Raw genomic sequence first — 72,089 nt, forward strand, 5'->3', positions numbered from 1 at the left:
GGTTCCACTGTACTCTAACTTTTTTCTTAAGTTATTAATTGAGCTCAGTGACTTCGAAAAGTTGTACAAAAGCCTTGTTTGGGCCTTTCCGGCGTCACTGAATGTGGGCTGAGTAGCCATGTAAAGTTGTACCGTACTACACATGCCTTTTTTTTAACATCAGCAATGCAACTGGGCCGAGAGTTGTACACAATATCCGGGTCAACTTGTTATTCTCCGCCCCGCTGTTCTGCAAATCTTTCCTAGGAGGGATGCATTAGGCTTAACAACAAAATGGGCTTTAAGAAATAATAAATGCGATGTAATAATAAAAACTGGGCAGTAACTATAAAAAATGCACCAAACACGTAATTAGTTAAAAAAATATTTTTGGATTTTGAAATTTTTAATTTCATTACTTGTTGCGCGTGCAATATTTCATTGGATTTTTACGTAATACAAATTTATTTTGAAATTATATTTAATCTAACTAGAAATTTCGGGATAAAAATATTTCGAATCCCGTCAAAATGTGGGAAATTTTATTGAATTCTGTTTTGGGCGGTTGGTTGAAATTATTAATCGTTGTCCTAGCTAGAAAGTGGGTTGTACTTTTAACAAACTGTAAATGGGTTGTAGTAAATTCCATTAGAATGTACATTCTTACAAATCGCAAATGGGCTATATGTTCTCTGCCACACACTTGTGGGCCTACTAAGTTGACGCGTCCCCTAAAAAAACTAAGTTGATGCGTATGCAAGGCTTTGTCAACTTATAGTCAAAACACGGTTTTAGCAGCAGTGGCCATTGGATGTCCATCCAATGGATGCGTGCTTCTTCTTCAATCTCGGATATTCTTGCTTCAGCCGCCCAAAAAAGGATTCCTCCCCCTGACATCTGGGGTGCATCATTTTGGAGGCTGACCTGTGGGCCTACTAAGTTGACGCGTACCAAGGGCTTTGTCAACTTAGTCAATATAAACGATTCTAGCCGTAGTGACCGTACGATATCCATCAAATGGCCGTCATGCTTGTTCAACCTCTGGTCTTCTTGATCCAGCCGCCCAAACCAGCGCCGGCCGTGCCGCCTGCTCCTACCTCCCGTGTCCAGCTGTGCTGCCAACGCTGGCCATGCCATCCCTCTATACTCACCCACACCTCATGTTATTCTCCAACGACGGCAGCCTCACACCGCAGCCGAAGCAGTCAACCCACGTACTCCCCTCCACGTGGGCATCCACTGCTGCATCTTCCCCGGCTCCGCATCGTTCCCTTCCTAGGCCTCGCCGTCGTCCACCGCCTTGGTCCTCTCGGTGCGGCATGGTCAACGAAGGACAGCCATCGGAAGAGAACTTTAGGCGGTGAGGCTGACAGCTGGACCCACCAGCTACATCTTCGAACAGAAGGAAGTGCCTCCTTATTACTCGCAAAACAAAAACGATTCCTCCCCCTAACAACTGGGACTGACCAGCTATATCTTCGCATGCAAGGAAGTGCGTCCTTATCCTCCCGCTGGGACCCACCCAGTCAAAGTGTACGTAGCGTTGTTTGTCTGGTTGCGAACGTGTACGTACATACTGGTCGATCGGTCTCTGCAAGTATGAACCATGGTCGAGTAAGTAGCCGCACGTGTCATTGTAGAGCACCCGACATAGCAGTTCACGCAGTCCCGTCTAAGTCCTGTACACGTACGTACAACCACAGGGCAAAAATACGGCCACGTATGTACATACGGGCGGGGTATCGAGCACGTACTCACGCATATATACGAATGAACAGGGCTTGTGTACATGGAGCGGAAACGGACAGCAGCAACAGCGTCCTGTTCATCGGGCAGCGTACCGGCTGGGTCAGAATGGAGAAATAACGTCCTGTTCATCGGGAGGCACCCGATTGGGTCGGAATGCGTCATGTTCAACGGGAGCCAACCGGCTTGGACGGAGCAGCCGAAATCGGGGTCTGGCGTACTGCAGAACGGAGGAAACGGCTTTCTGTTTGAGTGGCCACGGTCGAAACGGAATCCTGTTCATCGGGAGGGGTATATCGTACCACAAAACGGAGGACACAAACTTGTGTTCGAGTGCCTACGGTCGAAACGGGGTGCTGTTGATCAGGAGGGGTGTGGCGTACCGCAAAACAGAGGAAACGGACTTGTGTTGGAGCGCCTATGATCGGAACGGGGTCCTGTTCATCCATCGTCTACTGCCTCGCTCCAGCCTCCACGGGCTACTGTTCATCCACCGTTGACCTCCTCCACCCTCCATGGGCTACTATTCATCCATGGCTACTGTTCATCCAGCCTCCACCGGGTGCTGTTCATAGAGCCTCCACGGGATCCTGTTCATCCACCACCACCCGTCTGGGGTGCGGCGGCCTCCTCGGGGTCCTGTTCATCCAGCGGCGACGGCCTACTACCACAGGGAACTGTTCATCCACAGCCAACCAACCGACTCGACTCACCACGTCTCGACTCGTTCTACGTACCACGCGCATGGTAGCAACGGTCATTGTTCATCGAGAGGCAACCCAACACCGGCTCGATCGACTTCAGTAAGCAGCAGCAGTGATCGATCGCTCGGGTTCAGTTAGCAGCAGCAGCGAAGGAATTGCTTGGGTTTAGTCAGTAGCGAATGAATCGCTCGGATTCAGTTAACAGCCAAGGGATCGATCGCTCGGGTTCAGTAACATGCGATCGCTCCAGGTTCAGTTAGCCAATGCCTCGCACACACGCGCGTACACAAGAGAAACGTGCAAACCATGTCGGAGTAATGGGCCACGGGTAGCCTAACCCGAGTCCCGGAACCTTTCAAGACATCGGGGCCGGCTACGCCCCTCAAGACATCAAGATAAAGTGCCGCCTTCTAGTGGCCGGCTGGCCGAACGGCCGACTGCCAGAAGACGGCCATGCTCAGGAAGGCGGCTCCAAGACGACCCAACTCCTGGCAGGCGGCCTCCAGAGAGGCCGGCTCCTAGCAGTCGGCCCATGGCGCCCTCAAAGTCTGCGCCCCCATTAAGAAGACAAGACAGGGTGAGGCTGCAGTATAGCCCATCCCCCCGTATCCAGGGCCGGGCGTGGCCACAGTGCTCCGTACAGGCGGAGATCTCCGCCCGGCGTGGCACTGTTGCCACTCCGCCCCTGACGTCACTCCTGTCAGGCGAAGCCCTGTTCCCACAACCGCCTATCGGTACGGCGCGAAGACAGCGGGCCCTGCCGGTCAGCGAGAGCCCGGAAGACGGCGGGGGCCTCACCAGTCGGACCCGAGGGAGGCCGGCTTCCAGCAGTCGGCCCGTTCCTTCCTCGGGGCTCCACACACCATTAACCAGATAAGACGCGGAGTGGCTACAGTGATCTCCCGCCAGGCGGCGGGACTGTAGCCACGCTCCCCTGACCAAGCAAGCGTCATTAGCATCACGGCTACAGTAATCAGCAGCCGGCAAGACCCGCGAGCGGCGAGAGCGGCCAGTCGGCTCCGTACCAGACCAGTCGGTGGGGCCCACCAGGCGGCGGGCCCTAGTAGTCAGCCGAGAAGCCGGCGACCAGAGAGACTGATAGCCGGGTCCTACACCCGGACAGATTACCATTGTACCCCTGGGGGGTAGGCCTATATAAACCCCCCAGGGCACCCATGCAAAGGGTTCCAACCTGTTAGAATTAGACTCACACCTAGGGGGAGAGGAGAGCAAGCCTTGCCTTCTTCTACCTCTAGCATACAGCTCGAGGAGCACCATTGTATTCACTAGTGCCTTAGTGATCATGCGGAGACCCCGCAGAGCAGGACTAGGGGTATTATCTCCTAGGAGAGCCCCGAACCTGGGTAAAGTGCGCCGGCATTCGTGTCTACACCTCATCCCGCTTCCAAGAACCGGCGACGTTCTACTCGCTCCCACCATGATAAGCCATCCATTGGCATATGTCGCACCCAACCCCCGACAAACCACATTGCATCGCTCGGCCCCGACCACCCACTATAACCGGGAACTCCGCGATATTTCCCTCGCCCTTGCTTCTACCACATTTTTTCCGTCATGGACGGCCCAAAGAATGTCATACAGCTACGTCTCCGGCCCGCCCAGGACGAAAAGCCCATTTTCTGTCATGATTTTTTGTCATAGAAGTAGGAGCCCACCACATCTATGATGATACCGGGTTTTGTCACAATTATCGTCATAGAAGTGTCATAAGCATGACAGAATTTTTTTTCGTTCGCCCCAAAATGTCACGGATGTGTCTTTTTTTGGTAGTGTAGGGTGCCCGCGCGTGATTTGGGGTAACTGCCATTCCTGCCATCACTTCCCCCTTTAATGCAGCCTTTCCCTCTTTCCCATGACTTGGATTATGCGTGGGTCGTGGAATTGGTGCAGAAGGGCGGTTGTAGTGGTAGTGCTTTAATCAGAGGAGACAGAGCGCCGGATTGATGAAACTGGGCGGTCGACGGAGCCAGACACCAGCCAGGGATGCAGGGGGTTGGATTGGTGGAGCGGGGCGGTTGCCCCTGGGTAGTGGAGAGCCAGCCCCCATGCTCCCTACTATAAAAGGATGGCGTCTTGCTCCCTAGACCACCCAGTTTTGCCAATCTGACGCTCTGGCTCCTCTGATAAAAGCACTACCACTACAACCGCCCTTCCTTTCCTTTCCTTGGAGACCTTCTCCTCCTTCCTTTCCTTGCTTCTGCCTCCACCATGGCGAGAGGAAGAGGCTGGGCTCGTGCTTCGGCCACGGCGGCGAGAGCTTCTCCTCGAGACCACACTTCAGCTTCAGTTGCGGCTGTACAGGTCAGTTCCAACGCATGAGGCAGGGCCGCGGGGCGAGGTCGGGGTCGACGCAGCGCCCGTGGTCGAGGCGGATGGAGCGGCGCGCTCGTTATTTCTCCTCCAACTGCTCCGTCCCCGACAGAGGGTCATACGAGGGACACGGTGCTGGAGTGCATCGTCAAGCTACATGATCCTCCCCGTAGTCGCCTGCGACTCCCCTGCCCTTTCGCCAAGGTGATGGAGGTTGATTAGTCGCTCGGGCTGTGGTGGCGCGTGAGCGGCTACTGTAATGGCATCGTGTGGGCGAACGTCGAGTTCCCCCCGCCCCGCGTCATGTTCCTTAGGCGCGGGTGGAAAACCTTCACTCACGCCCACTATCTTGGGGAGGGGCACGTCCTCCGCTTCAAGTTGGTAGATTCCGATGCGCTCTCCATCAAGATCTTCGAGCCTTCGGGCGCTCATCTTGGGTGCTGTATAGAAAGCTCGAGCGATGACGAAAGCTCCCTCTCAAGCGACATCGATGAGAAGGACAATGATGGCGAAGACGGCAGTAGCGGTCATCCGGCCGTCAAGTCTGAAGATGACGACCCGGACTCCGACTAAACGTCGGCAGCACCGTCATCACCAGCTAGCTGTCGAAAGCACCATGATTTGCAGATGGTCCCCGGTAGAGCGATTTGCCGGGGATGCTTTGCCTAGACGCCACCGCCACCTCAAGCTGGACCCCGGTAGGCTCGTGGACTCTGGCTTCGTCTTTCCTCCAGGGGAGCACTCTCCCGATCTTGTCGGGCTATGTACTTCTGGTCCTAGTGGGGGTGCCAGGGCATCGCCCATGCGCTCCTTTTTCCCTCGTTGCACTCGATGTAAACCCTAGGAGGAGAGGACAAGAAATGCATTACGAAGCAGTTTTATTTTTTTCAAAAAAAACAATGTAGGTTGTTGCTGTATTTGTATCAAGTACAAAAATTTCCCATCTATATTCGCACTCGTATGACTTGTACTTGTTGTCCCACGCAATTTTGAGAAAAAACTTGCCGGAGATGCGTACTTGCCTTAGACATCTAGAAGGGCTAGCCCTTAGCAGTCTCTTGCGAGTAAGATATCCGGCAAAGCTTCTTGCTAGTCCCAAACGTGGCTACTAATAACCCTTGTCGAGCAGACTCAAGGCAAGTTTAGGAGCGCGGATGGAGGTTGGCCCCTTGCTGACTTTTAAACGTAGTTGCAACTAATCCTGTTGAGCAGGCTCGAGGCAAGGATAAGAGCGTGAATGAGAGGCATGGCAAGATCTCCTCGCGTGCAAGTTTCTCATACGTAGATGTAATATAGAATGACGAGAAATTTCAAATGAAACAAAATTTCGACTTATCTTTGTTTGTTGTACTTCTTATCGCTTTGGATAAAAAGAGGCTGCCAAAGGTCCAAGTGAGTGAGCGCGCTTCCATCCTTCCCCCAGGAAAGTTGCTCGCGAGGAACCCTTCTGCCTTTGATAGGAAAAGAAAGAATAGAAAAACAACATGGAGCCCTTGGCGGCATGTTAATTTTCTTATCTAAACAAGTGTAACCACATGAAAATCATGCTATAGCAAATAAATAAACATGTATGCAAGTTTTTAAAACACTTGGTTTTATTCCGATGTGCACAGGGTCTGCGCCTGGCTTTGTACAAAGGGTCACAAGCCTCTAAAGCTATGCTTGTACAAAACAGATTGTCGGGGCAGGGCCCAGCAACCGTGCCTTACGGGTAGAGCTTCTGAAGATGCTCAATATTCCATGACTTTTGCACGCAAATGCCATCTTTGGTCTCCAGGCAGACTGTGGCAGGTCTGGTGACTCATACTACCTGGTAAGGGCCTTCCCACTTTGCCTTTAGCTTGTTTGCTCCCTTGGCAGACTGAACGCGCCGAAGGACAAGGTCGCCTTCCTCAAGGCTCCGTGCGTGAACCTTGCGGCTATGATAGTGGCACAAGGCTTGCTGGTAGCATGCGGCACGCACAGCTGCCCGAAGATGATCTTCCTCAAGGAGCACGGCATCGTCATGCAGCAGCTGCTCTTGCTCTGTTTCATCGTAGGCAAGTACTCGAGGTCACCCGTATATGAGTTACGTTGGGAGCACCGCTTCTGCACCATAAATTACGGAGAAGGGTGTCTGGCTAGTAGCTTGATTTGGTGTCGTTCTAAGTGACCAAAGAACCACTGGTAACTCGTCAATCCAACGCCTACCGCACTTGTGCAGCCTGTCAAAAGTCCTTGTCCTGAGCCCGCGCAATACTTCAACATTTGTTGTTTCTGCTTTCCTGTTACTCCTCGGGTGAGCAACTGATGCAAAGCACACCTTGCTTCCAAGGCTCTAAGTGTATTGCATGAAGGCGTGGCTTGTGAATTGTGTGCCATTGTCAGTGATGATCCTGTTCGGGAGCCCGAACTGGCAAACTAATCCTTTGAAGAACTTGACGGCCGACTGTGGAGCTACCTTTCTCACTGGTTCTACTTCAGGCCACTTTGTGAACTTGCCGATGGCGACGTACAAGAACTCAAAGCCCCCAGTAGCACGGGGGAAGGTGCCCAAAATATTGAGCCCTCAGACCGAGATGGGCCAGGATAAAGGAATCATTTGGAGGGCTTGCGTTGGTTGGTGTATGTTCTTTGAATGGAACTGGCATGCTTCACACCTTGTTAGTAGCTCAGTTGCATCCTGGAGGGCAGTGGGCCAATAAAAGCCTTGCCAGAAGGCCTTCCCGACAAGGGTTCTTGCTCCTATGTGAGAACCACATACGCCTCCATGTATCTCCACCAACAACTTCAGTCCATCTTCCTGGGCAATGCACTTCAATTTCACTCCGTTTGGTTTCTTTCTGCAAGGATGTTATCCACAAACTGGTACATACTTGACTGACCGGCTACTTTCTCAGCTTGCTCTTGCTCTTTCGGAATTTTTCCTGTTTGGAGGAAGTGAGCTATCTGTTGCGCCCATGTCGGAGCTTGAGGCTCGACAAAAAGGACAAAAGGCATTTCTTCGGCCATAGGAGCGCTGATTGATCAACAAGAATCTGGGATTCTGCCTGAGGCCGCTACTCACTGGCAGGCGCATTACTGCTTCCGGCAAATGCTTTGCTGGCGGCTTCTAGGAGCTCTACCGGAAAGTATTTGCCGGTGCTTATCTTCCTTCTCTTCTTGGCTCTCATTGACGGGGTGACTGTGGGTTGAGTCAAGTGGAGCACAAAAGCCCCTGGTTCCACGGGTAGCTTTTGGGCAGCACACTTTGATAGCTAATCAGCGGTGCTATTTTCCGCATGAGGGCGTGCTCTGTTTGCAAGCCATCAAAGTGTTGTTCCAACTTTATCACTTCATCCACGTACGCTTCCATCAATGGGCTCTGGTAATCCTTGTTCGCTTGCTTTACTACAAGTTGCGAATCTCCGTGGACGATCAACTTTTTGATTCCCAACTCTACCACAATTCTTAGGCCGGCAAGCAGTCCCTCATACCCAACAGTATTATTGGTAGCTTCCTCACATGGGAATGCATTTGAACCACATAATTGAGATGTTCCCCGGTGGGCGCGCTAAATAGCACCTCGGCACCGGCACCTTGCAGCGAGAAAGCACCTCAAAGTACATGATCTAATTCCCTTGGGTTTCCCTGCCGGGGAGGGCTCATTCCTGGATCTTGTCATTTGTTGTTGGCTTCAATTCTGTGATAAATTCAGCCAATGCGATGATCTGAATAGTTGATGTACTCTCAAACTTAGCGCAAATCTTAACAATTCCAATGCCCACTCTACTATTCTGCCGGTTGCCTCTGGATTCCTCAGAATATGCTGCAATGGAAAGCGAGTGACCACCGTGAGATCTTGTGCTTGAAAATAGTGGTGTAGCTTCCTTGAGGCCATGAGTAGGTCAAAGAGTAACTTTTTCACACCTGAATACCTTGACCTAGCCCCTGCAGTAGGGAGCTAACAAAGTATACTAGCCGCTGCACCACTTTCATCTTTGATGTAACTTGCTTCTTAGCTGCTTTCTCTTGCACCACTTTTTCCCTCCCAGCATCTAGCCTTGCCAGGGAAGATGTCATTTCATCAAAGGATGGCTTTACCGCTGTTGTTTCCTCATCGTCAGCTACCCTCTGTGCAACTAGTGCAGCACTAACCACTTGATTCATCACCACCAATTGTAGCAGCAACTGTTCTTGTGGTTTGGGCGCGACTAGGGTTGGCGCAGAAGACATGTACTTTTTCAGATCATGCAGTGCAACCTCCGCTTCCAGAGTCCATTTTACCAGACCCGCCTTTTTAATATCTTGAAGAAAGGTAGCGCGCGCTCAGCGGGCCTTAAAACAAACCTACTCAAAGCTACGACACAACCGGCAAGGCGGTGCACATCCTTAACAGTCTTGGGTGCTTGGATCTGGTCAATAGCCTTAATCTTGTCGGGGTATGCTTTGATCCCACACTGAGATATAAAGAAACCAAGGAGCTTGCCGGAGGGAACACCGAACACACACTTCTCGGGGTTGAGCTTCATGTTGATCCTCTGCAAGTTGGAGAAGGTTTCCTCCAAATCGTGAATCAAGGTGGACTTGTCCTTGGTCTTCATCACAATATCATCCATGTAGGCTTCTATGTTCCTATGTAACTATGGCTCCAAACCGATCTGAACTACCCTCGCGAACGTTGAACCCGCACTCTTTAGTCCGAAAGGCATCCGCACAAAGCAGTATGATACGTCCCCAACGTATCTATAGTTTTGAAGTATTCATACCATGTTTACACCAATTTTATATGGTTTTGGTATGATTTTATTAGAACTAACCCGGACTAACGCTGGCAGAACTACTGTGGTGTCGTTTTTCATGCAGAAATAGAAGTTATCGGAATGGGCTGAAAATTTACGGTGATTTTTTGTGGATCAAAAAAGACCCTCTATGCCTCAAGGAAGGACCAGAAGCTTCACAAGGAAGCCACAAGCCAGGGGTGCCCCCACCCCCAGGGCACGCGAAAGTGGCTTGTCGCTGCCTCGTGGACCCCCTTGACATGAGACTGACGCATAAAATTCCTATAAATACCCAAAACCCTATAAGAAACCCTAGATCGGAAGTTCCACCATTACAAGCCTCTGTAGCCACGAAAAACCAATCGGGAGCCCGTTCCGGCACCCTGCCGAAGGGGCAAATCATCGCCGGAGGCCATCTTCATGATCCCGGCGGCCACCATGATGAGGAGGGAGTAGTTCACCCTCGGGGCTGAGGGTATGTACCAGTAGGTATGTGTTTGCTCTGTTCCCTCCTGATGAACAGAACGCTTGTCGGCGTTCTGGGAACGGGGGTCCCCAGACTTGCCTGCCTGCGGCCCACGGCGTGGCTCTGCGAGCGGGCCCGTACGGCCCATCTTCACCAACAAGCACTCAAGACCCTCGCGAGGGGCCAAGCCTCACGAGGTGGACGGCGCAAGACCCCTTCGGGAGCGGCCTCACCAGGTTGGCTCGCGAGGGGCAGAGAGATCAAGGCAAGGCAAACCTCGCGAGGTTCTCGTGACGTGAGCCATGACGATCGAGATCAGGCGGGCACCAGGCGGGCACCAGGCGGGCGCCAGCGCGCACAGTGTACTTGTTTCCTCTTTAGTGCTAAGGAGGCAAGCGCAGGCGCGGAGTACTGAGGCGTCAAGCAAAGGTTTCCATATCAGCGCAACGAGACCAAGACCAGCAGGACGGCAAGACGGAGTTCACCATGGAGCCCAAGGCGGCGTCGCCACCAGAGCATTTTGCAGGTGAAGACTGCTTTTGTCAGGATAAGTTGTACTAGTTGTCCCCTTTCAAATTGGTCGTTGTTGGCTCCCTTCCCGCTCAATATTTGGGGAGAGGACCAGGGCCTCTATAAATAGGACTAGCCACTACCATAAACAGGGATGGATCACTGAGATCATCCTCAACCACACAAGTTCACCAGGCACAAGAACACCCCACCTCAGGAGGCTGTTCTTCCCCTTGTACTGTTCATCCTCAGCCCAAGAGGCAATCCACCACCACCACACTGGAGTAGGGTATTACACCACAACGGTGGCCCGAACCAGTATAAATCTTGTGTCCCTTGTGTGGCGAGTTCGTCGAGTTAGCCCTTGAGATCTTGGCGAAGCTAGGACGTGGATCGGTTGGGGGAGATCTTCGTGCGCACCCCAGTGTTCGAACCTTGAGGGTTTTGCCGGAACCCGTTATCCGACATTTGGCACGCCAGGTAGGGGTGCGCCGAAGCTTCCCTTCCATCACTCCGCGTCCCGTTGCTTCATCGTCTCCATGGCGGACGCACGCCGCGCTCGTGCTGAGCGCCGGGCTGCCCTCACCGCCTGCGTCGCTCAGACGGCTCCCGTCGGCGGGCCACCCCGTCGTTCTTCGTCGCCTGTAGCCAACGCCGCCACCGGCCCGGCGGGGAACGAGCAGCAAGCATCCTCGCTGCACCCTTCGGTGCGGCGGGACGGCCGCACCGCCACTCCATCGCTGACCCCGGCCGGTTCTTCATCCCATGCTCGTCGCGCTTCCGTGGACGCGCAGGCCGCGTTGTGCATGGCGCGCGAGCTCCTGCGCTACCGCCCCGTCGACGACCTCTACGAGGACTGGCTCGACCGCATCGCCGAGCTTGTCAGCGCCACAGGGAGCTCCCCTGCGCCGTCCCTCTCGCTGCCTCGCCCTCCGCCAGCCGCGGGCGGCGTAGCCCATGGAGCGCCTCCACCACCTCTGCCCCAAGACGGAGTCTTGGCGCCAAGGCGCGCAGCCCCATGGTGCGACCTGCCGCGTCCGGTGCCCGCGCAAGAGGAAAGAAGCTGTCAAGAAGTCCCTCGGCCACGAGAAAACGCCCCGCGCTCCCTGCGCCTCCACGGCAAGACCGCGTGCCGCCTGCGGTGGCGGTGCGCGGACCCCATCAAGGACAAGTTCCCCACCAGCGCAGAATCCCGGTGACCACGGCAAGCTGCTGCACCTTCACCCCTGAGCTGCGTAGCGTCGCCTGGCCGGGCAAGTCCGCAGGCGGCACGTGGACCCCATCAAGGACAAGTTCCCCACCAGCGCAGAATCCCGGTGACCACGGCAGGCTGCCGCACCTTCACCCCTGAGCTACGTAGCGTCGCCTGGCCGGGAAAGTTCAAGCCGGATCTGCCTCCTCGCTACGACGGCACCCCCGACCCCACGGAGTTCCTGCAGCTCTACGACCTGAGCATCGAGGCGGCCAACGGCGACGAGAAAGTCATGGCGAACTGGTTCCCCATGGCTCTCAAGGATGGTGCCTGCTCCTGGCTCCTGAACCTGCCTCCAGGCTCGATCTCCTCCTGGAGCGAGATGCGCGACCATTTTGTTGCCAACTTCCAGGGCACTCGCGACCGCCCACCGGCAGCGGGTGACCTACGCCACGTCAAGCAACAACCAGGAGAGACCCTCCAGAAGTACATCCAGCGCTTCAACAACGTTCGCCTCAAGATCCCCAAGGTGACGGACGAGGCCATCATCTCCATGTTCTCTGATGGCGTTCGCGACGTCAAGATGAAGGAGGAGCTAGCCATCCACGAGGAGCTGTGCACGTCTTCTGAGCTGTTCAACCTGGCGACCAAGTGTGCAAGAGCTGAGGAGGGGCGCCTCTCCCTCCTCGAGCTCCCGGCTGCAGACCCGGAGGAGAAGAAAGCCAAGGCCAAGGACGTGAAGCGCAAGGGAGCAGCCGTGCTCGCGGTGGAACCAGACACCAAGCGCGGCAGAGACCAGCCCGAGTCATCCAAGAGCAGCCGACCGTTCTGCGCATTCCACAACCTGCATAGCCACAACACCAGCGACTGTCAAGAGCTCAGAGCCATTCGAGAAGGAAGCTTCGGCCGACACCCGGAGCACAACGACCGGGGCTACGGCCGAGGAGGAGGACGTAGTGGCGGACGCTAGGACGACCGTGGCCCGCGCCAGGAGTGGCGCGACCGGCCTCGTGAGGACCGTTGGCAGGATCAGCCTCGCGAGGGCGCCTGGAGGGATCAGCCTCGTGAGGAGCGTCCTCAGGGCAACGCCGGTCTTCCTCCACTACCGCCACCACCAAGAAGGAATGACGACCACCAGCAAGACGAGGGGGCTGGGGGCTTCCAGGAGCCGCGTGCTATCGCCTGCATCTTGGGCGGAGCTCAAGCCCCAGCCTCTCAGCGTATCTTCAAACAGTTTGCTCGTGAAGTGAATGCAGTCCTCCCCAAGCTCGAGGCCACGCGCCCGCTCAGATGGTCCCAGTGCGCCATCACTTTCAGCTCGGCAGATCAGCTCAAGTGTGCGGCTACCGCTGGCGCTCTCCCGATGCTTTGTTCACTAGTCATCAGCAACGTGCAAGTCACCAAGACCCTCATCGATGGCGGCGCGGGGCTCAACGTCCTATCCGTTGACACGTTCGACAACCTCCAAGTGCCGTATGACCAGCTTCAGCCCGCCAAGCCTTTCTCAGGAGTGACCGACGGCTCCACTACCCCAATCGGGCAGGTCCGCCTTCCCGTCACCTTCGGGCAGCGCAACAACTACCGTACCGAGCTCATCGACTTCGACGTCGCCCACATTCGCCTGCCATACAACGCCATCCTCGGGTATCCAGCCCTCGCCAAGTTCATGGCAGTGACCCACCACGGCTACAACGTCCTCAAGATGCCAGGGAGCGGCGGAATCATCATAGTCTCATGCGAAGAAAGAGACGTGGTGTGCTCCCTCGAGCATGCCTTCCAAGCTGTAGCAACCGACGACCCCAACAGCAAGGGCGAGTGCCCTCCTGAGGCCACCCCTAAGAAGAAGAAGCAGCCGCTCCGCGCAGGGCCTCAGGCAAGCGGTGCCACGTTTGGATCAGCGCCCGCACCTGGGGCGCCTCCCTCCATCGCATAGGAAAGAGCGCCCGGCGCCCTTCTTGGGCAAGGCTCGGGGGCTCTCGTCTGGAGGGCCTCAGACCTTGCCAACATCACGAGGGAGGCGCTCGGGCACCACCTGGAGGCGTGCTTCGCAGCACGTCCTCCTCAGGAGGACACAGGGCGAGGAGCGCCCACCGCTCAGGAGTTCATCACCAAAACCACCCAGGAGTTGCAAGATGCGAGGGCCATACGCGGCAACTGCCGTCCACCTGGCACAGCCTCCCATCCAAGCGAGGATGTCGGGCTGTGCGTTTGCATCGACATCCCAGGGCTCAACAGGGCCGTGTCTCAGGAGCCCTTCTCGCCTTCGCGCGTGGGACGCTGCGAGGGGCCACCGCACAGCCGCGTTCGCATGCCCTTTGGCCTGCCGAGCGTGGCGACCGCCTATCGGCGCAACTTGCGACGCGCCCTGGCGACTCAGGAGGCCAGGTACCACGCCGTCCTGACAGAGATGGAGACGGTCCTCAAGGAACCGCCTGGAGCCTCCCAAGGCTCAGGGCCCCGGTGGCTCGTGAGGAGCAACCCCTTCGCCGCGTACCTTCAGCTGCCCCAACATCCCTTCATCAACAGAACCAGGTGACATTTTCTAAGTTTATTTAGCTGGGAGCGCCCCCGGGCTGCATCATTCCCAGGCCACGTGGGTCCGTCCTTGTGGCATGTATCCCTTTTCATGTCTTTAGCTTACCTTGCTGGGGGCGCCCCTCAGGCAGCATCATCCCCAAGCCGCTCGGGCCTGACCCAGTGGCATGTATCTTCCCTGCATTTACTTATGCCAGTATGCTTTCCATGCTTAATCTACCTATGACTATCGCCTGCCTGATTCTCACCCGCCACGGGGGCTACTCGCGCTGGCATGACGCTTGTGCTCGGGTCCGTCCCTGCAACGTCGACAAACCTGAGCGGTCGAGCTCTGACTCGCGACACGCCCCGCGCACGTCACCTCACCAGGCCCTCGGTGCCTTCCTCTCTTCGCAGAGCAACCGGCGGCAGACCGGCAACCGTAATGGCAAATTGTGTCTCTCCTTGTGCTGGCTCGCAGGAATCTCCTGAAGACGCCGGCAGGCGAAACTGCGAGCTCCCTCTTCTCCCATGCAATCCGCTTGCGCGTTAAAAGGGGGGCTCCAGAGCATCGCGACTCAGGAGCTCCTACTGGCTCTCCAGCCCTCACCCCCTGGCCTTGACCACGGCACGCGACCTGGCATACCAGCGGCGGCTGAGCTCGCTCGAGGGCCGGGACCTGAGGACGTAGAGCACGAAGGAGAGCGTGGAGAAGGGGGGAGGCTCGCATGGACCTGGCTTAGCCGTACTTCGGACGCCTATGAACGAATCTGGCGCATCATGAGGAATCGACCCCGGACCGTCAAGATAAGTCACGAGCCCGGATTGGCTAAACCGCTAAGGATTATGAACCATACTAACCGCAGCCCTGCGGCAGCAATGTCACCCCCCCCCCTTTCTTACCTCTCGACGGCTGCTTGAGCGCTAAAGGGGACCTCCTGAGCATCGCGCCTCGGGAGCTCTTACTGGACCTCGGGCCACTCACCTCCTGGCCTTGACCACGGCACGCGACCTGGCATACCAGCGATGGCTGTAGCCTGCCTGGGGACCGGGACCTGTCAGCGTAGAGCACCAAGTCGTCGCGAGGTCGGAAAGGGAGACCGAGCTGAAGCCGGACTCGCACAAGTTCACAATAAGGACAATATTGACAAGAGACATTACAAAACCTTTACACACTCCCACGGGGCACTTCTTGATTCCTCGCAGGGAACAAAAGACAAGAACTTAGGGAATCCTATCTACACACGCTCCTGTGGACAACGCCATCATCAACAGTGGGCCACTAGAGGTCGACGCCAACCTCATCCAGATCGGCGGCGGCCGCGGCCAGACGCTGCAGCCTTGATCCGGGCTTGGCGAGAGCTTGGGGGCAGGTAGCTGTTGTCGCTCGTCTCCGGGGTCTCATAGAGCTCGGGAGAATCGCTGGACTCCCGAGTGTCGCTGCGGCTTCCAGAGGAGCCGCTGACGACGCAGGCAGCAGACCCTGCCCTAGCTGCGGCACCAGCCTAATGACTCCGCCTGGGACAACACTTCAGACGGCGGCCTTCTGCGTCGAAGACCTTGAAGAACAGCGTGGAGGCGCCGTTGTACACGAAATGGATCGCTAGGGCGCCCTCCGTGCGACACACTCGGGCGACCTCACCCCAGCCTCGGGTCATGAAGATCTTCCCCGAGGAAACAGCCTCAACCTCCGCTCCAGTCGCCGGTGTGTCACAGTCGGCGTGCTGCAGCCAAAGCTCCAGGGGCCCCCTCGGCGGCATCTCAGCTAAGAAGAAGGAAGGGAAGCGGATCCAAGTGCTCAGGGGCATCGCCGCCCACAGCACGAGCTCGCGCGAGGAGTCCGTGGCGTGGACTCCAGGGGCGGCGACGCGAGCCACCGCGGCACGGCGACCATGGCCACGGCGCGCGCGCCGACGCTCGTCGCCTCCCCCTCCTGAGCTCCCAGCTTGGGCGTACAGGGGTAACGGATACCCAGGAGGAGGCCGCTCGCACCAAGGCCTCGTCAGCACCTGCATCGTCTCCGTGTCGTGGTGGTGGACCGGCCTCTTCTTCGGCGGGAGCGGCATCGGCCTGTCGAGGGGGGTCTTTCTCTGCAACGGAAAACCTTCGGATGGGCGCCATTGGTGTCGACGGTGGAGCAGAGGAGGAGAAGCAAGCGGAATGGGAAGAGATGGGCGACGGGGGCTCCACCCCCCCCTCCCCATTTATAGCAGGAGAAGGCCAACCAGCGCCCCCACGATCACAGGTAATGATGGTTTTTCCTTGCATGTTGCAGGGACTTGTCAAGTCGGGCAGTTGCCGAGGCAACGTGGGGAAGCGGAGACGCCCATGTCCAATCAACCGCCATGCGTCGACCAAGGCCGCAGGCTATTGGGGCCCGCGGCGCTCCACGCTTGACCTTTGGCTTTGCCTCGAAGCCAAGCCCGAGCGCGCCTTGGGCCCGGGGGCTACTGTCGGCGTTCTGGGAACGGGGGGTCCCCAGACTTGCCTGCCTGCGGCCCACGGCGTGGCTTTGTGACCGGGCCCGTACGGCCCATCTTCACCAACAAGCACTCAAGACCCTCGCGAGGAGGACGGCGCAAGACCCCTTCGGGAGCGGCCTCACCAGGTTGGCTCGCGAGGGGCAGAGAGATCAAGGCAAGGAAAACCTCGCGAGGTTCTCGTGACGTGAGCCATGATGATCGAGATCAGGCGGGCGCCGATCGTCATGGCTCACGTCACGAGAGCCTCGTGAGGTTTGCCCCGCCTGGATATCTCTGCTCCTCGTGAGCCTGCCTGGCTAGGCCACTCCTGAGGAGGTCTTGCGTCGTCCGCCTCGTGAGGCTTGGACCCTCGCGAGGGTCTTGGATGCCTTGTTGATGAAGATGGGCTGTACGGCCTGCTGGCTTAGCCACGCCGTGGGCCGCAGGCAGGCAAGTCTGGGGACCCCCGTTCCCAGAACGCCGACAACAACAGACAAGCACCTCGACATACGTTGGCCGGGCAGAGACTTTTCTTGGCCACAAGCTCCATTGTCTCGTCCAAGATCGGTGTGGTACTGCATCGAACATGCGAGTAAAATACTACGGGAGCAGCTGCATGTGCATGGCCCAGACGCCGATGTTGGTGTGGAGAAGGTGGTACTCGCTGGCACCGCAGCATGCTACATGGCTTAGGCAGGCACCTGCTGCAACGCTCTGGCATTGGCACCGGCATTGTCAATGCAGCTGATGATCCGGAGGAGGACGAGCAGGAAATGAAAGGGTCTTGCATGCATGTACAGATTCGTGCAGGAAATTATTTCCTGGAAATACGGCCTTTGTTTACCTTTCTTTGAGGATATAGATGACCCACACGAGGAAATCTATTATAACCATTGGATGAAAATTAGTGGTGCGGGGGTACGGATCGGAGCATGGGAGGGGAGCAGGCAAGCCTCATACGCCGACCTGCGCCTCACCCCTCTCGGTCCCACCGCCGCTCTGCTTTCATGAGAATGACATGTGGGCCAGCCTCATTTAAGGTCCACATGTCATTGACTCATAGGCCGGTGCACTAAGCCACTGAAGCTCGGTCCCGTGGGCCCCGAGAGGGAAATGTAACTCCTGCGCCAGGCCTTGTGGTGCTCCCGCAGTACGAACTCATGTCAAACCTGTAATTTGTTTCTTACTACTACCAATGTGCCGACTCATGCGTTGCAATGGATCCAAAGTATTATCTATTTAGTGGAGTGCACTCTAAACACATTATCTATTTATTTTTCTCTAGCCTTTCCTAGCCATGCAACCAAGCCACATAAGCTTCATGGTTGCCCCCCACATCATATTATTCATACTACGTTGACTGAAAAAAAGATAAATCACCCAACACAAGATCTTCCCGTTTTTTGTTCCTACGATGTTGTGTCGTGCATGTACCTAGTTGTATAGTGGTAGTACTAGTTGTTGTACAAACTTCGTACTAGTAGGAGTAGTAGTACGAAGTGCTCCTACTCTATCAACAAGCCCCATCCGACACCAAATTTCTTGGCTTTCGTGCTACAGCTAAGATCTTCCCCTCCTCGTTTCTGTTTTCCAACGCGGAGGGCGGGGTGCGTTTGCCGATAGTCGGTTTGCTCAACTGCGGTCCCACATGAAAGTGAAAATGCTAGGCAACACGCCTTCCCTAGCTATGTGGCGTGCCAGACAGGCCGTGGAGTACTCCCGATTCCCGGGCGTGTGGGGGTGCGACGCGAACGCGGCAGGCCTTTTTCTTTTACTAGCAATGTGCATGTGCGTTGCGACGGATCCAAAGTAGAATAGTACTTGTTCACAAACTTGAAAGAAAACACTCTTGTTTTGATATACATATATTCCACTAGAAATATATTACTTTTCACTCAAAATATATTTCTCAGGCTATTTTGATGAGGTGAAGGTGGGGCTTTTTCCGCCAGATAAGCAGGGAAGTAGCTAGGTTGGCGCATCATCGGTTTAGTCACATGCGGTTCGACATGTTGTCGTGTTTCTAGCAAGATGCCCGTGCGTTGCACGAAGTTGATGGAAAAGGTAAGCACAACTTATAAATTGACGGATGGAGTACTAGTTCCAGTGACGCATATAATTGCCTCCAAATGTGAGCAAAGGGATCGCACATGTCTTTATTGACTGGAACGAGAATGCAATAGCGCAATAAGAATTAAGGCCATGATAATGCGATCGCAGTGGTGGTTACAGGAGGCAAGAAGAAAGATGCATCCATCAATGTACGACCTCCTCCTCCTCGACTCAGTGCGCCGGGCCACCGACTGGCGGCTTAGGAGCGGCGGCTTTTGTGGCGAGGTGAAGGTGCTTCTCAACAAAGGCGTCCAATGCTTCCAGCCGGTTGATGAAGGCCAATGTCGCAGCGTCCTCACCGGCCTTGTAGATACCTATGTACACGACTTGCTCGTACACGTGGATGTGTAGGTCGACGAACTATTGCAGGGCGAGGCGCCTCGCGGCGAGCGCGACCTCCAGGTGGACATTCTTTGTTGCGTCGGCGGGCAGTCGCAGGGTCACCGGTGCTTGAAAGAGGTTCTCACCATGGAGGCCGATTAGGGTGGCAGGCAATGAGGAGTACGGCGATGTCATCCGCGACCTTCTTGACGACGGTGAACTTATTGATGGTGGCAACGATCATCTGGTCCAACTAAGAGTCGTAGCTGGCGTCGACGATGGCCATCCACCAGCCGGTTGCCAATACCGTCTGGAGACGATCCTCGGTGCCATGCTGTAGGCCGGCGTCGTGGACCATCTGGCACAGCCACTGGCCACTGGCCGCTCGCGTGCATCGCCACCATGGGTCTAGAGTGAGCACTTTTGCGCTTAGTATAGGTGCTTAGGTGCGTACGATGTGGTAGATGCATTGGAATGGAGGGGCGCCTTTATATGAGTGCAAACTGCGTTGCATTCACATCGTGCTGCCTCTTTTCCCCCGTCCTCCTCCCATTACTTCCCTCATGCATTCAGGATGCTAATTGAAGGAGGATGCATCATTGGTCGTTCAACATTTTAGGAACCGCTACCCTCTCCCTCGTCTGCATTAAAGTCATATCGGGAACTGTCCTGGTTTACTAGTAGCTGTCAAATCAAATAGTACTGCGCCACCCGCTACACGCCCGGCTGACACGCCTCCTCGCCTCCATCAAACGCCTCCATTAAACCTGCATGCAAACCGAGAAACCTACTCTGGCCACACGTCCTTTCATGAGCGGGCCGGAATTAAACGCAACGTCGGCCGAGCTCCTCCCGTCTGCCCTCAGTTTAAACGAGGCCAGACGCCGGCCAAGCTCCTACCATCCACCCTCTATTTAAATGAGGCCAGACAGACAGCAGGCAAGAATCGCACCCGTCCGCCGCTCCCCCGTCTCCTCCTTCACCATTTTCTCCACTGTTCCGATGGCTTCCGAGGAGCCGTTCTCTGGCATACCCGGTTGGGTGGCCCGCCGAGCCCTCCGGATACGAGCGAGGCCGCTCGGTGCTTCACCAACCTCTCTTGGCCCGACGGAGCCAGTTGCCGCCCCAAGCCAGTGCGTGGTTCAGCAACTCGCCGCTCCAGTTCAGCTCAATGAGGAGTGGAGAGTTGCTCCACGCCGGCACGGCGGCACGGGCGTTGTCGCTGCCACGTCGTACCACGCCACCAGTGTCTGCGGTGGCCGTGCCTCCCGTGCCTGTGGGCGCGCCTCCCGTGCCTATGACAGCACCATGCAGGCAGAGACAGAAGCCGGGTGTGTGGAGAGCGACGAGTCGGTGGCCAGCTTCTTCGTGTCCGCCGCCATCATCGAGGAGAAGTAGAACATGGGAGGCCGCCGCCACTTGGGTCCCATGAAGGCCACCGCCGTGGCGATGACTACGTATTCAGGTGGTTTCTTTGGTGCTTCATCTCTTCCGAGGACCTTCGTTGACCCTGCAAGTGTCTGCCGGACATGAGGAAGACAAAGGGATCCGCGGGCGGCCATTTAGATTAGGTACTCTCTCCGTCCGGAAATATTTGTTCTCAAAATGGATAAATTGGATGTATCTATAACTAAAATAAGTCTAGATACATCCATTTCTAAGACAAGTATTTCCTGACGGAAGGAGTATTAATTATACCACGAGAGCCGGATTAGCACCGCTTAGTTCATGTAAATGTAATGAAATCCATCATGTTTATATGAAGATCCAGCTTTTTATATGAAATCCTTCATGCTTGTATGAAATTAGTTCGTGTTTGCACGAATTTCCTCTAGTTGGTTAGAGTTGTGAAAATGTATGCCGCTGGAGTTTGATGTCGTCCTCCGCGGAAGGAAGCGGGAGGAAATTTGCCGGCTGCCGTTGGAGATGCTCTTATGCTGGAAATAATAGAGTCACATACAATCCATTTGAGTTAATTCGTGTATGATTCTCCCTCTATAAAAAGTTAATTGCATGTACAGTGTACACATGACTTGCAGGGTGGCTACAGCTTCGTACAAAAAGTAAAAAGAAACAAATCCATCCTTAATCTAGTATTCTAAGTACTCTGTGGGTTCCACTGTCAGTACAGTAGCGAAATAAGTATATATTAAATAATATATAATATAAAAATCTAAAGTTAAAGACAGAATTCGAAATCAGTTCATCGCGTTGCGAGCATCCGGCGCTAACCAGTCCTGCACATTTTCGTTGTGGACCATACTGGAGATATATCTCTATGTCTACTCTTATACTCCATCCGTTCATAAATATTTGCCTTTTTCAGATTTCAAATGGACTACCACATACAGATGTGTATGTAGACATATTTTAGAGTGTAGATTCACTCATTTTGCTCCATATGTAGTCACTTGTTGAAATCTCTAAAAATACTAATATTTAGGAATGGAGGAAGTAGAAAACAGAGTTGGTGATGATGGTGTGCGTGCCATCCTACAATATAGGCCGTCGGATTTATATCTAATGGATAGGAAGGAAACTATGGCAATTTTGCACAAAGATACCCACACCCCTCTCCACATTTGCAAATAAGGCCTTCCCTCGTTCATCCTTTTCTCTCACAAGATAAACTACTCATACAAATGCATCTTGATGTTCCGTGCAACGCACGGGCATCTAGCTAGTTTCTTTTAAAATAGTTACTGCGATAATTGGGTTGAAGTGATATATTTTATGTCTGCCCGAATGATCAGATTCACTGGTAGTAACAAAGAAAAGGTTGCCTTGTTAATTAATAGAAAACAGGGTGAAAACTATCACATGAGGCCGGTAAAAACAAGGCACACTAGGTTCAGCGTCAACGTCACTACAGCTATGTGCGCGCGAGAAGTCTGCATATCGAGGGGGCTATGGAGAGAAAGATGTATCGAGTGTGTCTGAGCGAGGCACAGAGACACAACTAGCGTGTGTGTGTGTGTGAGTGAGTGTGTTTAAGAGAGAAACCAATTGATAGATTAAGATCAAGATCGAGTTGTCACCCTTCTACTGTCATTGTTGGGGGTGGGGAGGGGGGAGAGAAAGACGTATCGAGAGCGTGGTAGGCACAGAGGCACAACTAGCGAGTGTATGTGTATGTGTGTGTGTTTGAGAGAGAAGCCAGTAGATAGATTACTATCAAGATCGAGGTGCCACCCTACTCCTTCGGTGTCAGGTAGTGTGTGTGTGTTTGAGAGAGAAGCCAGTAGATAGATTAGTATCAAGATCGAGGTGTCACCCTACTCCTTCGGTGTCGAGAAGTGTGTGTGGGGGGTCTGGGGGCAATGACACTTAGATATAGGGAGAAGGAGTTTGTGTGACACATATCTATATTAAGGGATAGGTAGATAGCATGTGTGCGAGGCATACTTAAAGCATCACGGAGATAAACAAACGGTGTGCATGCAAGTGCCGAAAAAAATGAAGCGAGAAACAATGTCAAAGCGCACGCGCACACGCGTGTGTGTGTGTCAGAGAGAGAGAGAGAGCGAAATCTCAAAACAAAAGGTGCTCTGTTGGAATCCCATTGTATGTATTCATATGGTTCCGGAACTCGAGTTAACCTTAGGCATATGTGTGAGAGACATAATTATACTTTGAGACATTAGTGGCGGTGCGTGGGCGGAATTAAAGGGGTGGGCGTATTCGACAGAGAGAGTGTGTGTGTTTCTGTGTGAGAGACTTGTAGGACGGGGTAGAAAGACGAATTCTAACCTTGATGGAGGCAGAGAAATACACGAAGTGCGCGTGTGTGATTCCGATGCCCACGGAGAAATGAGATATGTATGCGTGTGAGAAAGATTACACAATTCATTCACGTATCACTATCTAGCGATCGTGGGCGTGCATCGCTTGAACATAAATCAATATCTACTTCGTATCGTGGCCAAAGATATAATATCGATTCAACGCTATAAAGATTGGACACTCACATATCACATTTTTTCTAAATAATCCTTTTCAATTGTGCTTGCCAAAGTTACAGTGATGTTTCTTCAAACAACCAATGTAGCTATCATGTACATGCACCATTATTAGTCTTGCCTTCAAATTCATTAGTCTTGGATGATTTAAGGTTCTATTATGAAGTAATATATGTAATATTTAGATATGAATTCAACGGGTACGCAATTTATGAAATGGAGGCTATGTAATAATATAAGCTAACACTTTAAGCAGCGGACTACAATATCCATTTCTTTTGTGGGACTGCAATATCCATTTCTTTTTGTGCGTCTCTAAAATAACATGTCAATGCATTATGTTTAAAGTAAATAACCAATGGCACTGAATTATCTATTTACATGAGAAATACATAGGCTGAGCGTTTGATCCCTTTTTTGTGAACGAGCCTCTACACTCGTACGATTGGTCGTGCCCGTGTGAACGTCCAAGTTATCGGTGCATCATCCCGAGTTATTGTCTTTTTTCTGGGGTGGACTTCACATCAGTTATTATCTGCTGACGGGTGCCCCGTGTACACAGTCTCGCATGACCTTCCCGCTAGCACTGTCCAAAATTAGTTGAAACTGGATATGAACGGTCCCGCGGGCGGAAAAATATCCCGCCTCCTTCTAAAATTTCCGCCACCTAGTCCTTAGCATGCGAAATTCCCCTTTTGTCCTTGGTGCACGGAGAACAACAGTTACAATACCGCCCTCATTTACATAATAGGTCAGGGCTGCTTTGGTAACTTCCGGTTCCCCCCACCACACGGCACCCCCATTTTCTCTCCCCCTCCCGCAAAAACGACTAACTACACAGCACCAGAGCATCTTACATCACGTCGTCCGTACTTCATCGGCCTTTCTACCCCTCCCCTCTCGAAACCCTAGACTGCTCATCCACCGGCGTACCAGAGCTCATTGACTGCCAGCGGCGTCCACCCCGCCGGATCTGCTTCTGCGGCTGCCTCTACCCCCCCCCCACCTCCCCTAGAAACAAGTAGACTGCTCATCCACCACTGTACCAAAGCCCATTCAGTGCCGGCCTTGTCCACGGCACCTGATCTGCTTCACCGGTACTCTGGTCAACCGCAGCGCATCTGCAGCGGCTCCTTCGTACTCCCCACCGGAGACGCATCGTCCACCCCCCCCCCCCCCCCGAGCCGCCCCATCGACGCCCCCGTCAACGGCCTCTGATCCTCTTCGTCGACACCTTCCTCAACCCTACGGCAGCCGCTTCACTGACACCATCATTAACCCTACCGGAGTAGCTTTGCCTATACCATTCTCAACCCTACCGGGGCCGCTTTGCCAACTCACAAGTCCATGACCTCAGATCCGCTTTGTCGCACCCTCGTCCAACCTACCGGAGCAGCTTTTGACGCCCCGTCCATGGCCGCAGATCCGCATCGTCGACACCATCCTGAACCCAACCACTGGAACAGCTTCACCGACGCCCTCGTCCACGGCCTCAGATCCGCTTCGCCCACACGGTAGTCCACCCTACCGGAGCCGCTCCACAAACACCCTACTCGACGGTTCTAGATCTCCTTACCGGATCCCGACAGCCAGCGCAGCATCATCACCCTTGATGTTTCTAACCTGATTCCCACTGTCTGGCAGGATGCCAAGCACCCGCCAAGGCCTAGGTACTTGTCACCTTTAAACCCGTCCAGCATCACCTGCCCGATGTACTTCAAATATACTAACAGGTCGCTGTTACATGTTATGCAGCTGGCAAAAACTACAAGAACGATGTTTCTTCTGGATCTAACAGCTTGGCCAACCAAGATCCTGGACCGAGGCATTGCTATGATCTTGTAAGTGTGTCTCTCTCTCTTGTATTGTTGTGTGCCTGCCAGCGTGCTTTGCTAGGATTTTCGACTAGTAATCCCTTTGTGCAAACAATGATTTCTACTACTGGCTGCTAAATTAGATATGTAGATGTCATACATGATACTAACTCGTACCTCCGTTCCTAAATATAAGTCTTTCTAGAGATTCCACTATAGGCTACGTACAGAGCAAAATGAGTGAATCTACACTCGAAAATGCATCTATATACATCTGTATGTGGTCCATACTGGAATCTCTACAAAGACATCTATTTAGGAACATAGGTAGTACATTACACAAAATCGTAGGTGGCATGTAGGAATTCCAGTGCACTACATTAGGCTCCCTTAGAGTGCATGCTAGTCCAGCACACAGAGTCATGGCTAGTTTATGCTACGCACACAATCGTTAATTGGTGGTTTAAATATGCGCAAGGGATATGCAATGTATTATCATGTAGAGATGTCTGAAATTAGTCGTGTCAACTTGCAGATAGGGTTACGCAATGAAAAAGTACAAGATGTATGTGACAATTTCATGGAACATCGCAAATAAAGGAGAGGCAGCGGTGAGCCTATACAGTGTGCTATGGTAGGTCACTCCGGCCCAGTTCTTTTCAGGATTCTCCCAGAATCTGCCCCTCTCTAGCTTCTCCTAGAATCTTTGACCCCCTTTTGTTTTACAATCCTACCTAATTAGACCCTAACTAGATAGGATTGTAAAACAAATGGGGCTCAAAAGATTCTGGGAGAATCTGGGTAGGGGTCATATTCTGGGAGAATCTGGCAAAAGAACTGGGCCTCCATTGCAATCATCATGACATGTTATTTGTATGTCAGTTCTATTGGCCAAGTTTCTTAGGGACAGTTATTACGAGTTATCCTAAGAAAATAAGCACCTGTGAATATAAGCTCCAGGTAATAAGCCAACCAGTTCTTTTCATTGCCTTCCTTTTCAGCTTATCTTTGGTATGATCAGTGAAAAGTCTAGATTGCTTTATATTTTGTCATTTTGCTGCCCATATGAAAATTAATTTGACTTGCAAACATCACAAATTGAACCTAGTGCAATAATTAATATGATAGGAAAATAGACCATCAATATTTGTTCAAAATGCAAATACAAAGATACCATCTACTTGGCACAATCTACTTTGGTCAATGTCTTCCATAGAGATCCCATTGCCTAATTTAAATGAAGAACGCATGACCCAAATTTAAATGAAGAACAATTATTTATCAAAATTCGATGGTCCAAGTGGCTGGTTATTATCATATAGGAGAACCACCTGAAAGCATCATATAGCAGAAGCAACTCATCATACAGCAGTAGCAGCAGTGTGCAATTCATCATATAGCAGCAGCAGCAGCTCATATCAACTCATCATACAGCAGCAGCAGCAGTGTGCAATTCATCATATAGCAGCAACAGCTCATAGCAATTCATCATATAGCAGCAGCAGGAGCAGCTCATAGCAATGCATCATATAGCAGCAGCAAAAGCAGCTCATAGCAATTCATCGTATAACGGATCAGAATGAAAATTTGGCAAAAAACAGAGGAGATCCTCACCTTGTTGGATGAGCTCATCCTTCAGTAGCACCTCAAGGCCATGGCCTGGGAGGAGGGGAGGGGGAATGAGGTGCCTTCTGCCGTAGTGTGGCATCGGCCATAGTTGTGTGGCGCCCGCTGGAGTAGTGTGTTGGACGGACCACAGTGGAGCAGCTGCTGGAGACCATGAGAATGAGGGGCGGCGCTAGAGGGAGGAGCAGCCGGGGAGATTTGGCCCTACCCGCCGGCCATGTAGCCTAGCTGGACAGAGCATCGTCGAGGACCAGGACAGATGGGACCAGTGGCGACGGCTCGCTGGAGGAACCCTAGCGCTGCAGGCGGGGGATCGAGGTAGAGGGACAGGGGAGAGGAGATGCAAGCGGGCAGGGCAATGAACGCTTGTGTGTTTGTTTTTACTTGAGGGTCGGGTGTGATGCGGGCGTGAGCAGTGGCATTTTGAGTGTAATATAAGCAGACGATGGAGTCATTTCACTATCCCCCTTCCCTTCAATTTTTAGTGAGCTTCTACCCGAAACACCCCCCTCCAAAGCGAAACAAGTTAAGCCCAAGCCCATAACTCAAAAATGACTTATTTACATCTTTTATGGCTTATTTTGACAATAAGCTTTGAAAAGGCGGAATAGAACTGGCCCTTAACCTGCAATTCAATTGTGCGTGCAATGATGAATCACTCCTACCTGCTATAGTGTACATTTAGGCATCATCATACATGGCATAACCTAATACATGTGCATTCCATTGTAGAATCTGGAATATGCAATGTTTATGTTAGTTCATACATTGCACATGATGTTTAAATGCCCCTTAAATCTGGTCAGTCAAGTGATGGTCTTTAAGCCTCCTTCTTTGCTTCTTTTCTTGATATGTAAGATTTGCTCACACATTTGTTCAATTGCTTGTTTGCATCAGTCAGCCATACTAGGACGGTTTGCTTTGATTACTTGTTGTTCTTGACCTAACACTCTAACAGAGCTTGTCAACGATTTAAACACTAAGGGCTGCTGTAGTGGGGGCTTATCTAACTCATAGGTGACATAAAGGTTTGGTTGTACACTAAAGTAGGCTCTCCAAGAGTACCTGGAGATCCAGTTCGAAGGTATGCCTAGTTTTTACATAGTGCACACGTAGTAAATGCTCATTTCATTGTGTGCAAGAGATGTGGCATGTTTTATTATGTGGTGTTGTTTTGTTATAATCTCATCCTTTTGTGTTGTTCATAGACTGGAAAGTATGCATATTTATCTTCCAATGAGATGAGTAACTAGTTTGTGTCACCTTGCAGAGGGGGTGCAATGAAGATAAGATTGAAGATTTCCAAGTACAAGATGTTAGGAAAGGAGCCTTGCAAGAGAAGGAGGAGCAGCGCTGAGCCTGATCAACAAGTTAAGGTAAGTCACTGTATCCAACTCAATAGTTCAATTGCTTGTTTGTTTCACGCATAGTTAAATTGCTCTTTTAAATTGCTTTATTTGTCCTCAGTTAATGAGATGCCCAAACAATGATGCATGATGTTGGGTACTTGTATAACTATTAGTTGACATAATTAAAGGCCTTACCATTTAATTACTTTGGCGAAGTGTGCCTGAAGCTTTGAAGTCTATTAACCAACTATTACTGCATGAGGGTCACAATCTAGTTTATATTAAGCTAATGATTGCATAGTTTTGCTTGATGTAGTAGGTTTGTATCAATCCCTCTGATGTTCATTATGCTCCCTAAGACTTTAATTGAGCTACAGAATGGCCAACTGCTTGCTTACTTATACGCAATGTGTTGTCTAAATTTGTAATATGTCTGTGCTTTGGATTTGGCCCCAACATCATGCTCCTCTGGTGAGCTAAGAGAGATTTCTGTATGTGGGCTGCACAGACTACCATATTTATAATTTTTTTAAATATCACCTGCTTATGCTTCATGACGTGTAACATTATTGTTAGTCCTGTTTTGCTATGTACAAAATAGTCTGTCTTGCTTGCTTCACTGCTGTAACTATATTTTTGCCCTAGTCATGTGTACTTACAGAAACATTTCAGGATGAAGTGACATCAACACAAAGATCTGTGAGCAGTGTGGCATGGCTGTTACCAAATGATTATGGATTGGAATTGGAATGTGTTAATGTTCTCGAGCATCAACTAGAGGTGGCAAGACAACGTGTACATGATTCTCAATGTACAATCAACAAGTTGAGACTGGACTTGCAGGTATTAGATGAAGGAGTCAAAAAATGAAACGAGACACTGAGGTAACCACGAAGGAATTGGAGATTTTGCAGACTGAAATTTGTGCTATCTGAATGCGGCCAATCCTATTTTCTGAACAGATTATAGTTGAAATGGTAAGTTCTGTTGATGCGTGTCCATGATGTATGAGCTTATTTGTCCAGTGTATGTAATTTGTTGTTTGTGTATGCTTTATTATCACTGGTGCCGAACTATAATGCCCAGTTGGTATATTCGGCTGTAATTTCTTTATTGTATAGTGTAGGATTATTCTACGTTCTATGCTTAGTCTTTTTATTGTATAGTGTATGTTTTTAGAGGCGATAGTATAGAGTAGGATAATTCTTGAATATGCTATATCGTTGAAACGGGGGCCAACACGCCCAAACATTTCATGGACGCCATACAAACGAACAAACATGTGTAGTCAAAGCGGGCCTTAATTGGGATGGTCAAAATAATATTTAGTGGATCCCAAATGATGTGGCCCACCGTAACAACAGCCCTTAGCAAGCTGTTAACAGGTCGAAAGCTCGATAGGGTCGTATAAATGAAAATTGCCCGCGGACTTCTAGCTAAAAGTGTTATGGGCCAGTAAGAGGCCAAAAGTGTTATGGGCCAGAGGAGGCCCAATTTGCAAACTAGGATTTTACTAGGCCGAAAGTCGTGTCGGGCTAAAATTTTGCCCTGCGGAACGTGGGCCCCTAATGGACCCAAAGTCAAAGGCCCAACTATTGTGCGGGCCGTTAACAGGCCGAAATACAAAATGGGCTAGGAATTGGCCCATTTACCGAATGGGCCAAGGACAGGCCTAAAGTCACAACGGGCTAGAATTGGCCCAACTGCAGAATGGGCTGAGAAAAGGCCGAAAGACGTTCCGGGCTATTAACGGGCTAGAACTGACGATGGGTTGCTCACAGGCCGTAATTGGGCCCAAAGGCGTAGCAGGCCGTTAACGGGCTGAAACTGACGATGGGCTGGAAATTGTCAAATCTAGAATGGGCCTTTGATGGGCCGATTCTGTGTAACTTGTATGGGTCGTGCTTGTGAATGGGCCTGACTCAAGTAGGCAGCTAATGGGCCGGCCTACTTATTTTGACAGACCCGGCCTTTTAACCTGAATGGGCCACTGTTGGGCTGAGACACGTGTCGACGTATCATAGGCGTGTTCCGTCCATTCGCTGGATGACAACTGTCCGAACGCCGGGCCGACACGTGGATCTGCCGGCGAATGAGAATTTTACACATGGAAAATCCCCATTGGTCCGGGCTGTTAACGGGTTATCGGATCCAAACCGGAACCCAATAGCTTAACAGCGACCCGTTACGGTGGATGCCACGTGTCGGTTACCCTTCACGAAAGCACTTCTATAACGCGTGATTTATCGTCATGGAAGTGGACACTTCTGTGATGATAATTTTGGTAATGTCATGGAACACTTCTACAACAGCACAGGTATGACTATCTTGATTCTGTCATAAAATCGTCATGGATGTACATGCATGACAGAAAACGTGACCTACCGTGACAAACACGTATCATCACGGAAGTGTATTTTTTTGTAGTGCACCCAGGTGCCCACGGGGCACCAGGGCGCCCCCGCCGCGCCCCCCGGGCACGCCCCGGTGGCTTGTGGGGCCCCTGGCCAGCCTCCGATGCCCATCTTCTGGTATATAAGCCCATTTTCCCTAGATAAATAAGGATTGGTACATGTGGGTTACTAGTAGTGTTAATTACATCTTGTAGTTGATGCTAGTTGGTCTATTTGGTGGAAGATTAAATGTTCAGATCCTTGATGCTATTTCATACCCCTCTGACCTTGAATATGAATATGATTTGTGAGTAGTTACGTTTGTTCTTGAGGACATGGGAGAAGTCTTGTCATAAGTAATCATGTGAATTTGGTATCCATTCGATATTTTGATGATATGTATGTTGTTGCTTCCTTTAGAGGTGTCACGTGAACGTCGACTACATGACACTTCACCATCTTTGGGCCTAAAGGGAGACATTCTGGAGTAGTACTTAGATGATGGGTTGCTAGAGTGAAAGAAGCTTAAACCCTAGTTTATGCACTATTCCATAAGGGGCTGATTTGGATCTACATGTTTCATGCTATGGTTAGATTTATGTTAATTCTTCTTTCGTAGTTGCGGATGCTTGCAAAAGGGGTTAATCATAAGTGGGAGGCTTGTTCCAGTAAGAACAACACCCAAGCACCGGTCCACCCACATATCAAATTATCAAAGTAGCGAACGCGAATCAAACAAACATGATGAAAGTGACTAGATGAAATTCTCGTGTGTCCTCAAGAACGCTTTGCTTATTTTAAGAGACCATTCCGGCCTATCCTTTGCTACAAAAGGATTGGGATATCTTGTTGCACCTTTGTTACCATTACTACTTATTGCCCGTTACAAGTTATCTTGCTATCAAACTACTCGTTACCGATAATTTCAGTGCTTGCAGAAAATACCTTGCTGAAAATCGCTTGTCATTTCCTTTTGCTCCTCATTGGGTTCGACACTCTTACTTGTCGAAAGGACTACGATTGATCCCTTATACTTGTGGGTCGTCGCTGCACCATCAGTTTCTCTGTCAGTTCCTCCAGCTGTATCTACACCACCAGTCCAGTAGACATCATCCGAGATCTTTGCACGCACACTCATATCTACTCCAACCGTGTCAACGCACACCGGAGCTGCAAGTCAGAGTACTTCACCACTAGGAGCTACTGGAGAGCAAGCCCCTAGTGATGTTTATCTCTTTCCTCTTTCGAACTTTTTTGGTACTTGTTACCAAAGGGGGAGAATTGGTATAGATCATTAGAGCTTTGAGAGAGTGCTTTGCTTTTCACGCTTGGTTTTCTTTGAGTTTCGTGCTACTTGGTGATACTTTTGGTTGATGCTTGTATGAGACTATGTTACTTTGTGCTTGATCATACCATAATTTGATGCTATGCATACTTAAATATCTATCCATATGATCTTTGTATGATCATTCACTTATGTGTTTGGTGATGAGTGCTTGTCACATTTCATTCACATCATTTTGAGCGCTCCACCAAGATGTATGTGACTTGGAAGAGTGACCCATGATCCTAATCGATTGTGCATTTTCATTCAAATGTAAATTTTTAATAATGCACAAATTTAGGGGGAGCACTTGCTTATCACATACCTCTCAAAGCGATGATGTATTTCCTTGATTATATCATTTGTCGAAGCTTTGATCTATATGTTGTCATCAATTACCAAAAAGGGGGGCATTGAAAGTGCAACTAATCCCCGGGTGATTTTGGTAATTCTTAAAAACATATATATCATTGAACTAATGCTTATTGAAAATAGATTTAAGAGAAGTTCAATGATTGGCATGGCAAGGACTTAAGATTTTGGACCCCTCAAAATTCTAAGGACGTGGATTGTCAAAGCTTCAAGACTCTACATTTTTTGTTAAGTGATCCAAGATCACATTGAGTCCATATGAAAGCCAATACTATTAAAAGGGGATGAGGTTTTGATCATGACTCAATTGCTCAAGTGCTTGAAGATGTTGCTCCAAAAACCCTCAACCACTTTCTCCAAATCATATATGTCCAAACCTTAAATATCCAACTCGGTCTCATTGAAAACATCCATTCCGGACTCACTGAGTTGATCCTATACACTGCCAGAGCCAAACCCTAGAATTTTGATCTCAACGAGATGACGATTGGTTTCACCGAGTTGAAGTGACCAAGTCACTGTAAGCCAGTTTGTTCATTTTGGAATCATCGAGTTGAACTGATCGGAATTACCAAAACGAACTCTTGCCTACGTCATCGCATTTCGGTCTGTCCGAGATTTCTAGTTTGGTCTCACCGAAAAGCCCAACGTTCATATCTTTTACACAAGTCGATCTCACCGAGTTTTTGGTTCGGTGTCACCGAGTTGAGTCAAAAGACTGTAACAGTTGGATTTTGGGTGAAGGCTATAAATACCCCTCCACCCCACCTTCTCTTAGAGAGAGCCATCAGAACGAAACTACACTTCCCCCATTCATTTTTTGAGAGAGAACCACCTAGTCATGTGTTGAGATCAAGGCATTCCAATTCAACCATTTGAACCTTGATTTCTAGCCTCCCCAAGTTGCTTTCCACTCCAATCCTTCTCCTACCAAAGCCAAATCTATGAGAGAGTGATTGAGTGTTGAGGAGACTATCTTTTGAAGCACAAGAGGAAGGAGTTCATCATCAACAACACCATCTATTACCTTTTGGAGAGTGGTGTCTCCTAGATTAGTTAGGTGTCACTTGGGAGCCTCCAAGATCTTGTGGATTTGAACCAAGGAGTTTGTAAGGGCAAGGAGATCGCCTACTTCATAAAGATCTACCCCGAGTGAGGCTAGTCCTTCGTGGACGTAAGCCATGGTGGAATAGACAAGGTTGCTTCTTCGTGGACCCCTTGTGGGTGGAGCCCTTTGTGGACTCACGCAACTGTTACCCTTCGTGGGTTGAAGTCTCCATCAACGTGGACGTACGATAGCACCACCTATTGGAACCACGCCAAAAATCATCGTATCTTCATTGCGTTCGATTTCTCTGATCCCTCCTTTACGTTCATATGCAAAGTCTTTATTTTCTGTTGCTCAACTCTTAGACTTGCATGTGTAGGGTGTTGCTTGGCTTCATATAATTGCTAAAACTTGCCTACAACTAAAATCGGGAAAAGGATAAGTTTTTATTTGTTCAAGTAGTCTAATCACCCCCCCCCCCTCTAGACATACTTTTGATCCTACACTTTCCCATGGTGATGAGTATCTCGATTCGAGGTCGGATGTTCCCAAGGGAGAGGGGATGATGCGGAGCATCCTACGGACATCACCATGTCAAGAGCTCCTTTGTCAAGAGAAAGGCTTCGTAGAAGCATCAAACACTCCTTCTCCTGCCACTTGGGGAAGAACTATCTTGTTGCATCTCACTCTTTGGATGATTTGTACAATGGGTCTATCTATGTGTATATCCTTATTTGCTATGTGTGTTGATTTGTGTGTTTTCCCTCATGATTCCCCTCGTGTTCATCCTCAAATCCACTTCCAGTTCATGAAGATCGAGCCACCCTAAGGCTTGACCTACATCAGTGGACCTCTCGTGCGTGCTCTCGGGGAAGTGGATGGGGTCCTACGCAGGCGACGGCCTTAGGGAGTCATGAGAGAAGGTTTCATGGTAGCAATGTAAAGGGGTCATGATTAGAGGTCCATCGGTGAGGCGACGGCTGGGGTTGAACAGAGAAGATTGAGGCGAAGTCGAGTCCGTGGTAGGCGGCGCGAAAGTTGACGTACCACAACCAAAATATGAGAAGAGAGGATCAAAGAGGGACACAACAGGAGAAAGAGACATTTTGCGGTGAGGAAACATGTGGTAGATTTGAGGGGGCCTACTTGTCATTGCTTGTAGGAAATATTGGGAATTAATATTATCCGGATGGGTTGGTTCACCCCCCCCCCCCTCTTGAATACCCGAGTTGCACCCGTGTGGGCGACTCAGAAGGCAGCCCAAAACCTAGCCGTCGCCACCACAAATCTCCCCTTCCTCCTCCCTGCGGCTGTCGGAGGATGTTGTAGGCGAAGTTGTAACGCCCCGGATCCGATGCGCCAGGTGTCTTCTGTTTATTCGTCGTCATTGCCATGTCATTTTCTTGCGTGTTGCATTTTGCCATGTCATCATCTGCATTGCATCCTCATATTTTCAAAACTTGCATCCGGTCCTATTTTTCCGCGTTGTCCGTGTCGCGATCCGACACTCTCACACGCGCCCGTTGCCCCTCTCCAACCTCGTTTCGTGAGTGGCATAAAAATGTTCTCGGAATGGGATGAAACTTGGCATGCGGTGTTGTTTTAGAGTAGGTAGACCGCCTATCAATTTTCGTCGCATTCGGAGTCCGTTTGACGCCCCAACGGTTAACCGCGTAGCCCGAAACCCCTCTCTCTTTGTATCCCAGCCCCCCTTCACCACAGCCCTAGCCCATCTAACCGCCCTCCTTGCTGTCGGTCGTTCGATCACGATCGTGTGGGCGAAAACCGCTCCTCATTTGGACTCTCCTAGCTCCCTCTACCTATAAATATGTGCCTCTCCCCCGAAATTCGCGCAGATGAAACCCTAGACTCCTTCCACCTCGCGCCGCCGGACAAATCCTCCCACCGCCGGACATGTCCGCGCCACCGCTCCCGGCCAATCCTGAGCCGCCACCGCCGCTCCTCTCTCTCCTCCGAGGCCCACCGAAGCCCGCAGCGGGCCCGCGCGGCCCGTCCGCCCCGCCGCCGCGAGCCCGCACCGCGCCGCCCCGCGCGCCCGTCGCTCCGCGCCCCCGCGCCTCCGTGCCCGCTGGCCCCGAGCTCCAGATCGGGAGGAGCCCGATCCAGAGCCCCGCGCCGCTCGTCTCCCGTCGCTCCGGCCGGCGACCGCCGGAGTCCCTCCCGCCGGCAACCGTCCAGGCGAGCCCCGCCGGCCATCTCTCCTCCCGTCTGCTCTCTCTCTCTCTCTCTCTTGTTCTCTCTCTCCCTCACGCATCTCTCTCTCTCACCTTCATAGGAGCATCCATGGCTGCCCCGATCTTCGCGCTCGCGCCGCCCCAAGCCGCCTCATCACCGGGAATGGGTTCCGCATGCCCCGATCTATCCAGTCCCGGCCATCCCGAGCCCCGCCGGAGTCCCACGCCCCCTCCCCGTCGCCGTTGACTTCAGCCGGAGCTTTCCTGTACGAGAGATGGAGCTACCCCCGACCTGGATCCCGTTTTCGCGAGGGTATTTTTCTTCCAAGTCCCAGGAAAATCATCTTATGTGTGCATGTTTTACCTGCACTAACTTTGTGCATGTTGCTCCATTTTGCATGTATGATTTGTCAAAATTTTCATCGTGTGATGCTCCTCATTTCATTGCACTGAGACATGCTTGTTTCAGTTCATATTGATGCCCTAATCACCGTTGCAAGTGTTATATGATGTTAACTGATGTCTGTTAACAGAACTTGATGATTTTTTCTTTTTCATTGCATTTTGTGTGTGCATCCTATGAGCATGAGCTCTACATGTGTTTTGAACTACATCATGCCATATTTACAGGGGTGCTTGTCTTGTATTTTTGAGATATATGTGGTGACTAGCACAAGCATGCAAAGTAGCCTCCGTGATGTTGCTGATTTCTGTGACTTAGTCATTTCTGCTAAGTCTGAGTCTATTATATTTTGTTGCTATGTTGCCATGCTACTACCATGAGTTCTATGCATAATCTGGAGTTGGTCACTAAGGATTTTTTGTTATACATGTTATGCTCTATCCATCCATGCCCTTGGTTGCATTTATGGGTTGTTGTAGATTGTCGTAATCTTGCTCCAAAATTGCTAAATAATGTTGCTGTCAGCCTGTTAACTTTAAGTTCAGTTTTGCCATGTGTTTTGCTAGTGATCCATGCACCCTATGATTATGATATTGCCATGCTTAGCTTCATCAACATGTCTTCTTACTGTGAGTTACCTTCACATGCCATGAAATGCTTTTTGATAAGTGATTTGAGCTCGCAAAGATGTCTTCATAGCTTCTGTTTATGCCATGCTCAGTTTTTCTGCCAAGTCTGAATCTGTTTATGAAACTTGCTATGTTTACATGGGTGCCATCATATCTTCTGTGCCTTTTTGGCTCGTGATCAGTAAGGGACTTTTGTTCTATGCAATTAGTACATTCATGCCATGCCTTTGTTTGCTATGATCTGTTCCTGTAGCATGTTGTTTGATAGCTCTAAACTTTGCAACCTGATGTTATTTCTGCCATGTCCAGTGATTTCTGCCAAGTCTGTGAAACTAATATTATTTGCAATCTTGCCATGTCCTTTTGAGCATGTTCTAGTGATTTATGGGGATAGATCAGTGTTCATGTTTTGTAATGCTTTACCTGTACATCATGTCCATGCCTTCTTTTTCATGTTGGGGTGCTGTAGCATATTGTTTTGATGCTTGCAATATGCCTAGTTGCTGTTTTGGACAGCTTGTCCTTTAAACTTGTTTTATGTGTATGTGTTGAACCGTTGCTCCGTTTTGAGTGTGCTCTATATGAAACTTGCTTAGTTTTGCATGTAGTTTCATGTTACCTTGTTGCATACATGTTTTGAGGTGGGTGCTTGATGTTTGAATGCATTTTGCATCAATGTCATGCTTATCTTGTTTTGCTCATATCTTCTAGGCCGTAGCTATTAAACGAACTTTATATGTAACTTGACTAGAATTTCGTGTAGATTATCTTGGTGCATCTTAACTTGCTGTTTAACAACCTGAACATTAGGTTTATTCGGATCTGGACCAATTCCGAAATTTGCATATGAGGTCTTTCCGGAATTGTTATATGTTGTTTCCGGCCTCATTTAAACTTGCTTTGATGTGTTGCTCTTGTATGCATCATCTCTTGCCATGAGTAGCTTCATGTAGCCTTGTCATGCATCATACTTGGTTGAGCATCATGTCATGTTTATGTGTTGTTTGTTTACCTTGTTGTTTGCTTCTTTCCGGTTGTGCTCCTTCTCGTTAGTTCCCGTTTCGTTGCGATTGTGAGGATTCGTTCGTCTACACTTGGTTCGTCTTCGTGGCTTCATCTTCTTCATGGACTCGTTCTTCTTCCTAGCGGGACTTCAGGCAAGATGACCGTCACCTTGGATCTCACTACTATCATTGCTATGCTAGTTGCTTCGTTCTATCGCTATGCCGCGTTACCTACCACTTGCTTATCAAGCCTCCCAAATTGCCATGAACCTCTAACCTTTGTCACCCTTCCTAGCAAACCGTTGTTTGGCTATGTTACCGCTTTGCTCAGCCTCTCTTATAGCGTTGCTAGTTGCAGGTGAAGATGAAGATTGCTCCATGTTGGATTATGTTTATGTTGGGATATCACAATATCTCTTATATTATTAATACATCTATATACTTGGTAAAGGGTGGAAGGCTCGGCCCTATGCCTGGTGTTTTGTTCCACTTTTGCCGCCCTAGTTTCCGTCATATTGGTATTATGTTCCCGGATTTTGCGTCCCTAATGCGGTTGGGTGTTATGGGAACCCCTTGACAGTTCGCTTTGAATAAAACTCCTCCAGCAAGGCCCAACCTTGGTTTTACATTTGCCTAACAACCTATTACCCCTTCCCTTGGGTCGGCCAACCCAAGGGTCATCTTTATTTTAACCCCCCCCCCCCCAGGCCAGTGCTTCTCCAAGTGCTGGTCCAAACTGAGCGATGTCCGGCGCCCCCTGGGCAACCAGGGTCTATGCCAACCCGACGTCTGGCTCATCCGGTGTGCCCTGAAAACGAGATATGTGCAGCTCCTATCGGGATTTGTCGGCACATCCGGGCAGTCTTGCTGGTCTTGTTTTACCATTGTCGAAATGTCTTGTAAACCGGGATTCCGAGACTGATCGGGTCTTCCCGGGAAAAGGAATATCCTTCGTTGATCATGAGAGCTTATCATGGGCTAAGTTGGGACACCCCTGCAGGGTTTTAAACTTTCGAGAGTCATGCCCGCGATTATGTGGCAGATGGAATTTGTTGATATCTGGTTGTAGTAAACTTGAAGTAAACTCTTCTAAAATACGCCAACCGTGTGCGTAACCGTGATTGTCTCTTTTCGGGGTTGTTCGAGAGGAGAACACGGTTTTTGGGTTATGTTTGACGTAAGTAGGAGTTCAGGATCACTTCTAGGTTTTCGACCATTCCGTTGCTTCTCTTCTCGCTCTTATTTGCGTATGTTAGCCACCATATCTTGCTTAGTCGCTGCTGCAACCTCACCACTTTACCCCTTCCTTACCCATTAAGCTTTGCTAGTCTTGATACCCATGGTAATGGGATTGCTGAGTCCTCGTGGCTCACAGATTACTACAACAACAGTTGCAGGTACAGGTTATGCGATGATCATGACGCGAGAGCGATGTTTACTTGTGTTGGAGTTCTCCTTCTTCTTCTTCGTCGATCTTGGGTTAGGTTCCTGGTCGGCAGCCTGGGCTAGCAGGGCGGATGTCGTTTGAGTTTCTGTTTGTGTTCCTCCGTAGTCGGATGTTGATCTTACGTATGATGTGTTGATGTATTCTGGCGGCATTTGTATGCCTTGTATGTATCCCCATCTATTATGTAATGTTGATGTAATGATATCCACCTTGCAAAAGCGTCTTCAAGATGCGCTTCTATCCTTGGTGGGACCTTCGAGTTCCTTTAGGATAGGGTCGCATCTTGGGCGTGACAGAAGTTGTGGCTGACAACGGTAGCAGGGACCTTGCTTGCAGTGCGGATGCTCTCCGGCACGGCGGCGAGCTTCTCATGGATAGAGGCGGCGGCTGGGCCGTGTTGGGTTCGGATCCAAGATTGACGGGTCCGGTTGGCTGCTTCGTCATGTGCGTGGCATTGGCGCTTGGGCGCGGCGCAACGGGCATGGGTGGCAGTGGTTCTTCACGGCGGCGCGGGTCTGCGAACCTGACACCCAAAAAAATTGATCGGCTCCCACATCGCTCCTCCAGGTCTACATCACTACTGCCCTCTCCTCCATGCATCCTCTCCTCGTCGTTGTCTGGGTGTCGTTGTGCAAAGACCTTGTGGTGGGTGGCGGCAAGGCGACGCGTTGGATTCTTCTAATCTCAACGACGACCGCCATCGTGGCACATCATAAGGAGGCGACGGTTCTGATAGGTTTGCGCCACACGGCGCCGGCCTTGCTGTGAATTGCAATGGACACCGAAAGGTCTTCCTGAGGGTTCCTCCCTCCAGACCCGGTGGTTGGCTTTGGTTGTGAGATGCAAACTATGGACGATGGCTTGATGTAGAGGGATGGTTGTGCAGCAACGGCTGTCGCACATGACATGTAGCTGATGGGATTGTGGAAGAGTAGTGGTGACAAAACATGAGGGATGTCGATGATGGTGCTACTCGAGCACCCGATCTCAGGTGAAAGACTAGGTCTGACCCGAGTTGATTATACCTGACAATGGCAATATGTTTACATCATTACCTTGTTGAAGGTGTTGCTCAAATATGCTCAGACTGGTTTTTTAGGGTGCAAACCTAGATTCTGGCCTTGGGTGGTTGGATCCAATGATGGCAGCGTTTGAGCGTCGCTCCCTTTCTGAAGGCGTTGTTCTTGAAGAGCCTCCTCATCTGTGTGCTGACATGAGATGATTGGTATGAATATGGTCATTATTATAGTTTGATGGTCGTGGATCTGATCATGCCTTGTTTTTTTTCCTCGCTTACACATAGCTTTGGTCTTGTATAATTTTACTATTTGTTTTTGGACACGTGCGTGGGTGTTGATTGTGTGCATCCTAACTGTGCAGAGCTAGATTTGTGATCAATGTGTTTATGTCATCTTGATGCTCCATTTGAATTTTAAGCCAGTAAGATCCATCCTTTATTGAAAAAAGAGAGCACTTTAGGGATTGGTTAGAACTCTCAATATTTAGTTTTTTGGCGAGTTCAGGGTTTTAGCGGAAGTGCTAGAAATGTTTTTTTGTGGCATCTTTTTTGTTAAACTAATATTGGATATTGAACCATTGTTGTAAATCTAGTGTTTCAGCTTTCAGTACAATAGTACCCCCTCCGATCCATAAAAATTTTGAACTAAAACCACGACACTTACGATGGATAGGTCGGAGGGAGTAGCTTATAATTCTTCCTGCAAGATTTCAACTTTTTTGTTTTTTGTTTTGAGAAAGCATGATTTCAACTTGATAATCTTGTGCTGGGCACTGAATTCATCTTACATCCAGTTTGATTCGATTTCTTGTTTATCGGTAAATTAGATGGAATTTGTTCCTGTGGACCACCAAATTAACAATAAACATGAAAGAATCCATGAAACGTAAGGTAAAAATCCTATTTGGTCATTGGCCCAGGTAGCACTTATTGTTAGCCTTTACAACATGATCCGTACCAGCATCTACATGCACCTACAAGCACAATGCCATATAGCTAAAACCAGGCAAATTGCAAACCACAGTAACATGCTAGCAGCAAATACATACACCAGATTCGGCCAAAAGGATCAATAAGATGGTCCTAAAATGTAGGGCAGCATTAGCAAGTTATGATTTTTCTTAATGTACAATACAAGAATTACATGGCCCCTAGAAGCCACTTCACCTCCTGCATGCCGGCGCCTGCTGCTGCCCTTTACTGAATTCCAGCTGCGCCAACATACAGTATACAGATCAGAAAATCTCATGGCGTTCATAACCAAGCATCAGGGGTAACAGAGGCTATAGTTTCTGATAAACATGTGATGTAACTTACAAGTTTGCTAATCTATTTGAAAAAAAATGCTAATCTAATTATATTCTGCAAATAGGCGACTGGTGACTCCACTCAGAAACATTCTAAAATAAGCATGATGCCACGTAAAAGCAGCAATCACGGCAACAATCTGAGACACAACTTCCTACTCCCTCCGATCCAAATAAATTGACGCAGCCTCTATACAATGTCTGCGTCAATTAATTCGGATCGGAGGGAGTATTAAACTTGCTTCATTTACGATTTAGATATCACAACAACCATCTCACAAGCTCTGTCATGTCATCTACCCAATGATACACGTATACCAGTATTGGAGAATAAAATACATACCTTGGCCTCCTCATGAGCAATCCTCATCCTCCGGTACTCATGCTGTGCCCGATGACAACGAAACAGAGCCTGAACACGTACCACTGATCTATTAAACCTGTCCTCCGCTTGTTGCCGGCTGGCCTGGAAGAAACCTTCTTCTGCAGTGCTTGCAGCTTCTACATCCACTGTCATTTCTACTGGCATTCCATTTGCAATGCCGCGCAAGCCTTTTCTCTTCTTTCTCCATCGCAAAATAGCTTTCTCCACGACTCCAACAGACCATATTACCTTGCGGTACTGACGTCTCACTTGATGGCCTCGGTATGCAGCCTGAGGGATATGTTATAATCATTAAAATATCTACTTTGCACATAACAACATAGAAAAAAACTTCCAATTTGCTTTCTAATAATGACTGTCAAGTGCCATCAGCCCATCACCCTGTTCTTCCGGCACAATGAATATATATAAGAAAAAGGTGCTTTCATCGTTATGGCATATATTTATGCACTAAATCCCCCAGAGAAGGCAACAAATGGAAACAAGCAACAGCAACCTGCAACTTACTTGTATTCTGATAGCCTGTCTTCGCATGTTCTTAAAGTTCCTTCTGACCTTCCACGTGCGGAAATGATTTTGTATTCGTGCAGCAGCTCTCATCTCTTTTTTTCTGTTGTAGTTCCGGAATGCATGCTGAATCCTCATAGCAGCAACTATCGCAGTTGCTTGCATCTCAGGATTGGCCAAAAGAATTGCTTTTGTTTGGAGTTTAAGAGTTCTATCGCGAAGTGCAGCTTGGATATTACTGGCAGCGTCAGCAGCATTTCGATAGGCCGCTAAAGATTCTTTTAAGCAAAGTTCTTGTTCAGTAAGGTTCTCAAACTTCTCGCTGTGTACTTCTGTTAGTTTCGTCCTTGATGGTGATTGCTTAGTACCCTTGGACAGTGACATTGATTCAAAATGTGCAGTCAATCCTTTCTCAGCAAGATATGCAGCTAAGCCCACATAACCTTGTCTTGCTGCCAGATCAGCAGGAGTGCATCCACCAGGGGACACTGCAGTAGGATCCGTAACCAAGCTTGGATTTGCTCCAGCAGATAACAGAGCAGCAACCATTTTTTCCCTGGCAAAAGTTTAGCAAAAAAATGAGTAACAAGATCGTCATAATTCATGAACATATATGAAGCAATATATTCCAACAGATAATGTTTTCCGAGATCAGAAATTACTAGTCACCTAAAGTAAAACAAATCTGGAGTGTTGTCTAAGATCACCATATAAGACTGTTGATGAGATTATTTTCAGAGTTTTCCAAATCTAGAAGGTTGTTGAAAACAATATATGGCTCATTTCTGACAGTCAATATTAGTTTTTTGTCAGTTAGGTCCAATGAAGTTTGACTTGCAAATTACACAAACACGTCACAGTTGCCAGGCCCACTACTCACATTGAAAATGACTTGCTCTCACTTTTCCAAATTCCGTGATCAGCGAAAGGAAGGATATATATAACAGAAAATGGAAGATACCTTCCGTGGTATGCAGCCCAGTGTAAAGCAGTCCAACCAGAAGAATCACGGAAATCCAAGGAGAATCCGGACACAGAAAACAAGCGGATAGCCCAAGTATAGCCTAGGAAAGAACACAGATGGATAGGTCCTTGTCCTAGATCATCACGGCCAGTTGATTTATGGCCTCCAATTACTCTTTCCAGAAGCCATTCTTGCAATCTATTCCGTAAAACTAATTCAAGCAAGTCTTCAGTAGCATGAACAGATGTGCCTTCAGAATCGCCAGCAATTTTCCATAGATCCATCCATTCCTTCTCGAGTGATGCCAATATGAGATTAGAAACTTTGCTGCCTTCCACGAGAAGCTTTGGTGCTATCTTTTTCTTGTTTGTCACAAACAGCAAACGAGCTAGTCTCATCTGCATTTGAAGCTTTGACTTTGTGTACTCATCTTCAAGCGGCTTCAACTCACTATGCAATGAACTTCCAGGCACACTACGATACTCAAAATTCAAAACCTCAGAGATTGGTGTTTTCCCATCCAAAGTCAAATAAAAATCCACTCGTCCAGCTGTATGTGGTCCAACCATGAAACGGTAAACACCAGTTTGGACCATGTTTGCGGCAACACAGTTATCACCAAAGATACCGTAAATATTGGAACCAGCCAGATGCTTGTATTGCTCATAGTAATCCCCGATCACCAAGATCTACAATTCAGCAGCTGTCAATAATTTTGCAATTTGATAGAATATTACAATTTACAAACATGTATATTACAATTCAGCAAGCAAACTGTTCTATACAGTACATTACATATGTGCCAATGTGCGTCCATTCACTACATTGCATTTTACGAAAGTGACTGTCCTACCAGAAGTACCTGATAGATTTTATTTTTTTTGGAGAAACACGGTACAAATCCAGATGCTCACATACACGCACTGTTAGGAGCTAGGGTTCTGCCGGTTCTAGGGCGGAGATTGTAGGGGAAAGATGGAGGAAGACGAGGTCGAGGGCGCGGCGGCCGGCGGCTGGGCGCCGTCCTTGCGTGGTGGAGAAGAGGCGGTGGCGGCGCAAGAGGCGGCTAGGGTTAGGTCTCCCGGCTCCCTAGGGGAAGCCGAGCAAATACTGATTGCTTCTTGCTTGATTAGATTGATACATCTCCTCTCCTTATATAGAGAGGTTTACTCAACTCCTAAGCAAATGACCCTAATAACGATAAGATAATTGGGCTAAGCCCCTAATAACAATAAGATAACTTGGGCCAGCCCACTGGGCTAAGCCCCTAATATGCGGGTCATAACACTTCTCCCCGCCTGCACAAACAGCTCGTCCTCGAGCTGTAAGGTGGGGAAGTGCTTGTTGAACTCCTTGAGGTGATCAACCAGCGTCAAACACCTCCGCGACAGCTGGGGCGGCCAGCTCGCCGAGCCCGGCGGCGACGGCGTCCTCCTCAATGTAGTCTGTAGCCTCCAGGTAGAAGAGTCAGGGGCAGACGTGGCCGGGCATGTAGGTCTCGTCGCAGTTGAAGCACAACCCTTGGCGGCGACGCTCGAGTAGCTCGGCCGAGGTGAGCCGGTGGAACGGGCGCGCCGCGGTCGCGGCAAGGGGTGCCGCGGAAGCCTGAGCAGGCCGACCCTGCGCGGGAACATCCGGCCAGGGTGGCGGCCCAGCGACCCGGGACGGTGATGCCTGCTGGATGGCCACCGCGCGGCGCTCGAACGCGTGGGCATAGTACATGGCCGTCTGGAGGTCCTGGGGTCCCTGCAGCTCGACGTCCACGTGGATATGATCTGGCAGACCGCCGACAAAGAGTTCGGCCCGCTGGTGAGCCGTCATGTCGGACGCGTGGCACGCCAGGGCCTGAAAGCGGTCGGTGTAGTCCTGCACCGTAGAGGTGAAGGGAAGGCGGCCCAACTCCGCCAGCCGGCTCCCACGTATCGGCAGTCCGAATCGAAGGAGGCAGAACTCGCGAAAACGCTCCCATGGGGGCATGCCGCCCTCGTCCTGCTCGAGGGCGTAGTACCACGTCTGTGCGGCGCCGCGGAGGTGAGGCGAGCCAAGTGCGGTCCGACGCGAGCATCCGTTGCCCCCGGAAGAACTGCTCGCACTGGTTGAGCCAGTTGAGGGGGTCCTCGGCGCCGTCGTAGCTGGTGAAGGCGAGCTTGGCTAAGCGCGGCGGTGTCTGAGCATGACCGCCGTGAGTGTACGGCTCGGCGGTACGGAGCAGCGAAGAGGAGGGCGTTGGTCCGATGTGCACAGGTGGTCCGCAGGAAAGCGGTGGCCCGTCGAAGCCAGCGTGGAAACCCGCGGAGCCGGAGGGCCCGTCGTACGGCAGGGAGGGCACCGGCTGGTCCGCGGCCATGGTGTAGACTGGCGGCGGTGACGTGCCGGCCAACCAGGCCGGAAGCTGGGACGGCGAGGGCGTGAACCGCACTTGCTGAATCGGCACGCCCGCCGGCGCGGTTGTAGTCAGCCCGGTGCTGGGCGGCGGAGGCGCCGACTGGCCATTATGGCCAGATCGGTGCGGTGGCGGGGGCTGGCTGTAGCTGCAGCGGCCCGACCAGCGTTGCGGTGGTCCCGGGGTGCGGCAGCTGCCAGGGCGTGGCGGCGAGGACCCGGGTGGCGTGGGTGACGCGGCGAGGGCCAGCGCCGGCCACTGCGGCCATTGGGGCGCGGCGGCTGAAGCGGCCAGTGGTGGTGTAGAGGCCCGGTCGGCGCCGCGGGTGTCGAATACCACGGCAGGGTGGCTGGCCCGGTCACGGCTGCCGGCGGCAAGGGCGGCGGCGGCCCGTAGGGGCCGGCTAGGTATAGCCGTATCCCCTAGACAGCGGTGACGAGATCGTTGAGGACCTCGGTGATCTCCGCCGGGGAGTAGACGGCGGCCAGTGGTGCGGTGGAGGGCGCCGTCATCTGGGTGGTGGCGGCGCCGGAGGATGCGACCAGTGGCGCGGACGGGGAGGGCAGCGGCGCGGTGGAGAAGGCCAGCGGCGCGGTGGTGACGGTCGGCAGCGGAAGCGACGGGATGGGCGGTGGCGAAGACATGATCGGAACTGAGCTACCTGATACCAAGGTGTTAGGAGCTAGGGTTCTGCCAGTTCTAGGGCGGAGATTGTATGGGAAAGATGGAGGAAGACGAGGTCGAGGGCACGGCAGCCGGCGGCTGGGCACCGTCCTTGCATGGTGGAGAAGAGGCGGCGGCGGCACAAGAGGCGGCTAGGGTTAGGTCTCCCGGCTCCCTAAGGGAAGCCGAGCAAATACTGATTGCTTCTTGCTTGATTAGATTGATACATCTCCTCTCCTTATATAGAGAGGTTTACTTGACTCCTAAGCAAACGACCCTAATAACGATAAGATAATTGGGCTAAGCCCCTAATAACGATAAGATAACTTGGGCCAGCCCACTAGGCTAAGCCCCTAATATGCCGGTCCCCTAATATGCCGGTCATAACACGCACCCATATGAACGCACTCACACCTTACCCCTATACCTCCCGAGAGAAATTATTTTTCGTAACTGGTATCAGGTGAAGACATGGTGGAACATTTCCATCGAACTGAACAGTTGGAAATGGAATGACCATGCACAAATACAGTAAAACAAGAATGATAGTTCAGTAGAACATGAAAGGGATAAACCTTGGTATGCTCTGTGGAACAAGCCCATTCTGGGGAGAAATCAGTGATGTTGAAGATTTTTCCATTGCTCACTATATTATCCCCTAGACAAGGACTGTCATCATCCAAGTACTTCCACAGTCCGAGACTGTTCTCTCTAGCAGGCACATCATTAGGAATGTCACCATCCACTGGAGTTTTCCGCAAAGAAGTTGCAAATTGCTGCGACTGAGAATCGAGATCTGATGTTAAAGGGTATTGAGATTGGTCTACTTGATGTTCCAGAGCTCCAGCGTGGTTCGCATGTACCTGATTGAGGGCATAATTAGTAGGATAATTAGATAAGCTTCAGGTATCAAATTAAGTGGTGAAACTAACATAGACTGCCTTATTATGATGAAGTAGCTGACTTTCCATGCCGTGAGTGGGTATGGAATTAATGAAAAATATTCACTCACATAGCACGATCTCCATAGAAGCCAAAGGTTACAAAATAACAAAAAATATCTTACTTCAGAAAATACCAGAGATCCTGCAATGACAAAATCCTAAATTGTAACAGGGCAGACGGCACGACCAGATCCGCACCGCATGATCGCCATGCAGCAACCCGGTGATGGTGTGCATGGTGATATCACTCGGAATTGGAAGCCACTGCGCGGGCTCCAGCCTAGCACAGTTGCAACATTGTCGTTCCCCAAAAATAATCTTACAAAAAATTTCTGAAGCCCCAAATAAGATAGTGGACAATTTAGAGGTAAATACAAACAAAAAAATATACTGTGGCGGGACAGAAGACCTATCGATCCACAGGAGTTAAACCTTACAGATTCACAAAAAATTAACATACATATAGAATAGCATCAGTATTACAAAGGAGGTTGAGAGAAATTAGTGCACTTTTTAACTTCCAGACTAAGCATTACCAGGTATGGTTTTCTAAATTTTACATGGAAAGAAGGGCAGACCGGTGCACGTAGCTCCCGCTTGAGCGGGGTCCAACTACTTTGGGTCTTTGACATGGAAGATGAAACTAAATACCAATCAACTAAGGACCAAAACAACATTTCATTTAGCAATGTAGTATTACCGCACACAATTTTCGTCATGCTGTATACTAGTATTGCAATTTAATAACTTATATAGGTCATAGCAACTCGCTTACATTATTTGTAGAGTCCGTGTCATTTCCAGAATTCTTTGTTCCGCATTTAATCTGCTGACTAAATGCCACGGATGCGCCTGTAATATATAATGAGAAAATTTACACTTTCAGTAGAAGTACAATGAAATATTGTAGCTCTGTCCAGAAGTCCCACCACAAGCAGTATCCTTTTTCATAGATGACTCCAATAGATGAACCCAGAACTCTTCCAGACTAGAGCCACCAGTATCTGCACAATGACCGATCCAATATACAGTAGTAAAAGAAGTACATCAGTAAAGTCTGCAAAGATTATGATATCATGCTGTCGGAGAGTCCAATCGACAGGGTATAAAGCTACATATTTAGCTCACTGGAGTATAGCATATTCTAAGAGAAGCTCGCAGTTTGTGCATATTCATTCAACAAATCATTACGACTGAAGTATGGCTCACCACTAGAAATTGCACTGCCACCATGTGAATTAATTTCCTCTGGTGCCAGAGGGGAGAACGATATCTCGGTATGAACTGAGGCTGAATTTGCTGAAATCGGAGAAGTATAATATTGAATCACATTCATTGTAGGCGCTTCGGCTTCGGCTTCTGTGCTCGGATGTGCTATGGCATTTTCCTGATCAAGACGAAGCAATGTAGGAGATTAAGTGGAACCGACCATATAGTAACTTTGTCTACTCTGCTTGCTCTACGGACATGTTAATACTTTGTGAAAGGAAGATGCTTTTGATTTAGGAAGATGTTTTTAATTTTACAAGATCCCTGGCATGCATTTTCAGCTATTCTCTGGGTTCCTGTATGGCACTTGGAGTCATTTTCTCATAATTCTGAACAGACGTCAGAACTAAATAGTTAGAATCCTATATACTCCTAAGTAGTTGATCCCCACTACCTCTATTATCTAACATGCACACATGCCATCTCATCATAGGCCCACCACAATATGCATGAGAAAAGGTTTTCCATTATTAATTGATCTCATGCACACATTCATCTCACCACACATGCTACCTAATCAAAGGTCCACTCAACATGCATGGGAAAAGTTTTCCATTATATTATGTCACTTATATTCAATAAATATTTTCAAATACACAATAATCAAATACAATATATAATAAATATTTTTAGTTTTAGTTCATATATTATTAATTCAACTATTCATGTTCCATACAATCAAATCACTCGAAATATATTAAAATCGATTCCCGCAGCACGCACGGGGTATCCTCTAGTTTTTATATACATTTGACTCCCATGACAACTTAAAAAAATAGATAAGTTTAGGCAAGCTGCGTTTACAGCTTACACTTCGTTCGGCAATAGAGCTATCAGCTCTATACATTAAAGCAACAGAGAATCAAGAAATCCACTGGGCCACGTCAAGTTTGTATTAGAGTTGTTCAGTATTTCTGTATTGTATTAGGAATACGACAGCTGTTACATACATATATTGGCCTACAAGTTGCTCCCTCCTAACAAGGTATCAAGCCTGGTTCAGTTTTAGATTGATTTTTCTCCTTGCACATAAAAATTAACTCTAGCATTGTGAATATAAAATGTGGCCCTGGTCAATGATCAACGAATTTGAGGGGGTATTTAAAATTTGCTAGATATATCATGACCTCTTGGCAAGATAAGGTGTGCTGATCTCAGAATTAATTGGACAGAATGTCCAACAAAGAGGCAGACTGGCAAAAGGCCACTTCACAATAGTATGAACAGAAGAACTGTTATGACCGGCATATACTACAGCCCAGGCAGTTAGGGGCCTGGCCCAGTTATCTTATCGTTATTAGGGGCTTAGCCCAGTTATCGTATTTGGAGATTATATAAACTCATGTAAGGACACGTTTTGAGATTAAGCAGAAGCAATCAAATTTGCTCGGCTTCCTGAAGGGAGCCGGGAGACCTAACCCTAGCCGCCGCCTCCTACGCCCTCTCTCTCTCTCGCGACGGCGCCCCAGCGCCGGCGACCTCGCCTTCCTCCACGCCAAGCCCCCTTCCACCCCTACAACCTACGAGCTAGACCTGGTAGGATCCCAGCTCCTATCAATCTGATATCAAGTGTCTCAGGCTCGATCATGTCCGCGCCACTGCCCACCCCCTCCCTTCCGCTGCCGATCGCCTCTTCGTCGCCGATGACCACCGCGGCCAGCACGCCGTCCCTGACCGGGCTGGTCTCCTCCGCCGCCTGGACGCCACCCGCGCCCACCCCCGCCATGCTCACCCCGGAGGAGATGACGGTGGCGCTCCGAGACCTGACTCAGGCGGTCCAGGGCATCCGCACCTTCCTTGCGGGGCACTATGGGCTGCAGCCGCCCGCCCCCGTTACTACCATCACGGGGCCGCAGCAGCTCCCGTGGCAGCCGCCACCACCGGCGACCTCCGTCGCCTCCATCATGCCGCCGCCGCCGGCGATCTCGGGGCCGGGCCTTCCGTCGACGGCGGCCGGGGTGCCCATCCATCAGGTTCGTTTTCCCCCGTCGCCATCTCCGCCACCGGCCTGGCTCGCCGGGTCCATCGAGCCGGTCTACACGATGGCCTCAGGACAGCCGCACGTGCTGTCACCACCGGCGCCGCCCCCAACCATGCAGTTCGGCGGGTCCTCGGGTGCCGCGGGTCCCTACGATGGTGTGGACGGGCCCCTTTTCCATGGCGGTACTCTGCAGCCCGCACACTCGGCGCCGTTGCCCTCGCTGTTCCGCGCGGATGACACATACCCGCCCGTCCTCCACGCCCAGCCAGCGCCGAGATTCTCCAAGCTGGAGTTCACAGCCTACGACGGCACCGTCGACCCCCTGAATTGGCTCAACCAATGAGACCAATTTTTCAGGGGGCAGCGCACGCTCGCGTCCGACCGCACCTGAATCGCCTCCTATCATCTACGAGGCGCCGCCCAGACGTGGTATTACGCCCTCGAGCAGGATGAGGGCGGCATGCCACCATGGGAGCGTTTCCGCGATCTGTGCCTCTTGCGCTTCGGTCCGCCTATACGCGGGAGCCGTCCAGCGGAGCTTGGGCGCCTTCCATTCCTCACCACAGTGCAAGACGTCGCCGACTGCTTCCAGGCACTGGCGTGCCACGCCCCTGGCATTTCGGCTCGTCAACGGGCTGAGCTCTTCGTCGGCGGCCTACCGGACCACATCCACGTGGACGTGGAGATGCGCGGGCCACAGGACCTCCAGACGGCCATGTACTACGCTCGAGCGCGCGCGGTGGCCATCCAGCAGGTGTCACCGTCCCGGGCCGCTGGGCCGCCACCCTGGCCGGAAGTTTCCTCGCAAGGTCGGCCTGCTCAGGCTTCCGCGGCACCACTCGCCGCGACCGCGACGCGCCCGTTCTGCCAGCTCACCTCGGCCGAGCAACTCGAGCGTCGCCGCCAAGGGTTGTGCTTCAACTGCGACGAGCCCTACGTGCCCGGAGACATCTGCCCGCGACTCTTCTACCTGGAGGCTGCGGACTACATTGAGGAGGACGCCGCCGCCGCCGGGCTCGGCGACCTGCCCGCCCCAGCTGACGCGGAGGTGTTTGGCGCCTGTTGATCACCTCGAGGAGTTCCGCAAGCGCTTCCCCGCCTTCCAGCTTGAGGACGAGCTGTTTGTGTAGGCGGGGAGAGATGTTATGACCGGCATATACTACAGCCCAGGCAGTTAGGGGCCTGGCCCAGTTATCTTATCGTTATTAGGGGCTTGGCCCAGTTATCGCATTTGGAGATTATATAAACTCATGTAAGGACCCGTTTTGAGATTAAGCAGAAGCAATCATATTTGCTCGGCTTCCTGAAGGGAGCCGGGAGACCTAACCCTAGCCGCCGCCTCCTGCGCCCTCTCTCTCGCGACGGCGCCCCAGCGCCGACGACCTCGCCTTCCTCCACGCCAAGCCCCCTTCCACCCCTACAACCTACGAGCTAGACCTGGTAGGATCCCAGCTCCTATCAAGAACAAACATGATGAACCGCATGCACGCCTTCAAATTATACTTAAGATTTAAGAACAGAAAACAGGTGTGGGGGGAAATAACCTCAGATGTTTGACGATAATGCACAAGAACAATCCGTTCAGCCTCTCTGAATAAGAAATAACCAAAAAACTATGTCAACAAAGAAAAGTAATTATATCCGAGTTTGCATCTGATACATGTAGTAGAAATTGTAAATTGTATGCGACAATTCATGCAGTAAGCCATAACAGAACTTTCATTGTTAGAGAGCACGTCCTAGTTAATGTGGTAATGACAAAGCTGTTTCTCAGATTAGAGGATATTAACATTGAACAGAATTCCAGACAGATCATAGACAGCAAATAACATAATAGGTTTAGCGTGCAACATGACCTGAGTAAGTTATTTTTTTAACCTAAAAAGTAATTACTTTCTTAATTTTAGCTGCAGGAAATTGACAACATTGATGGCAAATGTCTTAGAGCTTCTATTAGCCTTAGAAAAGCAAACAGTTCGATAGTCCGGTAAAAGTGCATGGTCTATGTGTACACAGCATCACACGATACAAAAAATGAATCGCGCGAGAAAATAATGTAAATAAATATTGCACAGACAAAAAAATGGTGTAGTGAAGCTTCCATTTTTCTAAAAGAAAAGGAATTCTTACTTGTCAAGCAGCCAGTAGCACCTTCTAAAGAAATTTGGATTATCCTCACCTCGAGCATAATAGACATGAACCCTCTCTTCATTACCAATCTATGAAAATGACAGAAATCAACAATAAAGGTGGGGATGCATGAATGTAACAACAGCAATAAAATTTGAGTTTTTTTTCATTGTGCTGGTGGTGGATAGTCTCGCCTTTAATTTTTCATGGGCTTCTTGGACAGTTTTGCCATCCTTCTTTTTCTTCCAATTATGGCCATCCTTCCGGAAGTTCCGGACAACTTTGCGATCATATAGAACAATAGTACCACCTGGTTTAAAAGAAAGTTAAACTGATGGTTGAAATCCAGAAGCCATTTTCTAGTGCCAACATGAATGGGGATTATAATAAAGCTATGAAACGAATCAACATTTTCAATAGAATCTCAAGATGTAGGCATCCTTGCAATGTGCGCATCAGAACAATAGTAGATAAATGCAAGAAGTTAACAACCAAAAAGTTAAATAAGTGGTAAAACGTAAATATACCCCTTGTATAACTAATACTCTTATAAAGTACTCCCTCCGTCTAGATACATCCATTTCTCCGACAAGTATTTCCGGGCGGAGGGAGTATCATGTAACAGTAATATCTTAGTGGACAAAACGTACATGGTGACATGTAGGCACTTACTACCTTCGTCCTGGTTTATTGGTCCCCTTTGTAATTTTGTGTCAAATTTTGAACAAAGATTTAACTAACAAAATGTCAATGCATGTCAACAAAAATTATATCATTGGATCCGTATTTGAACATAGTTCTCAACGATATAATTTTTGATGACATGCATGAATTTTGTTACTTAAATCTATGGTCAAAATTTGGCACAAAATATAATGGGGACCAATAAACCAGGACGAAGACAGGTGAGCAAATTCAATTCCCAAGAGGTGCGTCTGCTGGAAATGGGAAAAGCACACACAAAAACTGCAATCACAACAAGCAAAAGTTAAGTGCAAATTTGCAATGAGAACATGAAAACATATTGGTTTTACTTATGGTAGCATAGTCGCCCAAGATGTTATATTACTTTATAATCTGACTCTTGTGTACATGGGAGATTTGGGTGGTAGATCATGTTTATTACTTTCACAATTGAATATTCTCTTATGACCTAGAGAAAGTATTCTAATGAGAAGTTGAGAACAATAACAAGGCTCCTGTGCACAAACATTTCGGAAAAAACACTGAGAAGAGTGCTTTATAGCAATCATGCTAACTATACTTATACTCCAGTTCACAAAAGCATTCTGTTAAGACGTGGAGCGTATGCAGCACCTCCTCATGGATTGCGGACTTTGCTATCAAACCTGGCACACAGTCCTGTCTTGGATTCGATCTACAGCACCTCCTCCCAACCCCGGCAACAACTTTATGGACTGGTGGGCTACTTCTGTACTTCGACTTCCTCAGCCATGGAGGACGCTTCCAGGCTTTGAATGTTGTTATATTGATGTAGTAGTGTCTGTTTGCTCTTCATTGGGCATGTACAAAGCCAAAGCTTATGGTGACTTTCATTTTCAATCAATGCATCAAGACGTAAACTTTTTGTGTTCCCTAGAGAGAGAAGAATAGAAGACCAAGGATGGGAGATTCAACACCCCCAACGTTCCAGCCGACACATTATGTCCCCAAACAATGAACCAACAGGGCTTGAACTATTGTTATTTTTCACGCATAACCCAGTCGTCATACGTCAACACGCATATCTGTTAATGTTCCCTTTTGTTCACACCAAGTTGTGCAGTCAATCACGGAAGCTAAGCAAGCACAGTGGTATGGAATGGAAATGGATGCCAAGATGAGGGTTTAGGGTTGATGCGAAACACATACTCACGGGCTTGTCGATGGGCTGTGCATGGACCTTGAACCTCTCGTGGTTGGCCAGGACCGCGTAGATCTCATTCGGCCGGAACCAGCGCGACGCGGCCTCTGCTTTCAGCTTCTCGAAGTTCAAGTCTATCCACCAACCATCAGAAGAAGAAACACGGTCGAGAAATCAGCCCAAGACACAACAACATGCTTTTTTTCCTTTCAACAACAAAAGATAGAAATGAGCTAAACGTAAATTCCATAATTCTAGAGCATCCGAACAACATGAGACGCCAAAATCTAAGCTAACCTCAAAGCCCCAAAACTTAAACGATGCAAAATTAAGTTTAAAAAAAGAGAGAGAAAGAATCAAATGAGACCTCACTCACCAGTCACCACACAAACAGAGCATTCGACCAAATCCCAAGAACAAAAACATCAGTAGTTTTTTTATTTTGCGAATAAAAAAAACACACCAGTAGTTGGGGGGGGGGGGGGGGGGGGGGTCATTCCAATCGAACAGCCAGACCACCAACAGGCGAATTGGTTCCGGAAAAGAACAAGTGTGTTGCAACCCGAGACTGGCAAAATGCATGAGCAGTGAGAATCAAAGCCCGAGAGCGAGGCATCAGGTGACAGCAACTCCAAAACCCGAACGAATCACGGCTCGAACAAGCGAACACGAACCAGGCGAGCCCACGGAAGCTACAGAATCTGCCGCACCAAACAAAAGCAAAAAAGAGAGGTAGGGGAATAAAAAAAGGAGGAGGAGCGGCGGCGGTCGGACTGGAGAGGTCGGACCTGCGTAGGTGATGAAGCCGTGGATCTCGGAGCGGAGGAGTGGGTCCCTCTCCCTCCCGGCCGCTCCCTCCATAGCCCGATAGCCGCGGCGGCTGCTGCTTCCACTCTCCCGGTCGGTCTATTGGTCGGGCCGCGCAGGCAGACGAGAGGAGAAGACGACGACGACGACGACGACGAGCAGGAGAAGACCTTAGAAAAAGGAAAATGGTGAGAAAATATATCAATTAAGTGCAGGTAAATACATAAATCGCTCATTTCTCGGAGAAAAATCAGATGATGAGGACCCGCATCTAAAGCATCCGGGCCCACCTGTCGGGAAAGGAATAATGGGTTGGTGGGCGGTTGGAAAGGTGGATCCTGAATTTCCGGTGCACACAACTGGATCCACTTGTCAGCCTCTCACACCGGACACCAAAGGTGAGACTCAGGTTCAGTGATATGAATGCTAAATAAGGGCATCTCCTCCAGCTTCTAACTTCAATCAACTCCAAAGGTGAAATTGTCGCGAACGCTTGGGCTCCGAGAAGCTAAATTCTACTCCCTCCGTTCCTAAATATAAGTCTTTTTAGATATTCCACAATATGGACTACATACAGAGCAAAATTAGTGAATCTACACTCTAAACTATGTCTATATACATCCGTATGTAGTTCATTTTGAAATTGCTAAAAAGACTTATATTTAGGAACGGAGGGAATAGAAGCGAGCTCCGTCCAGCTCCATAAAAACGAAAATCTGGAGTTCGCCCGATTTACGGCCGACTGGAACCAGTTTACCTGACTTACGGCCGGCTACCACCACCAAACGTACCGGTTCAATGCGCCCCCTTCCTTTCCCTTAGGAAAAAAGAAAGAAAACTGCCTCGAACCCCTCCTCTTCTCTCGAACAGGTACATGCGCACTCTCTCTCTCGATCTGTTCTTCCCTTGCGCTAACCCTAGCCGCCATAGCCGCGTACCACCACCGCCACGCACGCCGTCAGTCCCTCGCCGGCCGCCGCTCCTATCCACGGCAGATCGAACCTTTCCAAGCCCATCCCCGGCGGATCCCGGCGTCGCAGCCTGAACTCCTGAAGGACGCCGCCCTCAAGACAAGGATGTGTCACCTTCTGCACCGGCGGGACAAGCTCCAGTCCCGACGCCAGTGACGTCGATGGTCACCTCACTACTGCTCGTGGTGGTCTTTGCTAATGCTGGCCCGATTTGGGCTGCCTCCAGACGGCCCAACTACCCCGAACAGGCCATAGCCCTCCGAGCTGGGTTGCAGCGCTGGGAGATGCAAACGGAGCCGAACAGAATTTCCATCGCTGCCTGGAGTTAGAAACTACGATGAGAAGCTAAAGTTGTGGAGTTTTGAGAAGCGGGAGGAGATCCGAACACGACCTAAATTGTCTTATTTTTTATCAATGTATACTATAGTACTATGCAATTGTCTGTGCGCATAAATATCGTGTACACAATCACCATCATTTACTGGCCATTTTATTTGTTAATTCGATCATGTAGCAAAATGGACTTTGGTTGTCAATTAAATTAGTGTTTATTGGTTAACAAAGAAAACATGATTTTATACGGTAAGGCAATAATGCATGGGGCAATTGACTCGGTTTGTAAGGAAAATCAGTCAAAAAATTTGGCAAAATCGAAAACGTAAGAGGCCTTGTGGGGAAGGAGAGGACAGACGAAAGAAGGAACGTAATGCAAAAAGGAAGAGGTGCTACCGCCTTGAAAGTTGATGAACAATGAGCGGAAATTTTGATATTCCGTCAATTTGCCTCGAGGCCTATAAACAACTAGCAGATCACCTTTTCGCCTAGGCAAGATCATATGTTGGAATTATAAGAACTTGATCCATCAAACTTCTATTGTAATTTCTAGAAAAAAATCCCAAAGGCTCACTTGGTATATTGGTGCATGATAAGACTAGGGACTTTAGTCTGATACTAGAATTTACTAGTGTGCATGCACGTGCAATGCCCATCTTAATAGTATGGTGTGATTCCAACAAAAGGGAAAAATCATACATTACTTTGAAAAATGAATCTTGAGCAAACATTTATATTGTTAATGTGTGTGAAATCAAGTTTAGAATTTTACTAATTGATACAATAAAACCACTGTCTGGAGTCACCCGGGAACTTTCAAAAAAATAGTACATGGTGGAACCCACAAATAGTTTACTTCAACTTTAGTTATCCTCGCGAGACATCTCTCGCATTGGCTCACGGCCTAAACTTTATTTTATTCATCACAACCCGACAATGGCAACATGGCAGAGGAGGCATAGGTATTCTTTTCTAGGAGGTCCAATGCGATGGTTCCAGAACCTAATAGTTTTAGCTGCGGGCTACTGTTCATAGTGAATCCCTCTAATCTTAGCCGTTAGATTTAGGAAAGAAGTGGCTAGGATCGATGCTCTAGGTGCAAATAAACACCGGTGCTATAGTAGTATAGATATGTGCACTTTGTTACGTCATTCCTCCATAGGATGTTGCATGAAGGAATGGTTGGTCATGAAATTGTTTGGTTACCACTTGCTTTTCTCGTTCTATTTTGGTAGGAAGCCATATGTAGGCTCCATACCATATCAGGCAGTGGGATACAAACTAATAAAACGGAAAGGTGGATGAAAAAACAACCTCGAAGCCATCGATAGCCCACGAATAACTTGCTCTGAGGCAGGGGCTCATAGTCGAAGGAAGCAGAGAAAAAATGGTCCCAACAACCAACACTCAGAAGCAGACCCCTTGAAACCTCTATCCCGGTTGCTGACCTCCCAGTCGACACCCGACCCTTTGCACAAGCTCCATTGTTAATCGATGTGCTCCGGAAAGAGCAAGAACAACAATGCATGCCCTAATATGTGCCCCTCAAGGCAAGTCACAACACCCCCCCTCCCCAAACTTCCTGCCTATAACTCAAAACCGGGGTCTCGGCTAAAAAGATTCTCCCATTAAATTTCTTCAACTCCAGCACCACCCTAAAATACCCCCCCCCCCAAATACCACTCATATGTATTCTAAAAATATTTTTTAAACTATTGTATATTCATCTTTCTAGACCATGTACCCCTGTGTGTATATACTCTAGATCCATCAAAAGAGAGGAAAATATTAGTAGCATTGAACAACCTGCATTAGCATCTCTGATACATCTCCAACGTATCTACCTTTTCAAACACATTTGCTCTTGTTTTGGACTCTAATTTGTGTGATTTGAATGTAATTAACCCGGACGGAAGCCATTTTTAGCAGAACTACCATGGTGTTGTTTTTGTGCAAAAATAAAAGTTCTCGGAATTGGACGAAACTTTACGGAGATTTTTCATTGAATAAATAAAAAATAGATCTACTCGAGGGGACCCACCTGCTGCCCATAAGGCAACAGGCGTGCCTACCCCCCAGGGCGCATCCTGATGTCTTGTGGGGCCCACGGGGCTCCATCTAACCTAATTCCAAGCCTACAAATTTCGTCTTCCCGAGAAAAAAATAGAAGTTTTATCGCGTTTTACGATACGAAGCCGCCGCCGCCTCCTGTTCTTCATCGGGAGGGCTATTCTGGAGTCCGTTCGGGGCTCCGAAGAGGGAGATTTGTCACCGTCATCATCATCAACACTTCTTCATCAACAATTCCATGATGCTCACCATCGGGAGTGAGTAATTCCTTCATAGGCTTGCTGGACGGTGATGGAATTGGATGAGATTTGTCATGTAAATCGAGTCAATTTGTTAGAGCCTGATCCCTAGTATCCACTATGTTCTGGGATTGATGTTGATATGACTTTGCTATGCTTCATGCTTGTCACTAGGTGTCGGTGTCAAAACCGGTGGATCTCGGGTAGGGGGTCCCGAACTGTGCGTCTAAGGTCGATGGTAACAGAAGACAGGGGACACAATGTTTACCCAGGTTCGGGCTCTCTCTATGGAGGTAATACCCTACTTCCTGCTTGATTGATCTTGATGCATATAAGTATTACAAGAGTTGATCTACCACGAGATCGTGATGGCTAAAACCCTAGAAGTCTAGCCTGTATGACTATGATTATGATTATTCGCCTCTACAGATCTAGCCCTCCAGTTTATATAGACAACGGGGGGAACTAGGGTTACATAAAGTCGGTTACAGAGAAAGGAATCTTCATATTCGGACACCAAGCTTGCCCTCCACGCCAAGGAGAGTCCCATCCGGACACGGGTAAGAGTCTTCGGTCCTTGTATCTTCACAGCCCATCAGTCCGGCCCACGGCTAACAGGCCGGACGCCCGAGGACCCCTTAGTCCAAGACTCCCTCAGTACTCCCCGAACCAGGCTTAATGACGAGGTGTCCGACGCGCAGATTTTCTTCGGCATTGCAAGGCGGGTTCCTCCTCTGATGACTTCAAAGAGATGTATTCGGCCTTCCATTTAATGTCGTACCCCTCGGCTTCTGTGTATCAACGACTTCAGCTTTCACGTGTCGAGCGAATGCGAGAGGACATGGTATTTTTGCACATAACACCCCAGCCATGTAAGAAAGAGCGTCTATTTAAAGAAATTGGATCTCAGATCCATTCAGCACCACACGAAAGAAATCCTCAGAGCTTGCTAGAAAAGACCACTCCAACATGGCCAGTGCTCCTAGCTCCTCCTCCCGCCCCTGCGGCCCAGAAAAAGGCGATTGGGAGAGATGCTCCGTATCCCATGGTCAGCTGGTGAAGCTGCAAACACACGGATTTCTTCCCCCTGCGGATCTGGTCCCTGTTCGGGCAGGATTGACCTCCTTCAATGGCGTGGCCCAGGCGGAGAATTTCCCTAATCCATCTTGGGGGGAACGAGTGTGCTTCGTTCCCTACTTGCTAAGAGGCGTCGGATTTCCAATTCATCCGTTCCTCCGAGGGCTTCTGGAGTATTATGGCCTCCAACTGCACAACTTCACTCCCGCCTCCATCCTGCATATCGCAGGTTATGTCGCTCTTTGTGAGCTATTCCTGGGTTGCGAGGCCCATTTTGAATTGTGGAGAAAGCTATTCTGCCTTATCCCGCGTAACCATGAGGGATTAATATTTGAAGTGGGCGGAGCCAAAATATGGCGCATCGCCGAGACCGGATACCTGTCCGGCACACCAAAGAAGGCATCCGAAGAGTGGCCTTCCGAATGGTTCTATATCGAGGACGTCGCACTTCCTGACCTAGTTCGGAGGGGTCTTCCCGGGTTCACAAGCGTTCCTTTGAAGAAACGCCACAGCTGGCGCCCTCGGAGCCTCGAGGAGGAAGATAGTGCGGAAGTTCGTCAACTCATGAGCAAGATAAGGACGCTCGCCCAGTCCGAATTATCAATAGTTGAGGTAATGGCGACTTCCATAGTACGGGGGGTTCGGCCACTCCAATACAGGGGCTTCCCATGTGGCACTGCAATGGGGAGGATGACGCCTCCTGCTGCGGCCGAAAGGGTCTGGACACCCCCGCCGCTCTGGCCAAAATATGGGCCGAACTGTTCAAAGGGGAGGAAGAGGAATTTCTTCGTATCAAGCGTAGAGATGGATTTTCCATGTACCATCCTCCTAGCTGGGTAAGTCCCAACCCCTCTGCTCTACTCACTCCACCCCCTGAGCCACTTTCAATGAATATTAATCCGTCCATTTATAACAGCAATGGCGGAAGATCTCCGAGGGGCTTCACAGCCCCGCCCCGCAGCCAGAGGGCCAGAACCGGGACCTTGACCCCGGATTCGAAGAGGATCCGGATATATTCGTGGTGCTCGAGGACACGGTGTTTTACCAGGCGAGCTATGACGGCACGGAAGTGGCCATCACCGCCGACTATCCCGGTCTTCTCCCTGCTTCGCACGTAAGTAATCAGGAGACATCTCCTCCGAAAGTCTTTCCTCGTTCTGCCTCACCCACCGCACTATCTCGTGCTCCAAAGGGGAGGCGTTTGGCGCGCCATGCTACCCCAGAGGCTACTCCAAAGAGAGCGGCCCCCACGCCGGGCAAGCCTTCGAAGAGGAAGGCAAACGAAGGCACGGCCGAGCCTTCATCGAAGAGGTATGGATTTGTAAATATGCCCCTTGGCAGTCGCATCCAACTGTGACTTTTTCGTTTGTCCTGTATCAGGAAAAGAGTTCGCCGGACTATGTCCGGGGGTCCGGCCAGTCATACTCCCAGCAGCCGGGATCCGGATCCTGCCGCAAGGACAGGGGCTGATGCGGGGGCGAGGCCGGATTGTCCTTCGGCAGAGGATTCGGATGATGTATCCGTCACAAACTCGGAAGTGGAGAGCGCCATGAATCATCCGCGCCGGAGGGCCGTTCTACGCGACCCCAACTTTACCAAAGAGGCATTCAATGCCTTCAGCTCGGCTGATGCATACATCCGAGCTGCTCGAGACGGGCTTAACAGAGCCACAGAATAGCATTTAAAAGATATGCATGTAAGTTTACATTGTCAAATATGATAATTATATACCAATAACCCCCGAGACTTGAAGCAGTTGATACAACTGATTTAAGGATCGTTGTATAACCAGGTGCTGACGGAGAAGAACAACTTGTTATCTCGAGAGCTAGAAAGGTGTCGGACACAGCTAACTGTTGTTACCGCCGAACTGGAGAAATCCAAGAAGGCGTCACCTGGTAATATTCCCCTCCATCAAGGAATGATAATTATATGCCAGCTATGCTAATACTGTTGCTTATCTCATGACAGGATCGTCAGATCAACTGGAGGAGCAACTGAAAGCCATTCAAGCGGGAGAGAAAGAATCCAAAAGGCTACTCACCGCGGGCGAACATGTGCTGACCCGAGTCAGGGAGGAGAAAAACAAGCTCCAGGATTCCAACACCCAGCTGGGCGAAGAACTGAAAGATGTGCGGGCCCAGCTGGCTGACTCCGTGAAGGAAAATAAAAGGCTGCGAGGCGGCATATTCAGTATGTGGTCAAACTTACCTTCGAGTAATTCGGAGATGAAAGGAACTGATAGAGTTATGTTTGTAGGTATGCTGACGGGCCGTCCTGAAGAGGAGATGTCCGAATCGTCGGGCGATCTGCTGCAAGAGCTGTCGCAAATGCATGAGCAAGCTCGGCAGGCGATGCGAAGTGTTGCCAAGGCCTTATGGCCATCCGCCTCCCCTCCAAGAAGTATGGAGGAGCTTGTACAACTATTCAAGGGAGCGCGGCGGCGTTTCCAATTATGGAAAATATCGGCCTGTCGGGAAGGTGCACGAGAGGCCTGGGCCATGGTGAAAACACGGTATACCAAGCTTGATCTGAATCGTATGGCCCGGGTCGGACCTCTAGGGTCAGATGGAAAAGAAGTTCCCGTTAATTTGGTATATGACCAAGTAGAAGTAGCCGCCAAGTATTCCCAGCAGGATTGTAAGTTAGACAGCCTGCTGGACGGTATAGAGGAGGAAATTTTTGAGTCCAAGTGACTATGTACTTTCCTTGACATATGTAACTCTAGCTGAATTGTAAAACGATTGTCATGGCACACCTTTTCACTTCGACCTCTGGATCCGAAGGTACGGAGTGTTTCCGAATACCTGAGCGGTAAAATAGACCGGGGTATGCATGGAAACCAGGCGTAGGGGTCATAGTTGATTGAACAGACAAGTTGTATCCGGCTAGTTATGTTATATTACATTATGATTGTAAGAATCATCTTCCAGAGAGAATAGTTCCGTTAAGGGTTCCTTTCCCTGGGTGTGCATGCGTTAAAATGCATGTCCGAACTGTGATTGGAAAAATCGCAGTATACGTAACATCTGGGGGTTCACAATGGGGTGAATGCAAAAACATCTTTAATCCACCAACCGAATATTCCCTTAAGAACACTAGCTTTCGGCTTCACCCAGTCTGAGGTACACATCCGGATGACCCTGCGGTAACAATCGCGGAGGTGCTCCCTTTATGCCCTATCCGAACTAACGGGAACGTAGGGCATAAGCACAGGAGCCAGACAACCCAGCTTGGCCAAAATTAAGTCATATCGATGCATATAGTGGCGGAGAAAAGGTACATATGGGGAAAAAACGCATATGTGATGAGCTTGATGCTCGGAAAATAATAATAATAAGCTTCCGTCCGGGAAGCCCCCAGGTATAGTGGACGTACATGTTCGAGGATGTGTACGTCATAGGTGCACGGTTTAGCCGCGCGAAAGCTTTAAGGCTAGAAAAAAAGGAAAAGACGAAAAGAGAGGAAAAAATAATGGAAACAACAGGGAGAAGGAGACAAACAAATAGTTCGGCGCTAGGCATAGAATCTTTGGAGTCTCGCCGCGTTCCAGGGGTTCGGCTCTAGGAGATTGTCTGATGCATCACGCAGGCGGTACGCTCCTCCAGTGAGAATTTCGTCAATGATGAAGGGACCCTCCCATTTGGGCTTGAGTTTGTCCTTTTTCTTCTCCGGCAAGCGTAGAATGAGTTCGCCAACATTATAAGTCTCGGCCCGTACTTCTCTGCTTTGGTATCTGCGGGCCTGTTGTTGATAAAATGCGGAACGGGCTTTTGCAACATCGCGCTCCTCCTCCAGGGCATCTAGGTTGTCCTGCCGATCAAGCTCGGCCTCTTACATGCGCACTCGAGGTGAGTCATGAATAATATAGCAGGGCAACACAACCTCCGCGCCGCACACCATGAAGAAAGGTGTATATCCAGTAGTGCGGTTGGGCGTGGTCCGCAGCCCCCAGAGTACGGAGTCGAGCTCCTCAACCCAGTGCTTGTCTGATTCTCTCAAAGACCGCACTAGTCTGGGTTTAATGTCGCTCATAATAAGACCATTGGCCTGTTCGACTTGGCCGTTTGTTTGCGGGTGATAGACAGAGGCGTAATCGAGCTAAATGCCCAGATTAGCACACCAGGTTTTCACCTCATCAGCTGTGAAATTGGAGCCGTTATCGGTGATGATACTGTGTGGAACACCATAACGGTGCACAACGCCGGATATGAATTCTATCACTGGCCCGGCCTCGGCCGTTTTAACTGGTTTGGCCTCTATCCACTTAGTGAATTTATCCACCATGACCAGTAGATACTTTTTCTTATGGCTTCCTCTTTTAAGGGGTCCGACCATATCGAGCCCCCAGACCGCGAAAGGCCAAGTGATGGGGATCGTTTGTAGGGCAGTGGGTGGCATATGGCTTTGGTTGGTGAAAAGCTGACATCCGACGCAACGTTGGACAAGCTCCTGTGCATCTGCTCGGGCCGTTGGCCAATAAAAACCTGTACGGAAGGCCTTTCTTACTAGGGCCCGAGCCGCGGCGTGGTGACCACCGAGACTGGCATGAATTCCAGCCAAGAGCCGCCGCCCTTCTTCCTCAGAGATACATCTTTGAAGTACTCCGGTAGCGCTTTTCTTGTAGAGTTCTCCGTCGTGAACCTTGTAGGCTTTCGAATGCCGGACAATGCGGCGAGCCTCATTCTGATCCTCAGGGAGTTCTCGCCTATTAAGGTAGGCCAAGAAGGGTTCGGTCCATGGGGCAATGACTGCCATGATGAGATGGACCGACGGTGTTATTTCAGTGGCTGAGCCACCGATGGTGTCAGTGTGTTCGGAATCTGGGGATGTGATCAGATCCGGGCTGGTGTTGCCGCTCTCCCCTTGCCACACCACGGAAGGCTTAAAAAGCCTTTCCAGAAAGATATTAGGTGGTACGGGGTCGCGCTTGGCGCCGATGCAAGCAAGGACAGCAGGCGCTTGATTGCTTTCTCGAGCCACATGATGGAACTCGAGCCCCTCGAATCGAACTGACATTTTGAGAACGGCGTTACGGTAAGCTGCCATCTTTGGATATTTGGCGTTGAAATCTCCATTTATTTGAGATATAGCGAGGTTTGAGTCCCCGTGCACTTCCAGGCGTTGTATGCCCATGGAGACAACCATCTGAAGACCATGCAATAAGGCCTTGTATTCGGCTGTGTTATTGGAGTCTGTGTATAATATTTGGAGTACGTACTGGACTACGTCTCTAGTGGGGACGTTAAAACGATGCCCGCTCCTAACCCTGCCAGCATTTTGGAACCATTGAAATACATAACCCAGTTGGAATATGTGCCGTACTCTTTAGGGAGTTTGGCCTCTGTCCATTCGGCGACGAAGTCCGCCAGTACTTGGGATTTAATGGCTCGACGCGGTTTGTATGTTATGTCGAATGGAAGGAGCTCAATGGCCCATTTGGCAATCCGGCCCGTAGCATCACGGTTGTTTATTATGTCATTGAGTGGTACTTCGGAAGCGACCATGATCAAACACTCCTGGAAGTAGTGTCGTAGCTTCCGGGGTGCCATGAAGACCGCGTATGCTATCTTTTGATAATGAGGGTACCGGGATTTGCATGGTGTGAGGACAGTGGATACGTAGTATACCGGCTTCTGAAGTGGGAATTTGTGTCCGTCCTGCTCTCGCTCAATGACGAGCACGACACTTACCACCTGGTGTGTTGCCGATATGTATAATAACATGGGTTCGCCGATGTTCGGCGCGGCCAGGATTGGGTTGCTCGCTAGAAGGGCTTTTATTTCTTCCAGTCCGGCCGTTGTCACATCCATCCACTCGAAGTGATCGGTGCGCCGGAGAAGGCGATAGAGTGGCAATGCCTTTTCTCCCAATCTGGAGATAAAGCGGCTTAAAGCTGCCACACATCCGGCGAGTTTTTGGACCTGTTTAAGGTCCGTTGGCGTAGCCAATTGTGACAAAGCTCGGATTTTGGCTGGATTTGCTTTGATTCCTCTATTGGAAACGATGAAGCCCAACAGTTTTCCAGCGGGGACACCGAAAACACACTTTTCCGGATTGATCTTGATGTCATATGCACGGAGGTTGTCAAATGTGAGACGTAAATCGTCCATTAGTGACTCGATGTGCCTAGTTTTGATGACGACGTCGTCCACGTATGCTTCATCTGTCTTGCCGATCTGTTTCTCTAGGCATGTTTGAATCATGCGTTGGTAGGTGGCCCCGGCGTTTTTGAGCCCGAAGGGCATGGTGTTGAAGCAGAATGGCCCATATGGGGTAATGAATGCCGTTGCGGCTTGATCGGACTCCTTCATTTCAATTTGATGGTATCCGGAATATGCGTCGAGGAAGGACAGTGAGTCGTGTCCTGCGGTAGCATCAATGATCTGGTCGATGCGGGGGAGGGGGAAGGGATCCTTAGGGCAGGCCTTATTGAGGTCTTTGAAATCGACGCACAGGCGCCAGGATTTATCCTTCTTTGGTACCATCACCAGGTTTGCTAGCCAGTCCAGGTGTTTTATTTCTCTAATGAATCCGGCCTCGATTAGCTTGGCTAGCTCCTCCCCCATAGCTTGACGTTTGGGTTCGAAAAAGCGCCGCAGTGTTTGCTTGACCGGTTTATATCCTTGCAATATATTGAGGCTGTGTTCGGCTAACCTGCGTGGGATTCCTGGCGTATCAGAAGGGTGCCAGGCGAATATATCCCAGCTCTCGCGCAGGAACTCTCGTAGCGCAGCGTCGACCGTTGGGTCTAGTTGTGCCCCGATAGATGCTGTCTTCTTGGGGTCCGTTGGATGGACTTGGAATTTGACTATTTCTTCTGCTGGTTTGAAGGAGGTGGATTTGGATCGTTTGTCCAGGATTACATCGTCCCTATTCACCGTGGAGCGCAATGCGGTTAATTCTTCGCCCGCGAGGGCTTCAGATAATGCCTTAAGGGCCAGGGATGCGGTTTTATTTTCGGCGCAGAGTGCTATGTCCGGATCACTGGCGAGAGTGATTATGCCGTTGGGCCCGGGCATCTTGAGCTTCATATACCCGTAGTGAGGTATAGCTTGGAAGCGTGTAAATGCATCTCGCCCCAATAGGGCGTGATATCCACTGTTGAAAGGGGCCACTTGGAAGGTTATTTCTTCGGACCGATAGTTCTCCGGTGTGCCGAATACCACGTCGAGCGTGATTTTTCCCGCGCATCGCGCCTCCCGACTGGGAATAATTCCTCGAAAGGTCGTGCTACTTTGCTCGATGCGGCTCCTGTCTATTTCCATTTTGCTGAGTGTATCCTCATAAATGAGGTTTAGTCCGCTACCGCCGTCCATGAGAACCTTGGTGAGCCGAAAGCCGTCCACGATCGGACTGAGGACCAAGGCGGCCGGTGCCCGGACTGTCCTGAATTTTGGTTCGTCACCGGCATTAAAACTCATGGCCGTGTTGTTCCAAGGGTTTATTGCTGCGATTTGGCAGACTTCGGCGAGGTCGCGGAGTGCCCTTTTGTGCTTATTGTTTGAAGTGAAGGTCTCGAAGACCGTCAATACTCTGAGGTCGTCGTCTTCTGGGGGATGTTGCTCTGGGGTGTTTTTGGTGAGGATATCCTCGCCGCTCTTGGCCACCTGCCAGAGTAGCCAACATGCTCTAAGGCTGTGGGTTGATATGGTATCCGGTGTTGTGTGTATTTTGCATGGCCCATTGATCCATCCCTCCAGAACGGTTCCGTGCCCCGTAATGGGCTTATATTTTTTTTACTATTGGGTCGGGCGTGCCGCGAGGGTGCGTCCTTTTCACCTGAACGAGGGGTTGGGTGGAAACCGGCGGTTCCCAGCGGGCTGCTTGAGTTTTCCAGGCGCTTTCCATTGCGCAGTACTTGTGTACTATGGTTGCCAAGTCTGCGAAGTGTGATACGCGTCGGCGGTTGATGGCGTTGAGGATTCCTTCATCCGTGCAATTGTTGTGGAATGCTGAGATCGCGTCTCCGTCGCGGCAATCTTTAATCTTGTCTTTGACAAGGAGGAATCTGGCCCAGAAGTGATGGACCATTTCTTGAGACTACTGTTGTATGCCCATGAGAGCGCTAATATCTGGGTGGGTGGGTGGATTTAAATCCGAATCCTGACCCAATTTGGGATCCGGAGTCTGAAGGACTTCCGAACTTAATAGTTCAGGCTCGGGATATCAACTGATTTTTTAGGCTTGTCGTCCGATTCTATGTTCGGAGGACAAGGCGTGTCTTTCTGCAGGCAGGTGTCTGGCTCTTCAAGATCGGAGATCCGAACATAGTTCATCCTCAGTATAGAGGAAGAGTTGTCGTCTTGCTCCTCTACTACCACTATCTGATGGGTGATCGGTGGAGTTTTAATTTCTCTCTGGTCAGGTTTACGCCCAATCCAATCATAGTATGTGGCGACCCCCAGGGCGGTGATGCAATCTAGGAGCTCGTTTAAAGACGACAACTCTGCAGGATCCGTCTGCTTGGAGTATTTGGAGTCAACACGGAGGGGATTTTCGATGACCCGAGAAGTCATCGTCGGCTTAACGGGCGAACGGGCGTGCCTACCCCCAGGGCGCATCCTGATGTCTTGTGGGGCCCACGGGGCTCCATCTAACCTAATTCCAAGCCTACAAATTTCGTCTTCCCGAGAAAAAATAGAAGTTTTATCACGTTTTACGATACGAAGCCGCCGCCGCCTCCTGTTCTTCATCGGGAGGGTTGTTCTGTAATTCGTTCGGGGCTCCGAAGAGGGATATTTGTCACCGTCATCATCATCCACACTTCTTCATCAACAATTCCATGATGCTCACCATCGGGAGTGAGTAATTCCTTCATAGGCTTGCTGGACGGTGATGGAATTGGATGAGATTTGTCATGTAAATCGAGTCAATTTATTAGAGCTTGATCCCTAGTATCCACTATGTTCTGAGATTGATGTTGATATGACTTTGCTATGCTTCATGCTTGTCACTAGGTGTCGGTGTCAAAACCGGCGGATCTCGGGTAGGGGGTCCCGAACTGTGCGTCTAAGGTCGATGGTAACAGGAGACAGGGGACACAATGTTTTCCCAGGTTCGGGCCCTCTCTATGGAGGTAATACCCTACTTCCTGCTTGATTGATCTTGATGAATATGAGTATTACAAGAGTTGATCTACCACGAGATCGTGATGGCTAAAACCCTAGAAGTCTAGCCTGTATGACTATGATTATGATTATTCGCCTCTACAAACCTAGCCCTCCAGTTTATATAGACATCGGGGGGAACTAGGGTTACATAAAGTCGGTTACAGAGAAAGGAATCTTCATATTCAGACGCCAAGCTTGCCCTCCACGCCAAGGAGAGTCCCATCCGGACACGGGTAAGAGTCTTCGGTCCTTGTATCTTCACATCCCATCAGTCCAGTCCACGGCTAACAGGTCGGACGCCCGAGGACCCCTTAATCCAGGACTCCCTCACTAGGGCGTGAGTGCCATGATTTCAGATCTGAACCTATTTTATTTTCATGAATATAAGTGAGTTTTGGACCCTATCTTGCAAGTTGTATGCACGTATTATGTGTTATGATTTTGTTCCAGTTCTCTATTAAAAGGAGGCCTTAATATCCCTTCGATTTCCCTATGGACCCCGCTACCACGGGAAGGTATGATAAAAGATGTCATAAAAGTTCTTATTATAAGCATGTATGACTATATACGGAGTACATTCCTATATTGAATTGATGAATTGGAGCTATTGTATATCGCTCTAGATTGTGACTATTATAGGCATCACGTCCAAGATTAGTAGACTGACTCCTGCCTGCATCTACTACTATTACTCCACACATCGACCGCTATCTAGCATGCATCTAGTGTATTAAGTACATGGAAAAACGCAGTAATGCAATAAGAACGATGAGATGATGTAGACAAGATCTATCTATGTAGAGATAGACCCCATGGTTTTATCCTTAGTAGCAATTATACATACGTGTCATTTCCCTTTCTATCACTGAGATCAAGCACCGTAAGATCGAACCCACTACCGAGCACCTCTTCCCATTGCAAGATAAATAGATCAAGTTGGCCAAACAAAACCCAAATATTGGAGAAGAAATACGAGGCTATAAGCAATCGTGCATATAAGAGATCAAAGAAACTCAAATAACTTTCATGGATATAAAAAGATATAGCTGATCATAAACTCAAAGTTCGTCAGATCCCAACAAACACACCGCAAAAGAGTTACATCATATGGATCTCTAAGAGACCAATGTATTGAGAATTCAGGGAGAGAGAGAAAGCCATCTAGCTACTAACTACGGACCCGAAGGTCTACAAAGAACTACTCACGCATCATCGGAGAGGCACCAATGGAGGTCGTGAAGCCCATCCGAGATGGTGTCTAGATTGGATCTGGTGGTTCTGGACTCTGCGGCGGCTGGATGAATATTTCGTCGATGCCTCTAGGGTTTCTGGAATATTGGGGTATTTATAGAGCAAAGAGGCGGTCCGGGGGCATCCGAGGTGGGCACAACCCACCAGGGCGCGCCTGCGCCTCTTGGCGCGCCCTGGTGGGTTGTCCCCTCCTCGGGACTCCCCCAGGTGCAACCAGGGCCCAATATCTTCCTTTTGGTCCATAAAAAATGTCCGCGAAGTTTCGTGGCATTTGGACTCCGTTTGATATTGATTTTCTGCGATGTAAAAAACATGGAAAAATAACAACTGGCACTTGGCACTATGTCAATAGGTTAGTACCCAAAAATGATATAAAATGACTATAAAATGATTACAAAACATCCAAGATTGATAATATAACAACATGGAACAATAAAAAATTATAGATACGTTGGAGACGTATCATGGGTGCACCTCCCGCTCAGGCCCTGCGCGTGGGCAAACGGCTGCCAACCGCGGGCCAAGGACACGTTGCCCGCGGCGGTGACTTCGACCCCCACCCACGAGGCCCTGCAGCAGCAGCCGTGAGCCTGCAGCCAGAGGCCATCAAGCCCCGCGGTCGGCAGCGCACTTTCGAAGAAGCGCGGGAGCAGGAGCCAGGTGCCAGCGGGCCTCTCCGACCACACGACAAACTCCGGGAATGCATCCACCGAGTGGGAGCGCGGCCGAGGAGGCCGGGCGACCACAACGCGCCTTCCCCCATCACATGGGCTACCCCGTCCTCGACAGCTCCCACCGTGAGAGGAAGCGCCATCGCGGCTACCTAAGGTGACGCCGGCTCCCGAAGAAGTGTGCCCGCGTCCCCGAGGGGCCACCGCCGGGGTCGCGGCATACTTGCGGGGGCGTCCGCGACCTCTCTTGGGTGGCGGTGAACCCGGCCCCTCCTTGGGGGCCTTCCCCTTTTCTGTGGTGGAGAACTTCCTCGTCGGCGCCATGGACGCACTGGCAAGGCTGCGGAGCAATAAGAAAGAAGGAAGAGCGAGCAACAAGAAGATGGAGATGAGCAGGGGGGCTCCACCCCTCCCCCCATTTATAGCCAGAGGGAGGCCAACCGCCGGCCTCCACGATCTCGTGCAATGATGGCTTCTCTGCATGCAACAAGCAGTTGTCAAGTTGGACGGTTGCCGAGGCAATGTGGAGAAGTGGAGACGCCCACGTCCCATCAAGCGCCATGCGTCGACCGGGCCTGCAGGCGGTTGATACGTCTCCGTCGTATCTACTTTTCCAAACACTTTTGCCCTTATTTTGGACTCTAACTTGCATGATTTGAATGGAACTAACCCGGACTGACGCTGTTTTCAGCAGACTTTCCATGGTGTTATTTATGTGCAGAAACAAAAGTTCTCGGAATGACCTGAAACTCCACGGAACGTCTTTTTGGAAAATAAGAAAAATACTGGAAGAAAAATCCACGTCAGGGGGCCCACACCCTGTCCACGAGGGTGGGGGCGCGCCTACCCCCTGGGCGCGCCCCCTGCCTCGTGGCCCCCCTGACGCTCCACCGACCTCAACTCCAACTCCATATATTCACTTTCGGGGAGAGAAAAAATCAGAGAGAAGGATTCATCACGTTTTACGATACGAAGCCGCCGCCAAGCCCTAAAACCTCTCGGGAGGGCTGATCTGGAGTCCGTTCGGGGCTCCGGAGAGGGGAATCCGTCGCCGTCGTCATCATCAACCATCCTCCATCACCAATTTCATGATGCTCACCGCCGTGCGTGAGTAATTCCATAGTAGGCTTGCTGGACGGTGATGGGTTGGATGAGATCTATCATGTAATCGAGTTAGTTTTGTTAGGGTTTGATCCCTAGTATCCACTATGTTCTGAGATTGATGTTGCTATGACTTTGCTATGCTTAATGCTTGTCACTAGGGCCTGAGTGCCATGATTTCAGATCTGAACCTATTATGTTTTCATGAATATATGTGAGTTCTTGATCCTATCTTGCAAGACTATAGTCACCTACTATGTGTTATGATCCAGCAACCCCGAAGTGACAATAATCGGGACCACTCCCGGTGATGACCATAGTTTGAGGAGTTCATGTATTCACCATGTGTTAATGCTTTGGTCCGGTACTCTATTAAAAGGAGGCCTTAATATCCCTTAGTTT

The 72,089-nt window shown here is 49.9% G+C and overlaps 1 protein-coding gene across 2 annotated transcripts; it reads right to left on the reverse strand.

Moving 5' to 3' along the window:
- Nucleotides 1–40,537: 40,537 nt before the first annotated feature.
- On the reverse strand, nt 40,538–55,170 carry LOC123052667 (calmodulin-binding transcription activator CBT). 2 transcript variants are annotated; one of them, XM_044475970.1, is made up of 14 exons: nt 55,152–55,170; nt 54,843–55,031; nt 54,063–54,188; nt 52,385–52,500; nt 52,191–52,279; nt 51,605–51,650; nt 48,020–48,197; nt 47,740–47,814; nt 47,586–47,662; nt 46,442–46,729; nt 42,818–43,509; nt 41,857–42,412; nt 41,308–41,619; nt 40,538–40,868 (listed from the first exon to the last, which is right to left on the reverse strand). In XM_044475970.1, the coding sequence occupies exons 2-14, from the start codon at nt 54,913–54,915 to the stop codon at nt 40,821–40,823; spliced, it is 2,676 nt and encodes an 891-aa protein (XP_044331905.1). In that variant the 5' UTR covers nt 54,916–55,031; nt 55,152–55,170; the 3' UTR covers nt 40,538–40,820. The 2 variants fall into 2 exon arrangements, with proteins under 2 accessions (XP_044331905.1, XP_044331904.1); XM_044475969.1 differs by lacking the exon at nt 55,152–55,170 and having other exon boundaries at nt 54,843–55,080.
- Nucleotides 55,171–72,089: the final 16,919 nt, after the last annotated feature.

The sequence above is a fragment of the Triticum aestivum genome, chromosome 2D (assembly GCF_018294505.1).
Source record: "Triticum aestivum cultivar Chinese Spring chromosome 2D, IWGSC CS RefSeq v2.1, whole genome shotgun sequence".
NCBI lineage: Eukaryota > Viridiplantae > Streptophyta > Magnoliopsida > Poales > Poaceae > Triticum > Triticum aestivum.

Coding starts and splice junctions, on each gene's coding strand:
- LOC123052667 (XM_044475970.1), bottom strand. CDS start 54,915: ATGGAGGGAGCGGCCGGGAGGGAGAGGGACCCACTCCTCCGCTCCGAG. Junction 47,815..48,019: donor TGGCAGTGCAATTTCTAGTG/GTGAGCCATACT, acceptor GTCATTGTGCAG/ATACTGGTGGCTCTAGTCTG. Junction 41,620..41,856: donor GACAGGCTATCAGAATACAA/GTAAGTTGCAGG, acceptor CATATCCCTCAG/GCTGCATACCGAGGCCATCA.